We start from the raw sequence: 72,089 nt of genomic DNA, 5'->3' as shown, positions 1-72,089 counted from the left end.
TATAAACCTTAAATCTCTTTGGTCAACAGTAAAATATATGAAAAGCCACGATAAATTTAATAGATGAATAAGTCCACAAAACAAAGATCAAAAAGATAAATTTTCTTGTATGTTTGTACAACGTGCTGCTATTGAGGGCATTAGAATTACAGCAAAGAATAATTGTTTATAAGTTACATTCGGATAACAAAGATCCAAAATCTATTTTCTTGCAGTCTTATTTTTATACATAGTTACCTTTTTCAATCTTTATTTATTCGAATACATTTTCTGAAATTTAGTACAAAATGAAAATCTTTTGGTTGAAGATTTTCTCTTCCAGTTTGGTGATGAAAACTTCTGCAGTAATAATTTTGTTTTGAGAAAATAGAGTTACTAATGTGAAATTTCGTACAGGTGATAAAAAAATTAATTAGTGTAAATATTTTTCAAAACAGTCGATCATATAGAATTGACAAGCCTTGCAAAAAATGACTGTTCACTGATCCAAGAAGATTTTAATGGGTGTTTTTGTGAAACAACCATCTTTAAAACAAAAATTAGGATTTTCTGTATATGTATAGGCTTCAATTTTATGATATCTCGCACGTACGTGGAAAGCATAACCTACGACATTTAGGTGAAAACTTGATGTTTTCTGCGCAGGACATTTAAAACGGATGTAAAAACTATCAAGTAGCCTAACTTGCCTAAAATTTCACACGTATGGAGGGGTCCTATCAAATAAAAATGATCTGCAACGACATAAAGGAAACGAAAGAAAAAGAAACCAACAAAAACGTAAAAGATGCAACAATTTAAGATGCAAAAATTTAACTAACGAAACAAAAGATATAAAAAATCAATACAAAAAGAACACTAAATAGCTATTTTTGCGTTGTTTTACCTCTAAATTTTGATTACATTTCTTTATCTTATAAGTTTTCTACATGAATTGAATTGAGTAAAACAACCCATTTTCTTATTACTGCTAATTATTTTCATTATTTGGTGTTGAATTGAGATTTTTTGACACCATATAAATCATATTGGACAAGTATCGGGGTAAATATGAACAGTATTCGGGGTAATTATGAACAGAGTTGGGGGTGATTATGAACATAATTTTTTAAGTAAAAAATCACCATACACTGCTTACTATGGGTAAATGTAACGTATAAATACTGTTACTTTTTAAAAATTTTATACCAAGTCCGTAATCCGTGTTCATAATTACCCCCTAGATGTAAAAACTATCAGGGGGGTAAATATGAACAGACGGGGTAATTATGAACAGACGTCTCAAGGACATAGGTTGCGACCAAGAAAAAAAAGTTGTTCTACAGAATGATGAAGAGCACGGAAATATTCAATATTGGCAGGTTTTCAGAATTTATGATAAGATATAAACATATGGTGGCTGTGAATGTGCCAAATGAAGAAATTTTGTTCATAATTACCCCACCTAGCCCTACTTAGCTGAACATCCTTGAGGTATCCGATGACCACTTTTCTCAATCAATCACAATGCAGCAAAATAAATTAACTATTTAAACTAAAAATATGAAAGGTCTTGAATTTTTTTTTTTTTCAAAAATTAAATACAACCGCCATTGACGGTCACAGCCTACCCACATTTTATGAAAAGTCCCAGATTAACGAATAAAGAAGAATAAAAGGAAATCGCTTTTATTCGCTAAAAACAAGAATGGTTTATGCGTCACTTCGGCGTAAAACGGTAGCAGCTGATAGTCTGTGTTTTGCAGTAGTGTTTCGAATAGAGAAGCGTCGTTGTCATGCATGATTGTTTTAATGATTTGGATGGAGAAAGAAATATTGACTACTTCGATTTTTTGGCTCTGATTGTAGTAAGGCGTGGCTAAGTGAAAATGATTGATTTTCGGAACATTGGCTTCAATCAAATAATAATAGAGAACTTTTAAAATCATTAAGCGGTTTGAACGATGCTCTTACGAAATACTATTCATATGTGATGTAAAACACATCAGTAAAGGCTCAAAAGTTTGCGGATTTTAAAATTTCAAAATTAGGTATAACTCAACTTTAGTTGAATCACACATGTTTTCCATACAAGTTCCAATCTTTTGTTCTTTAATTCAACTTCCTTTAACTAATTCCATTTCGTTCGACTTTCAAAAGGCTTCAATCTGTATCAAAGTCCAGAAACTGAAATCCGACTATTAAAAATTCAGATATCGAAGTCTAAAGAGTTTGATATCCTTGTTCTTAATTCTGAATTCTTAAAGCTTCTGATTTTGAATTTTAGATCTGATTTATTCAAATTTAATTTAGAACCATAGCTGTTTTAAACATGAATTTCAACTCTGAACTTTAATTTCGAATCCAAATTTTCACGATATACATTTTTCGTTTGAAATCAGAACCTGATTTCTTTTTCAGGTTCATTGAATTGTTCATTATGTTAAATTGCTCATGATGTTAAATTGCGAAATTGCTTGAATAACAGAAAATCATTTAAAATTTTACACCCGTTATGGTCCCTGGAGTTAAAATTTGACACTCCTGACTAAAACCAATATATTTCCCAATCTTATTTCCCAACCGATGTTTACTAAATTTATAGTTTTGGAATCTTTGTAATGGAACTATTTTTGTAAAGTACCGCAACGCGTATGCAATTACTTACTCCATTAGAATCTGTATGAAATTTGCTTTCCAGTGAATATAAATTTAGTGCGGAAAATTCACTGCGGAGTTAATAAACTCAAAATCCAGTGCAAATTTGTATTTAAGTGCAAAAAATTTGAAAACAATTGAAAATTGACAAAAGGTTCGAAAACAGCTACCTTCGAAAATTCGGCGAAAATTCTGTGTTTCGTATATCGGCAATCTTAAAATGCAAAAATGTGCAAAGTTACGTCAACTTTTCAATCCCCTTTTTAAAATTTATCTGGTGTGACCTGAACAATTTGGCGATTCATTCATTGCAAAATACGGTTTTTTCACCACTTTTGTTACATTTTTTTGTGGTCATAATCCTGAAAAGTTTTGAAAAAATATATAGTTTCGTGTGCTTCTAACTTCAGCATTTTTGAACACTAAATGAATTTTTTTAAGCATTCCGTTATCAGCTACCTCGCCCTTTTTTCTAAAGCATGTTTTTTTTTAGTTTTTTTTTTACTTTGGATAACGGATAACTCAAATGTTGTGGGTGTATTGTGTCTGAGATATTTATTTAGTTAGAGTTACATTACGAGGTTTCCAAAACTATAATTTTTGTAAAAATCGGTTGAGAAACAAAAGAGATGTTGCAGTTTTAAGCGAGGAGTGTCAAATTGACACTCAACGTTTGATGAGGGAGTTTTTTTCCTAGGCTTTTAGAGTGCATCCATAAAAAAGTTATGATGCAAAATTAAAGAAATCAAGAATTCATCGAGGGTCCCCTAAGCTGCCAAACTTTCAATAGTGTCTTTAAAAAAAACGAACACAAACACATGCAAGATCTTAACAAAACTTGATGTTTCCTCAAAGAGATTCCTTTTACTTAACTCTAAGCGAACATCTTTCGTGGATATGATGGCTAGCATCTTACACATTCAAATTTTATTAGTATTCCTAAATTTTATCAAATTTTAGTGTTGAGTGTTTTGATCGGAACAAAGTTGAATAATTGTATAAAAAATTCACAATTTATTCCAATTATCTCTGCGTCTTTTTTTTCTTAATTAGGGTCGACAATTGAGCCTCACAGACTGATCTACATCCAGTAAATTTAATCTGGAATCAAATGAAAAGCTTTAACGGTTTTAATTACATCTGAAATTCCATCTAAATTTTAGGATGTTTAACTAAGACCGTTCCATTTAAATTTTTTGAATTAATGACTATATTTTTTTTCTATTCTTTGACTTTATATTTTTATTGAGAGATCCATTGAACCCATTGGGAAGAAATTTATCCAGATTTCAACTTCATGAACGAACACTCTGTAAAAGGAGATGAAAGACTCATTGAAAAATTAAAAAAAAAAATCACAAGCACAATTCCTAGCTAGGAAAATAACTGAAAAGATAAACGAAAAAGTGCCAAGCTTCGTCAAATCGACATTACGACGCTTAGATTTTTTTTTCCTTTTTAAAAAACGAACACACATAAATATATAGGATCTCAGTGAAACTTCATGTTTCTTTGAAGAGATCTAAATTCTACCTTAAGATCTTTCAAGGATATAATGGCTAGCATCTTACTAATGCTAACACCACCAAGCCACAGAAAGAATACTATGTATGCCGTGACCGAGACTCGATCTCATGATCTCTTGATTAGAAGACTTGAACGCTATCCTCTAGGCCACGATCGGCAGCCGATGCAATTATAGATGTCACTACAAAGTTCATATTAATTCATTTCTGTTAGTTATTAAAAACTTTTCGTGAAATGATTTCAAATGATTTTTGTCTATCTTAAATTGAGTGTTCTAAGTCCTAAGGTATTTTAAAAAAATGGAGTGAATTTGATAGTTAAAACTATTTTAAACAATAAATATTAAATAACACGATATCGTAACAACAATCAACCATTCCGAAATCAATATTAACCAACTTTTCTTCCATTTCAGATACGGTCTTCTTGGGGCATCAGGATGTGGTAAAACAACATTACTATCGTGCATAGTCGGGAGAAAATTTTTGAACGATGGAGAAATTAGCGTGCTCGGGGGAACGCCCGGAACCCCCGGCTCTGGAGTCCCTGGACCGAGAATCGGTTATATGCCCCAAGACATTGCCCTGGTGGAGGAGCTATCGATCAAAGAAACGATCTACTACTTTGGCCGAATATATGGAATGTCAACCGAGAAGATCAGGGAACGATTCAAATTACTAAAAGAACTCCTCGAATTGCCGTGCAATGATCGGTACAATGATCTTTGTGCAAAAATAGTTTATTACTAAGAGTCAGGTGGCATAATTTTGATTAACTTTTGTTTCAGACACGTCGGACATTGCAGTGGAGGCCAGCAGAGACGTGTTTCGTTTGCTGCTGCCATGGTCCATGAACCCGAACTGCTGATCTTGGACGAACCGACTGTCGGTCTTGATCCCTTGCTACGAGAGAGAATATGGCAATATTTAGTCGACACTACGAGTACAAGCAAACTGGCTGTGATTATTACCACCCATTACATCGAGGAAGCGAGACAGGCTTCTTGTGTAAGAAAAGGCATAAGGATACGATTCAAAGATTCAATTCATCTAAAAATGTCGAATGACAACACTGTAAGTTTTCTAACCAAAACCTTTTCTTGCAGATTGGGTTGATGCGAAATGGCATCCTGCTAGCGGAAGATTCGCCAAGCAACATTTTAGAAAGGTTTAGCTGTTCAAATCTCGAAGACGCCTTTTTAACGCTCTGCCAAAAACATGGCCCATCAGAAGAGGCCGATCAGACGACTCACAAAACGCACACGTTGCGCAGTATAAAATCGATCGACGATTCCGGTTTCAAAAAAACCATCCCGCCATTGACGTCTCCCAGTGATGAGAAAAAAGATCTGGGTAGGGGTTTGTATGAGGAAAATCTCATTGCCAAAACCGTAAAACAGCTCATGAGCATCACGACAAAGCGAAGAATGAATGCCCTGCTTTCGAAAAATTTTCTACAAATGATCCGGCAACCCGCGTAAGTAGTTTACATACATCCAGCCAACATTCCGAGGGGAGGGAAGCCATGATGGGGTATAATTATCATCGCCAATCTGTTCTACCTTCCTATACCCACTCTTCACTATTCACCTTCATGTTTGGAAATTTCACGCAGCGCTTGTCTAAGTATTTTGCCATGTATCGACAAGACAACTGAACCGAGACCGATCAACGTAACGAATGCTCCCTACGCTGTTAGTGGCCTTTTGCTGGTCTAGGTCACACGAGTGGCAACGCTGAAAATTTCATTTTGTTGCTTTGTTTTTCACCAAACTGACCAAACAATTCCACTCTATTTAAACATCCAAATAAAAAACGCAAAGGTAATAGTTCCTGATCGCAGCTTATAAAAATACCAGATCAACGATCAACTGCATGTAAAATGTTGACAGTGTTAAATTTTCTTTGCTGCTAGGGTCTATATGACCCAAACTGTACTTTCTTGAAGCGATATCTCAAGAACTGTTAAAGACATTTCCACTTGTAAACTTGTCCAACACATTGTTGCTCTAGTTAAGGCTCTTATAGCCAGAGGAGGCTAAGTGCATGTGTTTTTGTTTTTTTTTATAATTTTAAAAATGAACATTTAGACAATTCCTTTTTTTAATGCATAAGTTCCTGATTTCATATTAGACTTTCTCATAACAACATCGCTATATTCTTTGTATGCCACATAACATTCAGAAATTGGTGATTTGTCTCAAGAATCAAAACTTGAAAATGACACAAAACCGACAAAAATTCAATTTCATCCATTTTCATGCATTGAAAAAATGTGCCAATCCATAAATCATTCGAGATTCGTTTTTCGTTCGATACTTCTTTCCCGAATTTACAGCACATTTATTTACCCTTCTGCCCAATGTGTTCTTGCAGTGGAATGGTATTTCTGTTCCTTTATCCCATATTTCAGTTGGTAAGTTTTTACGTAGCTATAGGTGGTAATCCGAAAGATATTCGGCTAGGGATCGTGAACGACGAGGTGTACAACATCGAGGACTGCTTCAACAAATCGCTCATCACGACCTTCTTCCACGACGATTATGATTGCGATCTATATAAAACGTCTTGCCGCTTCCTGGAACACCTTAACAGGAGCATCGCAATACAGGTTCGATGTCCTCGTATTTCCTAGAGCACACCGTATGGAAGTGGAATAGCAAACGAAAAACAAATTCCTTTTCCTATTGCGCTTACAAGCGGTGTGTCCAGTGGAAGCTTGACGTGAGATCGATTTCTTTTCTAAATACTTGAATGACGTTCGTTTCGTTTCAGGAATATTACAACACCTTTGAAGATGCCCACCAGGCAGCCAAGCAAGGAAAGGTTTGGGGATTCATCTATTTTGCCAGAAACTTCACCGAATCGTTACAGGATGTGAGGGACAATGTCCGGGATGCGGATCCCGGCTCGTTCGAGTCATCCGAGATTAAGGTGTATCTGGACAAATCCGATCAGCAGGTGACTTTCTTCCTGGAGAAAAAACTACTGGAAACGTACCGCGAATTCGCAGAGGGCATCATGTCCGATTGTCATCTACCGAAGCAGCTAGCGAATATTCCTATTAGCTTCGAGGAGCCCATCTACGGTACCTTCAATGATGAATTTACCGATTTCATGGCACCAGGAGTAGTGATGACGTAAGTTGCTCCTTTTTGCAATACTGTTGAGTTGATGAAGTTCAGTATCGTAGATAATTCTACAGAAATAGTTGTGCATTCACACGACTTTGATAGTTTGATTATTTTTTGTAATAGCAATACAAATTTTGGAAGCGTTGAAGCAGGTTCCGTCGCTCATATGAATGAGTTTTTCAATCCTGGTCCTCTCATGTCACATTTGGTTCCATTTGTTAGATAAGTTCTTGGTTTATGCAAAACAATCGTATGTGATCTCCCGTCTTCTCTAACTGTATCCCCAATTGAAGGAGAAAGAAGTCTCGAATAAACAAATAACCATTTTACGTTTCCAAATGCTTTTCAAGCCCAATTTGGTTTCATTTGCTTGATTATATTCACAGTAATGCTGAAAATTGTAAAGGAGTCCGCTCTCCACTTTCTATCTTCTCACTGGAAGGAGTGAGGGGTATCAAATATCCATAGAACTATTTATCATACACAAAAACCCTTTCAAGCCAAATTGGGTTCATTTTCTCGAATAGTTTTCAAGTTATGCAATAAAAATGGGGTTAAAGTCCCCCCCTCCCCCTTTCTGTATCTCCTCTGGAAGAAGAGAGGGGTCTGAATTAATCATAGAACCATTTCTCGTATTCCACTATCCTCCCATGCCAAATTTGTTTCCATTAGCTTCATTGGTTCTCCAGTTATGAAAAAAATTGTAAGGTAGGCCCCCTTCTCACTTACTATCTCCCCACCCACTGGAAAAAAGGAGTTGTACGAAATATGTTGACATAGTTTTTTGACTCGATGTTGTAGGTTCAACTTGTCATAGGATCCAGTATATTTTTGAGTAAAGTGCTTATAGATCTAAAAAGAGAACTTTTTTCCACACTCCCATTCTGATACCTTTAAAGAATATTTCGGTGCCGATGTAAGTTCTGTACGGACAATTTTTTGACCGACTGCGAATAGTTAAGCGAATTTAGCCTAAATCGTGGCTCCAGAGAGCTATTTAATTGAATAAAATCAAACCAAGAATGATGTTCGTATAAACAAGATCTGATCAAAATATTGATTAAAGACTAAACTTATTTTAATCTCTCGCAGAATGATTTTCTTCCTCGCCACGTTGATAACTGCTACCATATTCATCACCGATCGATTGGAGGGAGTTTGGGATCGAACACTGGTGGCCGGTAAGTACAGTCTATATCTATTGGTATATTTTACTTGAAAAAAACTCTGTTTATTTATAACTTCTCCTCAAACAGGCATCACAACCCTCGAACTGCTACTGGCCCATATCATAACGCAGACATCCATTATGTTGCTACAATGTGTGGAAATCATTCTATTGGCGACGTTCATCTTTGATGCACAGAATCAGGGTAGCAATATAACGGTCGTTGGATTGCTAATGCTATTAGGCTTCGCAGGGATGCTATACGGTAAGGAATAACGACCCATACAAAGTAAACACTTACCCTAGATACTGAATCTCAATTTTAATTCTGAATCAAATCCTATTCTAAACTCTGATAAAAAATATTCTTGGACATTTATACTGGGTTATTTTATTTTAACCATATACTAATCGAAACTTCTACCGTCGTGAGGTGATCAATGATAGTTTTTTATATACATATCTCCATTAATATTGAAGATATCGATTTACAAATACATCGATACAAATTTTTAAAACTTTTAGCTGGCAAATAACTTCATCTTTTACTTTAAAAGTTACTTCTCAGAAATATTCAGTTTTAGTTCTAAAATTTTTGAAAGTTCTATGTAGAATTGACATACAAACATCACCACATAAAATTGTCAAGTAGGAGCAAATATTAACACATTAGAGCAAGTTTACTGGTGTTGGGAAAAAGTGGTAGAAAATTTGACATTTTGAAAATTTTACCATGTAAAAATGTTTTCAAGATCATGGGGCGTTGTATTTTTTTACAACACTGTTTCTATTTCAGCCGTATCACATATATTGCTATTTTTGCATCACAGCATGCGAAAATACCACACGTATTGTAAAAAAAACTAGAATGCCACAGATCTTGAAAATGTTTTTACATGGAAAAATTTTCAAAATGTGCCGTAAGTGTCAAAATTTGTACCACTTTTTCCCAACACCAGTGAACTTGCTCTTACAAAGTTTTTTTTACTGATAGATACATACATTACGAAGTGCTTAACAAGCAACAGTGTTGTTTTAAGAATTGGTTGAAAATATTTATTCCAATGTGTATCATGCATGACGACACCACAGACCAACATGCTATACTACACCTGATGTTCCGGTTTTTACGACCTCGATTATGTATCGGCAAACAACGATAAATCAGAAACGTTGACCCCCCTGGACCGATGAGTTTTGAGCCAGCCGTTGAACTTGTTGTCTACCGTCGATCAACCGGTCAACCACCCGTTGAAAAAGCGATGATCACCGGTATGCAGGTTCTTCTCCAAAACAGCAATGCAGTAAATTCCAACAAATTGGAATCAACAAATTCCGATGGTTTGCCACGTTTCGAACTAGAATTCACTATGGCGATCATAGCCCGCCAAGTGAATCGTGGCCAGCAGATCGTGGCCTAGCCTAGAGGATACTTGTCTTCTAAGCCAACGTTCATGAGATCGAATCCCGGTCGTGACGTTACCTGGCACACATAGTATGATGGAGGTTGGCGGTTTTAGCATAAACGAAATGTTAGCCGGGTATACCTTGGAATTGTATGCCTCAGCCTCAACGATGCAGCACATGCATGTGGATGGATCTTTTCAAGGGAACTCAGATTGCACTTGGAGATCCTACCTAGATATGTGTGTGCTCGTAGTGCTACCGGTAAACAACTGCAACTTCAACCAATAGTGCAGGGGTGTCAAGTAGCATAACAACGCGGGACAATACCACAATAGGTCAACTAAATGGTCGCAGTGGACTCTCCCCAACAGAAAAAAACAGAGCAATAGTTTGGATCACACAATATGTCAGTGCGCTTTGTTTTCCGCATTTTACAAAAGTGGTCAATGTCCTTTGTCCGACTTGGTCCCACACTTCGGAATGTCCACAGAGCAGTTATCCGATTCGAAGAACCAAATTTATGTTCCCGAATCTCGATCGAAAAGTTGGGACGGTTTCTTCGGACACTTTGATAAAACTCGCGACTTCTAACATTTTTAAATTACAATTTCATTGAGACACGGTTTTTAACCGAAGAAGTTTTTCCTAACAGAGTTCGTGAAAACCACGGTAATCGTGGTTGAATTAGGGTAAATGTACCTAAGACAACGGCTTAAGGAAGCTGTTTTCATTAATTCAATAGAATTGCCTTCCATGTTGATTTGAAACTGATATTTATTCATTGAACTATATTTCGAATACTGTTTTATGAAACTATGTAGGAAATAGATCAATCCATTACGTGCTTTTGAGTAAATTTATGATTTATTTTTCTCATTCAAGTTCCTCCATTGTCGTACCAGGTCCCTAATTCCGTCGTACAAGGTGACCGGAATTGTCTCAATTTATTCCACCCTCTTCAGAAATACATTTAAAATTTTGCGGTTGCGGTTCATGCAATTAGCATCAGCTTACATCGAACGGATCAACCGCGCAGGATAACAGCAGAAGTTCTCTCGAGTAACCAGTCGCAATAAACTAATACTAGGATAGCTTTATTCTAAACAGGTCTACCATTGCTTGGCTAATGCATCTGCAGGCAGCAAAGTATTACACCTTCTATTCAATTCTACCGAAATTGTCTCAAACTATTCCTCCCTCATGAGGGATAAATTTGAAATTTTGCGGTTGCTGTTCATACAAATGCGATTATTTACTTCGCACGGATCAACCGCGCAGGATAACTGCAAAGTTCGAATGAGATCTAAGTCGCAATAAAATGGACTTGCCAAGAAATCCCAATGTAGCATTTTTGTAGCTAGGTACCATTGCTTGTCTAAAGCAATTGCAGGCAGCACAATATTAGACCTTACAAATTGAATCCACCCTGCAAATGTATTTTCTACCAACACACTCTCCAACGGATTGGGCTGCCATGATCCAGGATTTGTCTGTAAAATAAAATTTTATAACATTCAAACAGACATTTTTCACAAATTGCATGGCACAAATTTACACAGTAACTGCATATATTTAAAGAACATCAACATTTTTAATAGTACTATATGTTTTTCTACGCAATGAGACTGAATAGTAAGACATTTGAGGAGAGGCAGAACATGTGTATTCTTATACATGTGGGAACCCTGGCGAAGGATATCGACACAAAGCAACGCCACGTTGATGCGTGTAATGCGCATGGTTCAGCTCATCTATTCAAGTTTTTTTTGCGAGCGATAAAAGTTTTTGCAAAAATGTTTTTTTTTTTTCGGAAATTGACGCTTCGTTATTCTAACATTTTGTTGTTTGGGTTCAAATTTTTGGGCAATGACGTAGAGTAATTCAACTGAAATTAAACTTTTCGACTTTTTTCATTCAAATTGTAATATGTCAAAACTAAACTAAACATCTTTTGTTGAAAATTCACAGAGAATTTATAAAAATGCAGCAAACATGAGTCAAGTATTGAAAATTATATGGTAGAAATCAGAATATAAGCGGGTTTGATTTAGTTGAATTTTGAACGACTGTATGTTCAAAAAATCATATCTACCGATTTTTTATCCAAACTTGTACTGAGATTCAAACCAGAGACTCATGAACTCTTATTTCAAAGTTTAAATGATCCATTCATCCCAATTCTCTTGTCATTTTGACCTTGAACGGGATTTTTTTGCATCGTTTTTCCATGTATGTTAAGATTCAATAAAAATCGAGGTTTTCGGTCCAGGAATTGAAATTTTTTCCTCGAGTTGATCCACATTTAGAGAATTTCTGAAAACTGGGGAAGTTCTAGTTTTCAAGGATCTCTCAATGACCATTCTGTAGAGCAAAGCGTTTAGTCGTATGTGAGATATAGCAGTTTGAATGCAAGAAGTTTAAAAAGTCTTATACATTCAAGGAATTTATTAATATAAATAGACTTTTTGCAATTATCTCCCAGCGCATCAAGTTTCTAGCTTCAAAATAAACAAAACTACTGTATTGTGTTGAATAACTTGGAAATCCATTATGTTCATTCTCTATGAGTCCGACTGTGTTCAGCAAAAAATAGTAAAAATGAACCGGTCTAATTCCAATTCTTGCAAAACGGTTTCCTATTCCTGTCGCAAAATTACGACGAATTATGGGGCCCGAACGATTCTATTTCAATCGAATATTGACAAATTTATATAGTTCAGATTAGTTTGAAATCATTTTTCTAATTTTATTTTAACACTTTTCTGTCGAATTTTATGATTTTGATCGTTATATGCATTGACAGGAAGCGATAAAACAAAGAAACACGTTGGATGGATCACTAAGTTCGTTTTACAATATGGCGGAGTGCGTCAATAATTGAATTCACTTCGCGATTTCAATATCAAATAAATTAAGAAATAGTTTTAAAAGTGACAAATTTGTGATAGAAAATAAATTCACAAGCTTAAGTTTATCATGTGAAGTAGCCATTTAAAGTGGAAAGTGATTTTTCGGCTCTAAAACATGCATTCATGAATTACGACGAATCAGAGGGATACGACGGAGGAGGGTACATCTACCCTAGAAGGAATCTTCCGATTGCTTTGATTCAAATGTTATTGTTTAAAACAGCATTGAATACAATATTTTTATATGAAAAATTTCAAAAATACTTTGATTGGGGATTTGCCATGTTCATCAAACGGATTTTTACGATGTTTACATTGTCAAGCAATTATATTGTCGCCGAACCCCCAAACCGAAGTTTTCGTCAACATCAGCGACGGCGATATCACTGACGACATTGCATGTTGACCAGACATCTATCAAACATCTTCCACGCGTCGGAACCAAACAAATAAAAGGGTTGCCGAAGTGCTTGGTGAATTTTTACCGTCGCTGGTTGGCAAGGTTGCCAATCACCAGCGCGAAAACTTCGAATTTTAACTGCATTGACAATATATCTATTGGTAAATTCTCACTCCAAGCACTGCCATTCGGGCTCTGTCAGTCCACATTTCGTGTATTAGACACATAAAGATAAGGTCCCAAACGATCGACTGCCAAATAGTGTAGAATGCGAAAAAGAATTGCGCGAAGAATTTATTTTGTGGTGTCTTTCGGAGTATGTGCAATTTCGCAATGCACGAAGGGGCAGAGGACTACTTAAGATATATGTAGCGTGGTTTTAATTCCCTCATGATCACGGTTATTTGGCAATCGTAGCTCAGATATTTCGCAAAAGACAGTTTTCCACTTGAATTTATGGCTTCTTTACTATCTGCAAACATTTCTAGTTTTATGTTCATTTCTAGTTTATGTGAGTTGAATAAAGCGGGCCATAGACTACACAACATTTGTACAAATGCGATGAAATTCGATGAAATTTCGTCGCTGTGGACACGATTTGCATCGTGTATGGCACTGCTTGAATGATCGCGCCAACGGTTTGAGTAAAATCGGTCGACATTGAAATATTTTGTACAAACCACCCTCTGTGGCATGGTGTATGGTGCTGTTTGTACAAAATTCAAGCCATTTACTCAGTCCCAGCCGGGGTGGGGGTGGTTTTTTTGTTGTTGATGTTTTTGCCAGCAATCGTTTGTGTTCGCGTGAAATTTGTTTGTATCATATGTGGACGAGCATATGTAGATCAAACAATCGTCGTAGAATCATCAAATTTGCACACGCCATTTGTGTAGCCAGCTTAACGGGGGTTATTGGGAAAACAATTTAAAAACCTAATTTTTTGCCTATTGTCACCCCGCACGACGGTACACTAAATTTAAGTTGATTGATTGAATGGTTTTTGTATATTAGAAGTGCAAACCTCATTTCAAAATATTTCTCTATTTTAGGCCTGCTGATATCCATTTTCTGTGATGCTCATTCCACTGCCAATTTTATGGCAACTGGAAGCTTCTATCCTATGATAATCATGTGTGGTAAGTTGTAGCCATGAAGCCAAGTTTCTTTCCGATCATATTCGTTACATTCATGAGTAGGTAGTTCATTGCAATTTTTCCTCTTATTTCAGGAATTCTGTGGCCATTGGAAGGAATGCCCGGCTATCTGCAGTATTTAGCATACGCTTTTCCCTTTACCGTCCCGTCGATGGCGGTTCGCAACGTTCTCACCAAAGGCTGGAGTATAACCAATTCCCAGGTTTATATGGGCTACGGAGCTGTCGGCATTTGGATCTTCAGTTTGCTGCTGCTGTGCCTCATAGGGTTAAAAATTAAAAAATAAAATCAGACGAGCTGACACCACCAGGCAAATTCTCTGCTCAATGAATAGCATTTTAAAAATAATTTACTTTGGCTTACATACATTCATAACTAGATTAAATTTAAAAAAAATCCGTACAACAGGTGAACAAGCGGAAAAATAGGCTATTGCATAGAATTGCAGGTTATTGTGCAGGCTTATAGGAATATTTCATAGAAGTATTAATAACTGGCGTGCGAAGGAACCCTGCTTTAGAAGCATTCACGATTGATTAATGAGTTCTCTCTTAAAATCATTGTTCAAATTCAGGTTAATTAATCCAAAACAAAAGTCTAATATCACTAGCATCAAAGAGATATTGTACAGGATTATTTTCTTTAAAATATCAAAACAAAAGTCTGTTATTTATCGATTGTAAGTCTATCGACATATTAATGTGTGAGAAGGTTTGGATGGTTAGTTATTTATTTAAAACAGAATAAAGCATATAAGAATTATTTTCAAAAGTGTACCAACAGTTAAACCTCATAAGGATTTGTTGAGAAATTATTTACATTTAATCAGAATTTAAAGTAGACGGGTTTGATCGCTAAGTTGCTCAAAATACATGAATATACTAATGAAGAACAATCATCAGGCCTGGAGATGCTTTGTAAAAAAGTTTGGTAAGCATAAACTAGCAAAGGAAACACAAAAGCGAGAACTCGCTTGATGTGCTATTTCATTTTATGCTTGAGCTTCTCTAAATTAATGGATATCAGAAAAAGGTTTCCTTGTAAATATGTGTGTATGTACATTACTGAAGAATAATTTGATATAAGCTATATTTTTTAATAAAAGCGAAATTAAGTAATGTAAATTTTCTCTTATTTCTATTACCACAAGTCCAGATAGTACGGGATCTAAGCCCTCGGATCCCTGGTCGTTCCTCTGGGGATCAGAAGCGCTCCGTCTTTACCCCCCACCACTGAGAAACTTTTGGTACCCCTTGCCTACTTACCTCAATATGCATCCACCCGTAGTTGTAGGCACTCTGGGACCTGGGTATAAGGATTGCATAGCTCAAGGATAATTTTCTATCTTTGTTCTCCCAAGTGTCCATGTAAGTAGGCTTTACCGCGTCTTCGTCGCGTTGCTTCTAAAGCCTAGTCCACACACCCACAATTCAGCCTTTGTGCCAATGGCGGCATCATTGGTACAAGGCAGCATTGGTACAAGAAGATAACGCGACCGGTGCTGATTCGATTTGCTCCCACCGGCATTAACCTCCCAAGTTAACCGAATAGCGTATGTCTGAATGAAACAAAATAAAAACGAATTCACGTCCCTCCCTATCGCATCACAAGACGAAGAAGGATGGAAATAAATACCGGCCAACACCAGGCAGCCAGCGAACCGAGCACTGTGCGTGTGTAGCAAAAGCAACAACAAAAATATTCCTTCAATTCAATTCGCCGGCAAACAACCACGGCCAAGCTGTGCGTGTGTATGTAGTAAAAGCAACAACAAAAACATTGCTTCAATTCAATCCACCGGCTAAGATGCGAATGTGTAGCAAAAGCAACAATAAAAATATTTCTTCCACCGGCCAAGCTGCCCGGCTTTGGCAGCTGTGTTTATGTGGCGTATGTATGTAATAGCAGGCAGTAAGCAAAGCACAGTTCTCATTCAATGGGTTTCCCGTTCCTTCACTCCCGTTCTCTTTCCCGTTTCCATCGCAAGACAAAGGAATGCATTGAAAGGATGTAACGGGTACACCAGCTACTAGTAAAACCAACAACAGAAATTCCTTTATAACCTTTAAATAAATTAATTAAGAGCCATTTAGAAACTAAATAAAATGAAACAATAACAATCAAATTAATTATTCATAAAGTACCTCCACTTAGAACTTAAAATTAATATAAAGATTTCGAAAAATAAAATCAACGAAGAAAGTTGAGCGAACGAATCCTCCTGCCAGGTACCACCCTAATTAATCATTAACTGAATCATCATTAACATCAAAAACGCGCCTGTAGATGTATTCGATCACCCGACACATTTTTGGAGTAGAAAGTATGGTTTAGAGAGTCATCTTCCAGATGATCACCGACTGCAAGCTTGTTGTGCACCAGGTGAATGACCTCTTTCGGGATGCCTTTGTGCACCTAGGTTTGGAAGAGAAAAGGTTTGGTCTTTGGTCTCGGGTTTGGAAGGGGAAGACAAGGCTGCATTGTAAAATCGCGGAAAAGAGAGTTGTTTGTTTAACTTCTCGATTAGGTCTTCGTATCGGGTAGTTCCGGTACGAAGTTGAACTAGATCAAGAAGACTGATTTCAGATGCGACTTCCTGAACCACTTAATCGTGAAGTTCAGTTGGGTAAAGACCGTTTAATTCGCGTGGTAATTTTTTTCACCTGTGATCCGTGAACCAGTGTTCCGGTTATTAATTAGCCCTTTTTGTGTTTTCCGCTTAGCTCGCAGTTAAGTTAAAGGCATCGTAGGAAAGTGTAGTGTCAAAAAAAGCGCAGGAAAATAGTGCTTACTCAGTCAGGTAAGGCGTGAGAACGCTGGTGCAACGCCGAACGTTACGTAAAACGCAACTTGTTTTTGCAACAGATTTGAGAAGCCCACTACAGCTTTCTCAAGCAGCCGTTTCATCAACCGTCGATCCCGCCGTGACGATCCGGGAATCTGCCGAGACCACCCAGAAAGCTACCAGGAACCGCCGGGACGAAATATCATCTCTGGAGCGTGCACGCGGCAGTGCCAAGGGTATTAGGTCAGCGGAATTCTTCTATTTTTGAAAACGAAAATTCCTAACCGAAATTCGTTAATTAGCATTTGCACCACCCCCACAATATTCTTCGATTCGACGAAATCTTCGACCAGCTGTGGCAGCCGGGAGATCTCGGCAAAAAGTTTCGCTGAACGCATGGGATCACATTGGATCCAACCACGCGTTCAGCCATAATCACCTGCATAGCTGTTCATCATCTTTGCCGACAGCCCGCCACCAGCGCATCTGCCGGGAGAGCACATCGACGGTTCACCGCAGTTAGCAGCAGAACCAGGGAAACATCAAGTGAGTACTCACCTATGGCCAACTTTGTTTATTAGCGATTGATCGCTCAATGTACATGTACAATTTTTATGAACGGCATGCAACTATAGCCGCTTAAGTTGCAATTTGCAAACTTCGTCCTATGACGATAATTTTAAGTGCAATCGATGCAATTTGGACTGGCGAGCCGGAAAAGTAGCCTATTTCCACCCCCGCAAAGAAAATTCAAATCGTTTGTATGGGGAAATTTCAACGATCGAGCGCACCGTAGAGGGACGAAAAACCAAGCGTCTCCACCAGCATTAACAGCAGAAAATCAAAACAGACACACAACATTGTGAAACGAACACACGACAGTAGAGTCCGAAATAAAAAGGATCCAATGAATGTACCTAACTAAATCGTCTCAGGTATTTTGGACCGGGAACACTAGAGGGATGATGACATAATTGTGGCATTGGGAAGGGGGTCACAGGTTATTCGTTGTTGCTTTTTATTCGTTTACTGCGGTGATTGGCTGCGAATCCAATCACGGTCTTTTCTCATTCCTGATCAAGTTAAGAGGGTGGGAATTCGTCCGTTAGTTTTCAGACTTCTCTAGTTCAACTTTTTAGCGAACAACTAATAATCCCCCTTTCCGTGATTTTGCGGGCTGTTCTCGTTTTCGGGGCGGATTCGAATTCGAAGCCGAAGTACGGATCCCTTTTCAGAGACCCTTCTGCTTCTTTCCCAAAATAGGGAACCAAAAAAGGAACTCACGTCCGAGTCTCATTCAGCTGGGCAAACCAAGACTAGGTGGGTGGTCTTCCGTAAGGAAGTGGCGCTTAAGCCACCCGCTAACGAAACGGAAGTGTGTCGGGGCTCTCGTTATATTTGGCGCCCAACAATACAAGGCTTTTTTAGAAATCGTTTGTCGTCAATTTCGACGCTCTTTAATACAAGGCTTTTCTCGATCGATGCATCTACTTTGTTCGATTGATATTTCATTTTCGGTATATTGAAGGGAGTAAAAAAAATAAAACCATCAAAGTTTCGTTCAAACGTTTATTGAACATAGAAATCGCTCAGGAAACCGTGAAGTTGCTTCATTTCACATTTTAACTTTATCGTGGTACATTGTTGTTTCTTCCTTATTTAGTTTTACATTTACATAATCTTAATTTCTAAACATATTTTTTTCCTAAGTTAATACATTTCTTTATTTTTTTTTTTTTCATTCCATCCTTTGGCTCTTTAATACATAATTTAGTTTTTTTTCTTGCCTTTAATTTACCTACAATAAGATTTGGTTCGCACTTATCAGTGACAGTACTTTGTTTCTCCATCATACATTTGCATTATTTTTCTTCGTTTCATAATTTCGGTTATTGGTTTTACATTTATTTTTTTTTTTTCTGGCAATTCATACCATTATATCTAGAAATTCCCTAGACATTTTTTGTAAATTTGTTACCCAAGCAAGCTTTCATACTTTGAGCTATTTTTTTTTTTTTTCATCCAGAGGGAAATTTATTAGTAAAAATCTTAGTCGTCTTACGCAAGAATGATGCGTTTCTTCCCAAGACCGGAAGATTTGAACGAAGAGGAGATTAATTATGAGCTAATTATTAGGAATCAGCCAGATACGGTCATGAGATCGGATTTGTGTGGTAAACAAAGATGTTTAAGGAAACTCTTTCATAAAGACCGAAAACAGAAAGTGGACTACGCTTCTGGGATCAACATCTTAGAGGAAGCCCCGCATATAGAAGGCAGAATAGAAAACCTTAAGAGGTCTTTGGACAAAAAAGTTGAGGCAAAATTCGAATCTCGGGTGTTCCATTACTGGATGAGAGTTCATCGGTCGCTAACCGCGAACGAAGAACAGGAGATCATTAGAGCTAAATTACTCGGGAAAAACGATAAAATGATAGACCAGTACAAATTAGGATCCAACCCATCAGGAAAGGATCAGGAACAGTCCCAGGAAGAGAGCGAAGGGGCAGGGGCAATAGAACAACATCCGAAAGAAGTCGAAAAGAAAGCTTGGGGACCGGTAGATCAACATCAATTCGATCGTTCATGGGAGAAGAAGCAATTTCCTGAACTAGAACCTGCAGAATCTAGTCTTACAAGAACAGGTACGAAAAAGAAGTCATCAGGCAAAACCGAATCAGGAACTATTACGCGGTCAGAGTTAAACGACATACTTCGGGAAAATAATAAAACGTTAGAAGAATCCTTCGAACGTGAAAGACAATTACTGTTGAAAACTATTCACGATAAGGATGCACGCATAACTCAACTCTTGAATTCAAGGGATTATAAGACCCAACGGAATTCTCGCAGTTTTAATCAACTTCAACCCGAATCAGATTCGGATTCCGATAGGGAAATTATTCGGTCGAATAGGATAAGTCGGAATCCAAGAAACAGAGAAGAGTCGTCGGACAGCGCTCATGCTAGAAATAATTTTCCAAACTACCAACCTGTGCTCCCACAAGCCAGGCGTAGCTTTGATTCGTCAGGGTCAGTACTTCTTCGTGAGGACTTGAATAACTTCAACAGGTACCGACGAGATCACGTAGGCAGAGTCGAAAAATGGAAAATCCGTTTCAACGGGGACCCTAAAGCGTTAACAGTCGAAAACTTTCTGTACAAGACGAATAAATTATCAGAACGCGAAGGGGTGTCGAAACAGACGCTATTGAGAGATATCCACATGCTGTTGGAGGGCACCGCAGCAGATTGGTTTTTTACCTACGTCGACGATTTAAACACATGGGAAAACTTTGAGACTAGGATAACACAACGCTTTGGAAACCCCAACAGGGACCAAGGTATTAGGTATAAAATCCAAGAACGGAAGCAGTTAAGAGGAGAGACGTTTGTTGCGTTTCTTTCGGAAATCGAGAAAATGAACCGCATGCTCACCCAGCCACTATCGCGACGAAGAAAGTTTGAAGTTGTATGGGACAACATGCGACACCACTATCACTCGAGATTGGCGACCACCGAAATCCAAGATCTAGAACATCTTACAATTCTGAACCACAGGATAGACGCGACTGATTATAGCCTGCAGCACCACCAGACGGAATCCTCAAATCGCAGACCACTAAACGCCATCGAGTTGGACGAGGAGGATTATTGGTCCGACGGTGCAACACCTTTATATGCAATCCAAGGACACACGACACCGAACTTCAGAACACAACAGCCGTACGCAGGAACCCGTACAAACTACCAATCGCCCGAAGGTCAACGGAGGCTACGACAGCAAAACTACCCGTCTGGGAACCAGACGGCCTGGCAAAATCGGAAACCACCCGGAAGATATCAGCAAACGAACACCACACACCTTCAAGAAACATCAACACCCTTGAACAGCCAGAACACGGTTGCCCAGTCACCAGCGAGCCAAACAATAAGACCGACAGGGGGAAACCCAACCTTCGTCGAAGGTTGCTGGAACTGCAAAGACGTAACCCACAATTGGAGGCAATGTCCGAAACCAAGAATAGTGTTTTGCTTCGGTTGCGGAAGTCTGGGGAGAACAGTAAGAACCTGCGACAGGTGCTCGAAAACTCCACAGGGTCAATCGGTTCATAACAGACAGGGAAACGAATAGAGGGGTGTGAGCGGGGGAATTGTAGCACTCTGCAAAAAATTAACATTCCCATAAAATCAAACGACACAATATTCGATCCTTTTACACAAGTTTATCACATAAAATTACACTTCAAAAAATGCCCACACATCAAAGTCAAGGTATTCGACACAGAAATCGAAGCCCTTCTAGATTCAGGCGCAGGGATAAGCATCCTGAACTCAATCGACCTAATCGAAAAATACGACCTCAAAATACAGCCAGCAAATTATCAGGTGTCCACAGCAGATGGGACTAGGTACAAATGCTTAGGCTACCTGAATATACCTTTTTCATTCAAAGGACTCACAAAAGTCGTCCCCACAATTATCGTCCCAGAAATATCCAGGACACTTATTCTGGGAGCAGACTTCTGGGACTCTTTCCAAATAAAACCCATGATAGACCTAGGACACGGCCCCGAAGAGCTGGAAACCTCAGATGATGAAACGGAACCATTTTGTTTCTCAATCGAACCAACAGAAAACCTCTTAAAAATTGAAGAACCAGAAGAAGATGATACATTAGATATCCCCATTTACGAAGGACCAACAGAATCTACGCCGGATCCAGAAGGAATCGAGACGGAGCACACCCTCTCGGATCAGAACAGAAAACTCCTCACCGACGTCATCAAGGGCTTCGAGCTTACGTCTACAGGGAAACTGGGTAAGACTAACTTAATAGAACATGAAATAGTTCTCAAAGAGGGAGCGGTCCTCAGAAACCCGCCAATGTACAAGTGTTCACCGTACATGCAGGATGCGATCAAGGCAGAGGTAGAACGATTTAAGAAGCTCGACGCAATTGAAGAATGTTTCAGCGAGTGGACCAACCCGCTGGTCCCTGTGCTGAAGAAGAACGGTAAGGTAAGAGTTTGCCTAGACTCTAGGAAACTGAACAAGCTCACGGTCAAAGACTCCTTCCCGATGCGCAACATGAACGATATTTTTTGTAGATTGGGTAAGGCCAAATACTTCTCGGTAATTGATTTGAAGGACGCATACTTCCAGATTCCTCTAAAAGAAAGCAGCAGGAACTATACATCTTTTCGCACACCAGAAGGAGTTTGGAGGTTCAAAGTGCTTCCATTTGGCATACAGAACGCGTCATTCAGTATGCAGAGACTAATGGCCAGAGCGTTAGGTTTCGACCTCGAGCCTAACGTCTTTGTGTATCTAGATGACATCGTCATCGCATCAGATACCTTCGAAGAGCACTTGAAACTTCTCGAAGAAGTCGCAAAGAGACTCAGAACAGCAAGATTGACCATTTCTCTTGAGAAATCCAGGTTCTGCCGAAAACAGGTGGTGTACTTAGGATATCTTCTCAACGAGTCCGGAGTGGCAATAGACACTAGCAGAATCCAACCAATATTGGATTACGCCCAACCGAAAAACCAGGAAGACATTAGGCGACTTTTGGGCCTCGCGGGATTCTACCAAAAATTCATTAAAAATTATAGTAGAATCACAGCCCCGATTACAGACTTACTTTCCAAAGAACACAAAAAAATGAAGTGGACAGAACAAGCGGAAGAAGCGTTCAGAGAACTGAAATCAGTGTTGACGTCAGCACCTATATTAGGGAATCCAGACTTTACCAAAATGTTCACAATCGAGTCTGACGCGTCAGACAGAGCTGTAGGAGCCGCTTTAGTGCAGGAGCAGGAGGGGGTGACCAGGGTAATTTCCTATTTCAGCAAAAAACTCAGTCGCACCCAAAGACGATACTCAGCAGTTGAAAAAGAATGCCTCGGCGTATTGTTGGCAATTCAACACTTCCGACATTACGTTGAATGGATAAAATTCCGAGTTATAACGGACGCAAGAAGTCTGCTATGGCTTTTCAACATGGGAACCGAAACGGGAAATGCCAAGCTACTCCGGTGGGCTTTAAGAATCCAGGCTTACGATTTTGATTTAGAATATCGGAAAGGGAAATCAAATATCACAGCAGACTGTCTATCAAGATCCATCCCCATAGACTGCATCTCGATAGCAACAGTGGACATTAAACAGGAAGAACTCGTTGAACAGATTAACCTAAATCCTAGTAAATTTCCCGATTACCGGATCATAGACGGCCAACTTCACCAGTACGTTCCTACGAAAACGAAATTCCAGGATCCAAGATTCGAGAGGAAAATGGTACCGAAATCCACCGACATTAACGGAATCATTAAAAATATTCACGACAAAGCTCATTTTGGTGTCGAAAAAACACTCGCAGCCGTAAAAGAGAAATTTCATTGGCCCAAAATGAACCAAGCCATAAAATCTTTTTGCCAGGAATGTTTAACGTGTCAATTAAGCAAGTCTCGTAACTCCAACACCACTCCTCCGATGGGGACACAGAAGCCGGCGGAACACCCGTGGCAGTTTGTGACACTGGACTACATCGGTCCATTGCCACCTTCCGGAAAAAATCGTAACACGTGCCTACTTGTAGCCACCGATGTATTTTCCAAATTCATCATGATACAACCTTTCAGGGAAGCTAAGGCTCATTCGTTGGCGGAATTCGTGGAAAATAACATCTTCAATCTTTTCGGAGTACCCGAAATCGTCCTGACCGACAATGGTTCACAATTCGTGTCCAAAGTGTTCAAAACTCTGTTGGACAACTACCACGTCTCGCATTGGCTCACGCCGGCTTATCACCCTCAGGTGAATAACACCGAAAGAGTCAATCGAGTTATCGTAACCGCAATTCGAGCTACCCTAAAGAAAGCACACTCCAATTGGGCTGAAAATTTGCAACTCATAGCGAGTGCAATTCGAGATGCTGTACATGTTTCGACGAAATATAGCCCTTACTTCATAGTGCTACCATGAGAGAACTCCAGTTATCGACCGAAACCACAGCGGAGAAGCAAACAGAACGGATGGATGAGCTCTTCAAGGAAGTGAAGCAAAATCTAGCGAACGCCTACGAAAAACATGCCAAAACATAAAATCTTCGATCAAGCGCAAATTATCCGACGTACACGGTAGGAGAAACGGTGCTGAAGCAAACTTTCGACCTCTCAGATAAGGGAAAAGGTTTCTGCAAGAAATTGGCACCAAAATACGAGCAAGCCATCGTTAAGAAAATTCTCGGTTCAAACACCTACGAGCTCGAGAATCCTTCCGGAAAACGAATAGGAGTTTTCCACAGTACGGTGCTCAAACGTTTTCACCAGCCTAAAAGCACAAACAACAAATCCTAACTCTAAATTCTGTTCATTTTTTTTAAGCTATGCCACTTCTCAAGAGGAAACTAAAACAAAAGAAAACACCGGAAGGGTAAAAAAACTTTCGACGGACTCGCGAAGAACAACCTAGGTTAATCCTACGCTGAGGAAACCGAAAAAGCTAATTCAAGACACTAGACCAATTCTTTTAACAGCTATGCAACGTAAACGGGACCAATAATCGAAAAATACCATCTGGGAACACATTATTACTTCGACGGACTCGCGAGGAAGGGCCCTATGCTCTCCGAGCTGAGGGTACCGAAACAAATCGACATCGTCCTAACAGAGACCACTTCAAGCGCAGAGTGAGTCTAAGCCGATCCAATTGTTAAAAAAAACCAAACGGAATCGATTCGCGCAATTGTACATAGCTTAGCTGTTAGTATCCTAGTTCCTTAAGACTTAGATAAGGTAGTACTTAAGCTAGATTAGTAAAAAAAACATGAAAAATGAACTCACGATTAATTTTTTAGGACGATTTTAGCTTCCGGTAAACGGGCAAGAGGGAGCGCTCTTTTGTCGGAATCCATTTGCGGCGATGTCAGGGAACCACAATCCTCTGGCAGAGCAATCTGACCGTCCCTGTTCGACAGCAGCTCCACTTTCGAAGGACCTCTATATTTAACCCGGATTGGAACACTTCCGGCGAAGACCGACACATACTCCTAAAAAAAAATGTTTTATTGATTTCCCAGAGGACTAGCTTACCTGTTTCGATACAATCCACGCGAGATATGTAGAAATTCGCCGGAATCAGTCAACTCCACTGAACTCCACCGAAGACAAAGCCAGGAATTGCCAGAGACCTACTTCTATCCGCCACCAGCTCCGAACGGAAAAGGAACAGTCCCACCTAGAGAAAAACAAAGGGAGGAAAACAAACATTCACATCGGATAATGGAACGACAATCTGTATGTTCACAGTCCTTGATCCGATACCGCAGAAACCGTTTATCACTCGGAACGTCATAGAGAGCGAAGCCACTTAGCCAAAACTTCCCGGCACCGGATAATCTGGATCAAATCGGCAAGATCCACCACGCACGGTTCACTGTCGAGGATTTATTCGAGTTTGTTTTGATTCTCGTTTGATGGGTGATAGTATGAGTGAGAGAAATGGTTGAAACTGTATAAATGTTTTGATGAACGGTTTAGATGTAGATTTAGGGCAACTGCACAGTCGAAATTCGAACTGGTTTTAAAATTTTGACTTCTTGTAAGCGTTTGAAACAGTGGATATTGTTGAAGCGAACTAGAAGCAAAATTAGTTATTTTAAGTAAGAATGTCGGACTAGCCGCAATCTCGCCAAGTGTAGGGGAAGGTTAGGTCGAAAAAACTTACAGATAATTTAGGTTTTTTTTTTTGGGATCGGTAGAGGATTTGGTATTCGTAATCGGTAATTCCAGGTGTAGAATCCAAATCGCTCTAGGCGATTCGGAGCCCATTTGTGATAACACAGTGGTGATTTTTTTTAAGCTTTAGATAGTAGGTTTTTTTTTTGAATGAATGGGGCCTTCAACAGTTACGTAACGTCAAACAGGGTCAAAACAATCTCCCGAAAAACTTCTTTGGTTTACTAACATTTTTTTTTGTTTTTTTTTCTGATCGCTGAATTCAATTATTTTATTTTTTTCTCCTTATATTTTTTTCTCCGTATTATTATTTTTTTTTCTCTCATTATTCTTATAGCATAGTTTAGATAGGGTCTAAGGAATATCAATTTTAGAGTTTTAATTATGTCCTTTTGAAGTATTTTTTTGCATTTTCGCTGGAGACCGGAGACTAACGTCATTGATGGTCAGTGGCAGGCCCGTAAGGAGCTCCTGTAAACAGCGATGAGTTATTTAGTTAACGTTGATTCCCTATGACCCCGAAAATCAGCAAAATAGTTTGAATGGACGAAATATGAACCTACGAAAAATTTGATTGACTTTGAACTTCAAGTACAAGCCAATCAAATTTTTCGTAAATTTAGTACGGGATGATGTAACGGGTACACCAGCTACTAGTAAAACCAACAACAGAAATTCCTTTATAACCTTTAAATAAATTAATTAAGAGCCATTTAGAAACTAAATAAAATGAAACAATAACAATCAAATTAATTATTCATAAAGTACCTCCACTTAGAACTTAAAATTAATATAAAGATTTCGAAAAATAAAATCAACGAAGAAAGTTGAGCGAACGAATCCTCCTGCCAGGTACCACCCTAATTAATCATTAACTGAATCATCATTAACATCAAAAACGCGCCTGTAGATGTATTCGATCACCCGACACATTTTTGGAGTAGAAAGTATGGTTTAGAGAGTCATCTTCCAGATGATCACCGACTGCAAGCTTGTTGTGCACCAGGTGAATGACCTCTTTCGGGATGCCTTTGTGCACCTAGGTTTGGAAGAGAAAAGGTTTGGTCTTTGGTCTCGGGTTTGGAAGGGGAAGACAAGGCTGCATTGTAAAATCGCGGAAAAGAGAGTTGTTTGTTTAACTTCTCGATTAGGTCTTCGTATCGGGTAGTTCCGGTACGAAGTTGAACTAGATCAAGAAGACTGATTTCAGATGCGACTTCCTGAACCACTTAATCGTGAAGTTCAGTTGGGTAAAGACCGTTTAATTCGCGTGGTAATTTTTTTCACCTGTGATCCGTGAACCAGTGTTCCGGTTATTAATTAGCCCTTTTTGTGTTTTCCGCTTAGCTCGCAGTTAAGTTAAAGGCATCGTAGGAAAGTGTAGTGTCAAAAAAAGCGCAGGAAAATAGTGCTTACTCAGTCAGGTAAGGCGTGAGAACGCTGGTGCAACGCCGAACGTTACGTAAAACGCAACTTGTTTTTGCAACAGATTTGAGAAGCCCACTACAGCTTTCTCAAGCAGCCGTTTCATCAACCGTCGATCCCGCCGTGACGATCCGGGAATCTGCCGAGACCACCCAGAAAGCTACCAGGAACCGCCGGGACGAAATATCATCTCTGGAGCGTGCACGCGGCAGTGCCAAGGGTATTAGGTCAGCGGAATTCTTCTATTTTTGAAAACGAAAATTCCTAACCGAAATTCGTTAATTAGCATTTGCACCACCCCCACAATATTCTTCGATTCGACGAAATCTTCGACCAGCTGTGGCAGCCGGGAGATCTCGGCAAAAAGTTTCGCTGAACGCATGGGATCACATTGGATCCAACCACGCGTTCAGCCATAATCACCTGCATAGCTGTTCATCATCTTTGCCGACAGCCCGTCACCAGCGCATCTGCCGGGAGAGCACATCGACGGTTCACCGCAGTTAGCAGCAGAACCAGGGAAACATCAAAAACCCCCGTTAGTATAAGGGAATAACGTGAGTACTCACCTATGGCCAACTTTGTTTATTAGCGATTGATCGCTCAATGTACATGTACAATTTTTATGAACGGCATGCAACTATAGCCGCTTAAGTTGCAATTTGCAAACTTCGTCCTATGACGATAATTTTAAGTGCAATCGATGCAATTTGGACTGGCGAGCCGGAAAAGTAGCCTATTTCCACCCCCGCAAAGAAAATTCAAATCGTTTGTATGGGGAAATTTCAACGATCGAGCGCACCGTAGAGGGACGAAAAACCAAGCGTCTCCACCAGCATTAACAGCAGAAAATCGAAACAGACACACAACATTGTGAAACGAACACACGACAGTAGAGTCCGAAATAAAAAGGATCCAATGAATGTACCTAACTAAATCGTCTCAGGTATTTTGGACCGGGAACACTAGAGGGATGATGACATAATTGTGGCATTGGGAAGGGGGTCACAGGTTATTCGTTGTTGCTTTTTATTCGTTTACTGCGGTGATTGGCTGCGAATCCAATCACGGTCTTTTCTCATTCCTGATCAAGTTAAGAGGGTGGGAATTCGTGCGTTAGTTTTCAGACTTCTCTAGTTCAACTTTTTAGCGAACAACTAATAATCCCCCTTTCCGTGATTTTGCGGGCTGTTCTCGTTTTCGGGGCGGATTCGAATTCGAAGCCGAAGTACGGATCCCTTTTCAGAGACCCTTCTGCTTCTTTCCCAAAATAGGGAACCAAAAAAGGAACTCACGTCCGAGTCTCATTCAGCTGGGCAAACCAAGACTAGGTGGGTGGTCTTCCGTAAGGAAGTGGCGCTTAAGCCACCCGCTAACGAAACGGAAGTGTGTCGGGGCTCTCGTTATAAGGAGGCCAAACGCCGGGAAGCCACCGTTGTGCGTTTTTTTTGTGATTGATCGGTGACAGAAAGCCTATGACAAATATCCCTCCTCCTGCATGAAGCTCGTATAGTATACTGGTTAAAATGTCGGACTGGCAAGACGGTATTTTAACCAGTCCAACTTTGAGATATACAAATACGATCCCATGTCATTTATAGCTTCCTTCTCTATAAGTTCTCGAGATATTCAAAAAATGGATGACCCTCTCTTCACTTTATATATACCTATATGATAAAGGGGCCTCAAACCATCGAAGAAACATTGCCCGTACATAAATATACTCCCATGCAAATTTGGTTCTATTTTCTCGATTAGTTATCGAAATATTTAAAAAAAATGTATGAGTGACCCTCTTCCCACTTTTTATCGTTCCACTGAATGGAGGGAGGGGTGTTAAACCACCGGAAAAAACATTTCTTGTGCTCGAATGCCTTCTCATGCCAAATTTGGTTTCGTTTGCTATATTAGTTGTGCTATAAAATTTGTATTGGAGTCCCTCTTCCAACCTATCTTCTACCTGGAAGGTGGGGATCAAGATCAAGCATTCCGTGTATTTAAATACACTCCCATGCTAAATTCTGTTCCATTTGCTAGATTTCCATTTGTTAGATAAGTTCGTGATTTATGTAAAACAATCGTATGTGCCGTCTTCCCTAACTGTATCCCCAATTGAAAGAGAAAGAAGTCTCAAAAAAGGAAACAACCATTGTACGTATCCAAATGCTTCCCCATACCAAACTTGTTTCGATTTGCTCGATTGGTTATCGAGTTATGCGAAAAAATATAAAGGACCCCCCACCCCTCTCCTTCCAATCACCCCACTGGAAGAAGGCAGTAGTACCAAACATTCACAGAAACATTCCTTGTGTTCAAATTCCCTTCCAAGCCAAATTTCGTTCCATCTGCTGGGTAAGTTCCCGTGTGATGAAACAAATTGTATGGGAGCACCCTTCACTCTTAAGATTTTCCGACTGTAAGAACGAAGGGTTCTCAAACTACCATAGACACATTTCTCGTGATCAAATACCTTCGCACGCCAAATTTGGTTCCATTTGCTTGATTAGTTTTCCAGTTATACTGAAAATTGTAAAGGAGCTATGTCCCCCATTTCTATTTCCTCACTGGAAAGAGAGAGGGGTCCCAAATATTCATAGAACTATTTATCGTACCCAAATACCCTTCCAAGCCAAATTTGGTTTCATTTGCTCGAATAGTTTTCAAGTTATGCAATATGTTTTGGGACCGGAACACTTTCGGACACTTATTTAGAACGCGGCGGTTAGTTTAAAAACTCAACTTAAAAACTCGAATCGAAACACTTTATTTTCGTTCTTGATGGGCGATTTATTGAGCGGTGTGTATACAGCGACGGATTGGTTTGGACTGTGTGCTGTACAACTGTGCTTTGTTTAGAATCGCGAACAAGAGAAAAGAATATAATAAAAAAAAACCTCTCTTATTCACATACAATCACATTTTGTATAAGTGTTTTCACTGAGTGTTGAAAGCTTCTGTTCGAGCAGTTGAACAGAGCTTATATCCATCCGAAAGCTGTTTTAGATCACTTTCGGATGGATCAGCTTTGACGTCTGCCTAACTGTTATACGTTCTCACTAATATCTAAACAATCGGACGACACCAAAACATGCCGCCCGCCTTGAAATATCTGCTATTTCAACACAATCGTAACGGTACCTATATGCACTACATGTTTAGTGAAAAGTTTTGTGTGAATTCTAACGGTACTTAACAAATTGATTTTGTGTTTTGTTTTGCTCACTATTTCTACGTTTCGTTTTTCAATTACTTCCTAGTGCAGTGTAGTGTGGGTAATGTTTTATTTTGGTGGGGTGAACGCCGAACTGGAATCGCTCGCTGGGGGCGGAAGATTCGGTGTTGCTGCTGCTGGATGCTGAAGTGAAGTACGCCGCTTCACGGGTGGCAATTGTAATTAATTGTCCTGGGTTCACTCCTTGTTCCTCCAAATCGAAATGGCTGACTCCTTAGCACAATGTCCACTGCAACTGCATCCAAGCCAAGCTATGGCCTATTCAATGTTTAAAGGATGCACTTTTATTTGTTCCCGACAACAATCACTTTAGTTCTTTGGAGTTCAAATCGTTTGTCGGAATCAAATGTTTTGGGACCGGAACACAAATTTCGGAACTTGATTTAGAACTCGCGACGTTTGATAAAAACTCAACTTATAAACGAGCAACTTTTATTTTTCGGTTCAATAATTGGGGGGTTTTATTTGTACGAGGTGTATAGCACGGCGGATTGGTTTGATCTGTGTGCTGTACAACTGTGCTTTGTTTAGAATCGCGAACAAGAGAAAAGAATATAATAAAAAAACCTCTCTTATTCACATACAATCACATTTTGTATAAGTGTTTTCACTGAGTGTTGAAAGCTTCTGTTCGAGCAGTTGAACAGAGCTTATATCCATCCGAAAGCTGTTTTAGATCACTTTCGGATGGATCAGCTTTGACGTCTGCCTAACTGTTATACGTTCTCACTAATATCTAAACAATCGGACGACACCAACACATGGACTGACAAAACCGTGGATGTTTCTTCGAGCTTCAGCTTTCTCGAAAACTCTTCTGTCATTAGACAATGTTGCGAGCAAGAGTCCAGCAGGGCTCTAGCAATCAGAGCGTTACCGTAGCGGTCTTTGATCTTGACAAGAGCGGTAGGAAGCAGAGTACTTGATGCAGGCTTAACAGATAGTGCTACGTAGCTTTGGCTTGGGCTTGGCATAGGTGAATTGATTTGTGTGGTTGTGTTTAGCGAATTGTGTGTTGCATTTAGTGGTTGAGTGTGTGTTTCCGTAATTATTGGCATGGTTTGTTGTCTTTGCTGTTGATGGGCTTGCTGTGGATAAATATGGGTGCTTTCTTGAATAGGTTGTGCGTTTGACAGTTGACTGAGTCTCGGATTTGACGGATTTGGAACGGAGGATCGCGTAGCATGTAACATAGTGTGATGCCTTTGTTGACATAATCGACAACTACTACGAGTGCAGTTCGTCGCAAAATGACCAAGCTGCAGGCAATTCCGACAGACTCGACTTCGATTAGCGGCTTCAACACGTTCAGATATTTTCAATCGAAGGAATCTCTGACAGTGAAACGGTGAGTGCCATGTTTCATTGCAGAATGGACACTGGTCTGAGGACTTAAACGTAGTATAGCTCGCTGATTGGGCTCTTGGCTGATGATGATCTGCGACATTGAATCGGGGTTCTTTGGCTGGAGCAACTGACTGCAGGACGGAACAGTAGCTGCGCAGAAACTTCCTCATATCCTCGTATTTGGGTACTTCTTTGCAGTTGTGTTGTGTTTCCCAGTTTCTTAAGGTGACAGAGTCCAGTCGCGAGTAGAGCATGTGTGCTAGAATGGTGCTCCAACCATCAGTGTCTTCACCAACTTTCTGCAGCATCATTAAATTCTTCTCGAACTCACTTATGAGATTGTTGATGCTCTCATACCCCTCTTTTCTGATCGGTTCGAGTGAAAATAGTGCGTCTAGGTACGCCTTCACGATAAGCTTCTTGTTCTCGTACCGTTCTGTTAGAATCTCCCAGGCGACAGTGTAGTTGACGTCTCAGAGTTCGATAGAGAGAACTTCTTCGAGTGCCTCGCCGCTCAATGATGACCTGAGGTATGAGAACTTTTCTATGGGTGCGAGTTGATCGTTGTTGTGGATCAAACTTTGAAAACTGTCGCGGAATGAGATCCATTCGCGAAGTTTTCCACTAAAACTGGGCAATCGGATTTCTGGCAGCTTAACTCTTGACCCCATGGAGGCATGGCCTTGATGATGAAAGGAATTGTCGTCGTTTGGAGCTCGTTCACGTTTTTGTTGAAGTTTCGATAGAGCACCCTTCAACTGGAAGAAACGGTCCTCGAAACTCAGCAGCAGCATGTCGTTTTCTTCCTCACGTTGGGCTTCAGCTTCATCTTTGGCGTCACCGTAGAGCTCCTTGGCCTTCATCTCTTCACTTTCATAAAAGATCAGCTCGATTTTACTGCGCACTTCATGAAACTCATCAAACACAGGTTCTAAGGCCTCAAGCCTAGAACTAATCTGACACTCATCACGTTCTGGTTCGTAATTCTGTATGAATCGGTCGACACTGTCCATGAGAAGCACTATTTGCCTCTCTCTCTTTTGTAGCAACTTCAACTGAACGTTTTTCGCCATTCTGACTGGAAATACTGTCAACTTCTACTTAAATTTCAATAACTCTGACGTTTCAGAGCTAAAAAAGCAGCGATTCAACCCAAATTGGGGAAAACGAGAAACCAATTTCCAATTTCCAAAATATCTGACCAACTTGGACCAAATTTGTCCAAAACTGACGAATTTCTGACACAATACTGACGTAGGCGAATTTATTGTTGAAGTTCAGGAGTTTATTCTTAATTTCTGACAAAATATCGAACGAATTTCAATTTCTGACAAATCAGACACCCTTGGACCCGATTCGTCCAATACAGAATTACTTATAACTGACTCAGGCTTCCCGCTTCTGACGAAATCAAACTTGTACCTTCAGACAAGTTCTTAAACTGACCAAATTACACTGACTTAACTTTCTGACAATATTTCAGAAAGAGATTTCCGACAATATTCAGACAAGATTTCTGACAAAAACTTAAATTTTGACTCAGACTCAATTCTGACAAGTTTCAAACAAGATTCCGAAAATATTCACTTAAGAATTCCGACACAAACTGATTCAGACTTAATTCTAATAAGATCTCCGACTGAAACTTAATTTCTGACCATTCAGACTTAATTCTGATAAGTTTCCGACTCAAACTTAAATTCTTCAACAAACTTGTATTTTCTGACAAACTCCAACACCTTGGACACAATCCGTCCAGTACTGAATAGTTCTGACCAAAAAATCTGACTTACACCTTCTGTGCTTCTGACTTGCACCTTAATGTGCTCTGACATGCACCTTATGTGCTTCTGACTTAGAGTATTTGCACTTAGTTTTGATCAACTCGACGTTCCATCCGATTGCGACGCGAATTATGAGACTTAGCAACCCGATATTGACAGCAGCGAGTGGGCACAACCAGTGTAAAAATGTAAAGTAAAAATGCCAAAAAATTACCAAAACCAATTCTAGTTTAACGGACAGGGCACACACTTCATGCAACTTAAAAGACCAATTCACTTTCAATTCTTTATTTATTCACACTATTTTTGGCCTCATGCACCAAGCCAGTTAATACTTCCTGCTATGTTTATTCCGGAAAACTGATCCTTCAGGCGTTGCGTCCTTTGCTGGTTGTAAATCAGCTGTCCTCTGCTTCGTAAAATGTCTGGTTATTGTAGAATATCTGCTCCACTGCTTCAGGTATCGGCTTCACTAGCACTTATTGTTCAAAAACTTGCAATGGCGTATACTTTTTTCCACTGATGCACTTAATTGCATCCAAGCCCAGCCAACTTTTATTGTTCGCAATAACAATCAAATGTTTTGGGACCGGAACACTTTCGGACACTTATTTAGAACGCGGCGGTTAGTTTAAAAACTCAACTTAAAAACTCGAATCGAAACACTTTATTTTCGTTCTTGATGGGCGATTTATTGAGCGGTATGTATACAGCGACGGATTGGTTTGGACTGTGTGCTGTACAACTGTGCTTTGTTTAGAATCGCGAACAAGAGAAAAGAATATAATAAAAAAAACCTCTCTTATTCACATACAATCACATTTTGTATAAAAGTTTTCACTGAGTGTTGAAAGCTTCTGTTCGAGCAGTTGAACAGAGCTTATATCCATCCGAAAGCTGTTTTAGATCACTTTCGGATGGATCAGCTTTGACGTCTGCCTAACTGTTATACGTTCTCACTAATATCTAAACAATCGGACGACACCAAAACATGCCGCCCGCCTTGAAATATCTGCTATTTCAACACAATCGTAACGGTACCTATATGCACTACATGTTTAGTGAAAAGTTTTGTGTGAATTCTAACGGTACTTAACAAATTGATTTTGTGTTTTGTTTTGCTCACTATTTCTACGTTTCGTTTTTCAATTACTTCCTAGTGCAGTGTAGTGTGGGTAATGTTTTATTTTGGTGGGGTGAACGCCGAACTGGAATCGCTCGCTGGGGGCGGAAGATTCGGTGTTGCTGCTGCTGGATGCTGAAGTGAAGTACGCCGCTTCACGGGTGGCAATTGTAATTAATTGTCCTGGGTTCACTCCTTGTTCCTCCAAATCGAAATGGCTGACTCCTTAGCACAATGTCCACTGCAACTGCATCCAAGCCAAGCTATGGCCTATTCAATGTTTAAAGGATGCACTTTTATTTGTTCCCGACAACAATCACTTTAGTTCTTTGGAGCTCAAATGCGATGGCGATTTCACGAGTTCAAAATGGTTCACTTTTCAGTCTATGTTGTCGACTTAACTTAAGTCCGAAATTTTCCGGGAACCACCTTCCGGACGGTCATCCGGTTCGAAGGACCAAATGTTTTGGGACCGGAACACTTTCGGACACTTATTTAGAACGCGGCGGTTAGTTTAAAAACTCAACTTAAAAACTCGAATCGAAACACTTTATTTTCGTTCTTGATGGGCGATTTATTGAGCGGTGTGTATACAGCGACGGATTGGTTTGGACTGTGTGCTGTACAACTGTGCTTTGTTTAGAATCGCGAACAAGAGAAAAGAATATAATAAAAAAACCTCTCTTATTCACATACAATCACATTTTGTATAAGTGTTTTCACTGAGTGTTGAAAGCTTCTGTTCGAGCAGTTGAACAGAGCTTATATCCATCCGAAAGCTGTTTTAGATCACTTTCGGATGGATCAGCTTTGACGTCTGCCTAACTGTTATACGTTCTCACTAATATCTAAACAATCGGACGACACCAAAACACAATAAAAAAGGTATTAAAGGCCCCCCCCCCTCTTGCTGTATCTCCACTGGAAGGAGGAAGGGGTCTGAAATAATCATAGAACTATTTTTCGTATTCCGCTACCCTCTCATGCCAAATTTGGTTCCATTAGCTTGATTAGTTCTAAAGCTCTGTACAAAATTGTAAAGTTGGCCCCCTCTCCCCTTACTATTTCCCCACTCGAAGGAGGGAGGGTTGCTGAGTGTCATTTATTGATAACGTTAGTGTTCGAAAGTGACCTCTTAGTGAAAAGATCATAAATTTAGTTTTCTGTAGATTCATAGATTTTATAAAAATGTTTGGAGAGAACTTCTATATCATGTTTTATTTGAGCTCTAAAATCATTCAAATTTCCAGTGACATATAGAGCAACGTTGCGTCGTCTGCATACACTTGAAGCTTTCCATTTAGAAGTAATTCTTTCGGACACGAATGCAAAAAGTTCGTAAAATGTCCCAAATAAAATAAATATTTTTAGAAAAATTTCTCGTATCCAAGTTCCCACCCATGCCAAGTTTGGTTTGACTTGCTTGATAAGTTCTAGAGTTATGAAGACTTATTACTTTTGAATGAAAGACCCCCTCCCACCTACCAGGAATAGGGAGGGGTCCCAAACTATTATAGGAACCATCCCCGGCCTCCAATACTCTTATATGCCAAGTTTCATGCAAATCGGTTCAGTAGTTTTCGAGTCTATAGTAGGGTTACCATACGTACTCTTTTAAGAGTACATGTACTCTTTTTCGGTCGAGAAATGGGCGTACTCTTCTTTTTGTGAAATGTTATGAAATGTACTCTTTTTTATGAGAGCCATTTAATCAGATAAATGAACTTGTTTGTTTCAGTTTATGAAGTATGTTTTCCACATATTACACAAGAAATACTACACAGAAAGAAAAATGTAATCTTACATTACACTTTTTCGTATCATCGCCCCAGAAAATATGAAAAAGAGTATAGCATCTTGAGATTTGCGATGAAATTAACTTGCAATTTCATGTAAATCTCAGTGTCTCAACCTTCGTCCGTAATTTGTTGTACCTGTTCGTCTGCTGTTTGCTTCTGATCGAGTTGGAGCCTCCTCCCGGAGGTGAAGGGCACAGAATTATACAGTAAGGTAAGTGAAAATATATTGAAATACCTTTTTGAGAAATAGTTACAATGTTGATTGACATTGTTCCATTTGTTATTTTGCAGAAATTCGATAGTTGCTTTCGATGTCATCGTTTCCGTCGCTAAGGGAATCGGAAAATACCACCCGGCGTGTTTTGACAGTGATTGTTTCAGTATGTAATATAAAATTTGATTGAAATGTAAGCTTGTTAAAATTAGCTGTAGTTTTCGTGTAAGAAAATAAATGTATTTTAATCGAGAAACCCGATCTTTTTCTTATTGGATAAATAGCCATACCAATGAGTGACATTGGAAATGTAAACCTACAGTAAACAAAGCAGCTGAATGCGATGGGAAGTTTACATGAAACAAGCAGTATTGTTGCGTGTAAATACCCGATTCCCTTCTACCCATGCCATTGCATGTAATGTTACATGGATTTTTCTAAGTGTGTACATCTTACAAAAACTTTCAATACCTTACCTATAGATCTGGTATTCATGAAGGCATCTTTGAATTGTATTTTACAGTGAGCACAATAAGCGCCTATGAGTATAATCTCCCGTACAATTATCAAAGAGCACAAAACTAATATACTCAAATGCTTCGTAGCGTACAAATCTAAAATATTGTTTGTTCAAAGAAAATATGCGCTTATTCTATTTTAAATCAAGTATTTTATCGAATTTGGTGTGGTTTATCAGCATATCATTAAAAACTTATTTTTCTTCGAACAATCTAGCAAGACTAGCTGACCCGGTGTGCTTTGCTACACCTTTCAAAATAAAATGATATTTTCAGAATTTATTCAAATTTTTATTGTGTGGTTGGCATTATTTTAAATCAAAATATAACATGATTCATAAGCAACCGCTACATCTTGATTTGTGTCAAAGATCTGGTAATTTAAATCTGTTTCTTTGAGCTCCGCCCTAAAAAAGAGGGTTCCAAATAAATCGTACGCAAACAGTCCAGCTGATAAAATCTGGTTGGTTTTGCTTAAAATGTTCTGAATTTATGCTAAAAAACTGATAAGCCCACTCCGCCCCCCTGTCCTTCCCTTCCCCCTGCTGAATGGAGATCGTGATTTTTAATAATCATACCCATTTTTTTTGTTCTCAAAAATCTTCTTGTATAAAATATTGTTCCATTGGTTGATAATTTTATAAGCTTTACAACAAAATTTATTTGGAACCCCCTCCTTTTCTTTTCCTCTTTACATTGTAAAGCGTAAGGGTCTATAACAATTGTAGAAACATATCTCGTAACCAAGTACCTTTCTATGCCATATTTGTTTCCATTTGCTGGCTTCGTTAGCATAAATTGAGAACTTATGCTAAAAAAATGTATTGGGTGCACCTCTCTCCTCCTATGTACCTACTCACTGAAAGGAGGATGGTGTGTCAGATAATCATAGAATCATACCAAAATGATTTTCCATGTTAAGTTTTGTCCATTTCTCGGATTTTGTAAAAAAAAAAAGTTAAATGTAGGCTTTCCTCTTCCCTTCCTTTATTTCCAATTCTAATCTTTCTTCCCACTGCCAGAAAGGAATGAGCTACGGGAGAATGGTACATTTCCCCCTACCTGGAAAGAAGCAATTGTTATCCCCATTCCAAAAGTAGGAAAAGATCCGAAGGTGATTGGAAACCAAAGACCTATTTCCCTAACGAGCTGTATTGGCAAGACCATGGAACACATGGTGAATCGTAGATTAGTGCAATGGATAGAGGAACGAGGGCTATGGAGTTCACAACAGTATCCATTTCGAAAAGTTAGGGGTGTCGAACAATATTTGTCGGAATTAGAAGCTGCGTTGGAAAGTCCTTTCAAGAAAAAGCAACATTCCGAACTAGCTCTACTAGACCTCAGCAAGGCCTACGATACCGCGCTAAGAGCACCAATATTAAAAACACTAGCTGAAAGGAAAAATAATGGAAACCCCTACAAGTTTTTAGAAGATTTTCTTACAAATAGATCCTTCAAAGTTATGGTGGGTGGGACTTTATCGGAGGCTAAACACCAACGAAATGGCGTACCCCAAGGATCGGTACTAGCAGTAACACTTTTCCTCATAGCGATGGAATCACTATTCGAACGGATCCCCCGAGGAATTCTAGTTTTTGTGTATGCTGATGATATTGTTCTGATGGTTTCAGGGCCGCAAGTCAAAAGCATCAGGAAAAAACTTCAAAATGCCGTTTCTGCAGTTGTCGACTGGGCTGACAGAATAAGATTCACAATATCTTCTGAAAAATCAAGTATTCTACATATATGTTCAAGGAGAAAACACAAAACTATTCCGGAAATTCAAATCCACAACAACCATGTCCCACAAGTAAAAAATGCACGCATACTCGGAGTGATGTTTACAAAAACTCTTAATTTTTCGTCGCAAATTTTTGCTCTCAAATCAGCCATCGAATCTAGAATTAATCTTTTTCGAGCCATAGGTGGTCATCCATACGGTGGTGAAAGAAAATGTATGCTCAACCTTTTCAAAAGTATTGTCGAATCAAAGATGTTTTACGCAATAAATACAACAGCTAGAAAAGGCTTAAACTCACTTAAAGCACTCATGCCATGTTACAATGCAGGCGTGCGCATATCTGCTGGTGCGATGCGTAGCAGCCCCGTGCTCTCGATTCATGCTGAAAGCGGTACTCTGCCTTGGAACTTCCGTCTCACTGAGCGTCTCACATGTAATGCGATAAGACTGCTGGAAAAACCACATGGAAAAATCACACCTGCCACAGAAAGATCCTTCAATATATTTCGGTCCATCACTGGAAAATCAATCCCCCCCGTCTGCCGGTTCAACACCGTCGGTACAAGACCGTGGAACACAGGAGCTCCCAGTATCGACTGGACAATCAAGAAGCAATTTAAAGTGGGTGAAAACAACAACAAGGCAATTCAAATTTTCAAAAACCACATTGAAGGGCGATATGACAACCACCTAGCTATTTATACTGATGGCTCTGTAGCAAACAAACAGGTAGGAATTGGCATTACATGCAATTCGAGAAATCTACACTTTCAGCTTCCGGAAGAATACAGTATCTTCTCAGCAGAAGCGATGGCGATATTGTATGCCCTAGAACACGTATCTAGTAAATCTAGATATAAATCTGTAATATTCTCGGACTCTGCAAGTGTGTTGGCCGCAGTCGAATCCGGAAAATCAACGCATCCGTGGGTACAAAAAATAGAAGAGGATCTGCGCAACTTAAAAGGCACGTTATGTTGGATACCTGGCCATGTTGGGATTATTGGCAACACAAAAGCTGATGAGCTAGCTGCGCAAGGTAGAACTGGACCCAGAATTCAAACAGATATTCCGGCTTTAGACATCATTAACTGGGTGAGAAATGAAATTCGGATGAAATGGGAGGAAGACTGGAACGAAAACAGGCAGTCTTTTCTTAGACAAATTAAAAGTTGTACGAAAGCTTGGAAAGATAGAAAAAATCCCCTGGAAAGACGAGCACTAACCAGATTGCGGATTGGTCACACGATGATTACCCACGCTGAATTTTTCTCAAAGGGAATACAAACTTGCGCCACCTGTAACGAACCACTCACTGTGCAACACCTCATCGGAGAATGCAGAGAACACGCAACAGAGCGGCAAAGAAGCGGAATTGGACACAACGTGGAAGCAGCCTTAAATCCTGCGAACGAAGAAATACTTTTAAAATTCTTAATAAGCTCGAACTTACTTCGAAAAATCTAATGAATGTGATGTAATGTAAAATATTCAAACAGAGGACGAATGACTGCAATGGTTAAAATCCTCTATAAATGAAGAAAATTAGAATTAGAATTAGACATAAAATAAATTCTCGTATGGAAATACCATCCCATGCCAAATTTGGTTTTATATACGATGTAAATTCTTGAGTTATGCATAAATTTGAAAAGATGTACCAACCCCCCCTTCCATTCGCCCCGTTGAATGGAGGGGTGAGAACTTAGTATTCATAAAAGTATTTTTCGTATTCAAAAAATGTTTGATACCAAATTTTATTTTATTTGCTCTATTAATTCTCAAGTTATGCAAAAAAAGGTATGGTAGCCCCCCTTACCCCTTTATATCTTTTCGCTGAAAAAAGGGTGGGGCTTCAATTTATAATAGAAACATTTCTCGTATCCAAATACCCTCACATGCCAAATATGGTTCAAATTTGCTCGATCAGATCTCCAGTTATACTGAAAATTGTAAGGGAAATCTCTTCTCCCCCTTTTCATCCACCTTTTTGAGGGATTTAGGAATACCAAATATTCAAAGAAGCATTTCTCGTACCCAAATATCGTTCCATGCCAAATTTGGTTCCATTTGTTGTTGCTGTTGAAGGGGTCTCAAACAATCATGAGAACATGTCACGTTCCCAAAAATCCGCCCATGCCAAATTTGGTTCCATTTGCTTGATAAGTATTTGAGTTATGTAAAAATTAAAAAGAGGGCCCCTCTCCCCTTTATATCTCCCTACTGGAAAGGGGGAGGGGTCTCAAATAATCATAGAAATATTTTTCGTATCCAAATACCTTCCCATGCCAATTTGGTTCTATTTACTTTATAGTTTTTTGAGTTATGTAAAAAAATATGAAAGAGGCCCCTCCCCCTTTCAATTGCAAAAAAGGAGGGGTCTCAAATTATCATTGAAATATTTTTTGTATCAAAATACCTTCCCATGCCAAATTTGGTTCCAATATCTTGAATAGTTTTCGAGTTATATAAAAATTGTAAGGTAGCCCTCTCCCGCCTTCCTATCACCCCACTGAGAGGAGGGAGGGGTACCTAATATTCATTGAAATATTCTCCGTTCCTAAATACCACCACATGCCAAATTTGATACCATTTGCTTGATTGGTTCTCGAGTTATGTAAAAAATTGTCTTTTGTTTGGGAGGCCCCTCCCCCCCTTCCTGTTAGTGGGAGGGGTCCCAAACCATAATAGGAACCTTCCCCGGCCTCCAATACCCCCACCTGCCAAGTTTCACGTAAATCGGTTCAGTAGTTTCTGAGTCTATAGGGAACAGACAGAAAGACAGACAGACAAACAGAAATTAATTTTTATATATAAAGATTTCCAGAGGGAGTTTTCCGGTACTGTATAACAATGTAATGGAAAACAAGGTCGGTAATTTTCTTATATGTTTTAAGCTTTATTTTGTAGAATTTTTAAACGTTGCAGGCGTGTTTCAGTTGCGCAGCCCCAGATAAAGTTCATATAGATCATATAGATAGAATGTAGGCATAATATATTTTCCATGTTGATGATTCATTTATATTTTGACGTACTCTTCGTAAAGCAAATACTTAAGGTGCTATTTTTTACAAATCTGACTTACGTGACCGCCCCATTTTAAGTTTTCGTCGATACAGAGTCACTGGTATTTCATTTGTGACACTTGTTCAATCTGAGTGTCATTTATTGATAACGTTAGTGTTCGAAAGTGACCTCTTAGTGAAAAGATCATAAATTTAGTTTTCTGTAGATTCATAGATTTTATAAAAATATTTGGAGAGAACTTCTATATCATGTTTTATTTGAGCTCTAAAATCATTTAAATTTCCAGTGACATATAGAGCAACGTTGCGTCGTCTGCATACACTTGAAGCTTTCCATTTAGAAGTAATTCTTTCGGACACGAATGCAAAAAGTTCGTAAAATGTTCCAAATAAAATAAATAATAATAATAATAATAATGTAGGGGTAATTGAAAAATATCGTTTTTATAAATATTGAACAAAAGTGGCCCGAGGATGGAACCTTGAGGAACACCGTACTTGATTATTTTCGGTGAACTAGAGTTGGACCCTAGGTAAACTGATTGAGTTCGGTTAGATCAGGGGTGAGCAACGCGCGGCCCTCGGGACATGTTTGTGCGGCCCGCGAAGCAAGTTTCAAATTATTATTTTTTTTCTGTTTTTGTTAATTAGCAGTAACAACTAACCAAAAAAACCCAAAAAAAACAAAAATTTCAGCTGCATTCGCCCCATAGTTATCCAGATTGTTGACTTTTTTGTAGGATTTAAGCTTTTCATTGAGTTCTTATGAAGGCATGGATGCAATATTATTTATTGGAAAAAAACGTAATCTTGGTTTAGTCTTTCAAGCAAAATTAAAATTGTATGAAAAAGTGAAATATTTTGGTTCTTGATTATTGACGGAAATAAGGAAAGTTTTATAATGAAGACTGGGTGAACGATTATAGATTTCTTACCGACTTGACTCAAAAATTCTTATTTCTCGACTACAATAATATCTGTAATTCTGTGATTCAACCAAAAAAGTTTGTAGCAACTACACAGGAGGGCTGCTTTTTTGGTGCCTATGATTCAATAACTGATTTTATAAGATTTTGATGTCCTGAATTCAAAACATTTAACAGTTATTGTCTATCACTTGCGTGTGGAAGTTTTTAAATTGATCAGTTTTAGGTGTAATCGATCTTTCATAAATGACAAACCAATAAACCTCCATAAAAATCAAAAGCTGACTTTCAATAATTTACTACCCTTCATTCAATCAAGGACTCCGGTATTACCCAGATATTCATGTATCCAAGATATAATGCTTTCAAAAATTGAATTCTACTTACAATTTATAGAACGAATATGAGACAGAATACTATGTAAATAAATAGAATAATTATAAATTATAGAAATTCAAAAAAAAATTGATTCAACTTCTTCTCACATCACTAAATAAGGTCATTGAATATTGGATAGTAAAATATAAATTCATTCAACAGCTTAGTTTTTTTTTCTCGAGGGATTTTAAGCGTCTTTATAGCTTGTTCATCCCGAAGTTTGTCGAAGACTGCGAAAGGATTTGACTTACGGTTTTAAAAATATCAAAGATTTAATTTAGTTTAATTTTTCTATTAAACTTCGTCAACTTTCCTTTTTTTTCAGGATTGAAAAAAAAATACAAAATGAAAACTTCCACAACTTTTTTCTCAGAATTCAAAATTACTCGCAGTCTCTCAGAAAGTTGAACATTGAGTAAATTAGTATTTGTATTTTAAAGTTTTGTCAAAAGAGTACGCAAATTAAATAACTAATTTTTTAACCTAGTTTTTAAAGTTATCTCGAAATCTAGTGCTGACAAAAAAATGATATTTGGACTCAGCAACTCCAAATAAGTAAAAATCAGTTTTGAGATTCCTTGCTCTTCGGGAAATGAGAATTTTGTTGTCTGGTGTAATGCTATTTTCAGAAATTTCATGGGCAAATCAAGCCAAACATTGATTAAATTAAATTGATTGAATTGAGTCATTTTACTTCAAAATAAGCAATCCACATTACCAAGATTTTCATAGTTCAGCCTTAGAAAGCCCATACCATAGGTAACTGAATTAAATTAAGAAAATTTATGAAATTTGTAAAAAATTTCTAGAATCAAAAATGTAAACTGTAACATTGACAAATCTGGTTTGAAATCTGTGAAATTATGAATTTTTCATGAATTTGAAACCAATTATAAAAAACCGTTGATAGGAAAAAGTAGGCTTTACGAAAAATGTATAAATGTAATGTATAAATAAATTGTAGAGAAAACTTTTTCGAAAATGGGCACAGAAAAAAATCGCTATGGTCAAGCTCCATGAAACTTTTCAATGGAAGTGATGACAAAAAATACCATCGCATCGGTTCGAACAAAAAACGGGTTTTTTTTTTTCAGAAAACAGTTCAAAACTTTTCACGAATCTTCGAAAGACTTTCGAAAATTTTCGTTTTTAACAAGTTTGTCGCCACGCTCATTTTGACAGTTTTACTAGCCAGCTCCAAAAATTTATCGGAGCGATGAAGTAAAGAGGAAAAACTCCAAAATTTTAAACGTGTTGCTAAACTGAGCGGGTAAAGCGTTTTTAATAAAAGAAATGGAAGCAAATGATGTTTGCTTTTTGTAAAAATAGAATCTTCGCTAAACATTTCAAATCTTTAAAAACATTCAAATTTTAGTGATTTTGGTTTTAGTGATGAAACTAAAAAATACGTTTAATTCTACCAATTATTATTAACTAAATTTTATTTTTAATGCGGCCCGCCGAAAGAATTTTATATTAAAAGTGGCCCATTGCTACAAAAGGTTGCTCACCCCTGGGTTAGATAGATATGATTCCATTAACGATAGTGAGATCGATTTAAACCCCATTAAATTTTTATTCATTTTTTTCAATAAAATTTGATGATCTACACAGTCAAATGTTTTACTGAGATCTACGAAAAACAAGATGCTTTTTTCTAGAGATGTACCGAATATTCGGTTGGCCGAATACCACCAAAAAACCGTTAAGCCGAATATTCGGCTCACCGAATAGTTGAGCTAGGTATTCGGCCGAATAGGCCGAATACTTATTTTTTTATATGTAAACAAGATCAGATTTGTCAAATTTTTTAACTGATGTTGGATAATTTATAAAATATTCAAAAGAAATGTTGAAAAACTCCAAAATCATCGAAAACATATGTTTTTAGTAAAACATTTTAGATTTATCCGTGTATTTTTCACTGTAGATAGCTTTATGCTTTGATTATCGTTTATTCCAATTTTTTTTAATATGTACAGATTCGCCCATAAAAAAGATAAAGAATTCTAAAAACGTTAAATCTGACCGTAATGGCCACATATTTTTTAAACTTTCCGGATTTTACGCGGGTTTATTGAGATTTTTTTGCAAAATTAAATCAAAAAATCAAATAGATCTTTAATTTTTTTTTAAGTTTTGTGTAACAAAACGATTTTTTAAAGTAAATTTTTCGTTGTATACGATTTGAACATTGCTGTTATGATTCGATGAAAACTTTAAATTTCAAGTAATTTTATTTATTTTTCCTCTTGTATGTTTGAGAATAATGCCTTGTTTCTGTTCAGCTTTTCTTTTTTTTTTTTACAAGTTTTTCATAAAATCAATCTGACCCAGTCGTGTGGATACGTGTTGTAGAAAGTATTGTATGCTTAAAGTCAAAGATCGTTCTTTTTGGCAACTATTTTGATGACATCTAGCAAAAATTAGACATTCATCTAATTCGACGTAAAAAAAAGTAAGTTCAAATAGCTCAGCACCCATTCTGAAATGTTTTGTCCCAGATTTCACTGGAACCCAATCACTTTTGTGATAAACGTCCTAGAAGCGACAAGTCATCTGATGTCCTTTCACCTAATGGTTACATTTTGAAAATCAAAGAGACCTCTTCTTAAAAAACATCTGATTCATCTGGTGGGGCATAATCGACTTAAACACATGAGGAGCATTCAGATGACAGATATAGAAGATTTCTATTACAAATAGAAGTAGAAATGGAAGTATTTCTATTGATAACTCAACAGAATATTCGACCGAATATTCGGCCGAATATTCGTTTGGCCGAATAGTTGAAAAGGTCAGTATTCGGTATTCGGCCGTTCGCCGAATACCACTATTCGGTACATCTCTACTTTTTTCATATCATCAAGATTCTTTGTTATGTCATTCATGAGGTTTGCAACTGCAGACTGCAAACTTTCGTGTTATGAATTCTGTATTTTTTTTTTGTTTATTTGTGACACTTTAGCAACGTTTTGGCATTCGTGTCAAATAAACTCTGTATGATGTGTGAGATGTGTATGTGTGTGTATTTTGTGTGTGGCGATACGCTCACCGTTTCGTGCAGGCCTGCGGCGTCGGAACGTTCTCTTGGACTGCGGGGCTGGTGATGGACTGGCGTAGGCTGACCAACGTTATGGTCGTTACTTGGCGTGAAATAACCATACACTGTAAATTTTTGCCTCGATTTCCAGTAAAAAAATTGCTGGAAACGTTCAGCAATCCAAATTTTTGCTGGAAACCAGCAATCGGTTTTTGAATTGCTGGATTTTTCAGCATTCGGTTGTGTGCTTGTCATTTTTACTGAAAAATCAGCAATCGGTTTTCAAATTGCTGGACTTTCCAGCAATTAATCTAGTTTGCTGGAAAATCAGCAATCGCGTAGGCAATTTGGAGTTTGTTTTTGTTTCGTACGCTGAAGCAAGGTGAGATTCTATTTTACGATTTTTAGTTAAATTAATATAATTATTTTATTTTCCTCTATATTCTAGCAACCAGATAACAAGTCAAGGGTGAGTATTTCTTGGACAGATAGATAATCTCTAAAATATTCTAATCAAAACTATTTTTACAGGGGCGGATGATCAACACTTTGGCACAAAGTTGCCAGTCCAGAGCCAGTGTTATAGAATATTGAAAAAAAAAAAATCTTGTTTCTGGAAATCAATATATCCCTTTTTTGAAAAAAGGGAGGAAATAATTGTTTTATTGCTTATTAGGTATATGCACAGCCAAATCAAAATTTAATTTCGAATTAAAATATAAATTTGATACTAAATACTACCGGTTGTGTTGAAAGAAATAACTGGTTTCCAGCAATCTGGATTGCTGATTTTCCAGCAATTAGAGTTACTGGAAACCAGCATTAACGATTGCTGTTTTTTCCAGCAATTTAAATTGCTGGAAATTTTGCTGGAAAGTCAGCGGGACAAAAACCAGCAAAATTTTGCTGGTTTCCAGCAAACAAAAATTTACTGTGTACGTTGAGCTAGGCCGGCTTGTTAGATTCTATCGGGGCGATTTGGCAAGGTCGGACTTCTCTGGATCTCTGGTCGACACTCGGAATGGTTCTGGCTTGCCCGGTCGGATTGGCGACCGAGTCGAGCAAGTGCTACACCGCGCGGGGCTGACGTCCCTCAAGGACACCTCTAGCACACCCATGTAACTTATCGAAAATCCTTTCTATACGCTCAGTGCTGCTCCCTTCTGAGTGGAGGTATCATAACAGGCGGCTAAAATAGCTTGTACACCCTCTTTACTACCTAATAGTTCGAGTCTTTGATAACGTAAACTTCAAAAAAAGTAAAAAAAAAATCAAAGTAGCCGTTGTTTGAATTCGTTTTAGTAGCATAAATTTCAAGCAGTCATTCAACCAAAATAGGCCGCAAAAACTGTGCAGTTGTTGGATGTTTTGCTTCCAAATCCGGAATAGCAAAGAAAACATTCTTTTATGCATCTGGTAAATCACTTCCATCTGTACCGTTGAGCCGTCAACACGTACGTCGGAGCATCGTATCGTTGCTGTGTACCTGCAGGAACATTTTACATTATTTATTTTTTCCTTACCTGTTTTTCAATCAGCACTTTTCAGTGCTAAAATTATTTTCATTTTCTTTTATTCATATTTTCTCTTTTCTTTCCAGCATGGGGAAGTCTTCGGCCGGCTCAAGGGCCGGAAGAAAACGGATTGCTGAACCTAATCCAGGGCCATCTGCCAAAAAAGTTGAAATTTCCAATTCATTCGATGTCCTTCATAACATCGGTGATGAGGAAATATTCATATTTAATTCTGATAAGAGTACTAAGAAACCTTCTTCTTCTTCTTATACTCTTAAAAACGAAAAGATTCCACCAATAACGGTCACGATTCCTGACTTCAATGCCTTTCGAAAAGAAATCGTCACTTCCGTCAAGGATGTGAAGATTTCTTTTCAGATCGGTCGAAGAGGAACTGCTCGTATATTGGCGGAATCTTTTAATGATTTTCAAAAGGTTTTAAATTATTTGAATAATAAAAAACACCAATTTTTTACGTACGACACTAGAAGTGATCGTCCATTTAAAGTTGTACTTCGTGGTCTCACTGGCGATCAGACACCGGATGAGATCACAGCTGAATTAAATTCTTTGTTAGGTTTTTCTCCAATTCAAGTAATTCAAATGAGGAAAAGAACCAACACGAATAATACCAGTAGTGTTGGTTTTGCTCCTGAACTTTATTTGATCCATTTTAAAAAGGATCAGGTTAATAATTTGAAAATTCTGGAAAAGGCTCGTCTTATGTTTCATTGTCGAGTAAAATTTGAACCTTTTCGTAAATCTACTACCAATTTTTTACAAAATATTACGCAATGTCGTCGTTGTCAAGCTTTTTGTCATGGCACTAAAAATTGTAGAATGAATGCCAGATGCATGTTTTGCGGCTCATTCGATCATGAAAAATCTAAATGCCTTTTTGGTGGTGATAAGCCAAAAACAGAATTTTTTAAGTGTGCGAATTGCGCAGGTAATCATTCCTCGAATTCTCTAGACTGTCCCGTTAGGGCAAAAATAGTTGCTTCTAGGAAAAATCTCAAAGTTTCCAGAAAAGTTTCTTCTCCTCCTTCCTCTTTTTCGTCTTCACACGTCGGGCCGGCAAACAACCTGCCTGTTCGCATTCAGCCTCGGTCTACATTGGAATCACGGCTGGGTAATACCCGAAGTGATTTTAATGTTACCTGGGCTGATTCTGCGCCACAGACTCGTTGTTTATCGTTCTCAGAGGTGGTTGAAAATGGGTTGCCCTCTCCAGGCATAACTAATAAAAATGGGAAAAAACCAAGTCTCAACGTTCATGCGAAGGCTTGGGAAAATCCCCGAAATTCAAATACTTGTTCTTCTCCTTCAATTTCTGATCCTAACAATTTTGTTGATTTGGGTGAGATTACTGAGGAAAAATTAAAATTTTTGCATCAAAATTTAATGGAAATGATGCAACTTATGTTGAAAGCAAATTCAATGTTTGAAGCTTTCCAAACTTCTTTTAATTATGCTAACAAAATTATTATGACTTTACGATTCCCTCATGGATCCAAATAGATGTTTAAATATTATGAATTGGAACGCTAGATCTTTGCTGGCTAACCAAGATGAATTCTTTTTATTTTTGAAAACTCAAAACATACATATTGCTGCCATCACTGAAACTTTTTTAAAGCCAGACAATAGCTTGAAAAGCAATGCTTTCTTTAAAATTTTACGAAATGATCGACTTGATCGACAAGGTGGGGGTGTAGCTATTGTCATCAATAGTCGTCTCAAATTTAGACTTCTTCCTTCTTTCAATACAAAAGTCTTAGAAACAATTGGAATTGAATTAGAAACTTCTATGGGGAAAATTAGAATTGTTGCCGCATACTTGCCTTTTCAATGCAGCGGTGAACAGAAAAATTTTTTGAAGGGAGATTTACAAAAACTCACCAGAAATAAATCTAAATTTTTTATTATTGGTGACTTTAATGCAAAACACCGATCTTGGAATAATATTTCATCAAATTCTAATGGCAATATTTTGTTAAATGATTGCTCTGCAGGTTATTATACTGTTGAATATCCTAATGGGCATACCTGTTTTTCTTCAATTAGAAATCCCTCCACAATTGATTTGGTTCTAACGGATTTAGGCGAGCATTGTAGTCAATTAGTTACTCATGCGGACCTCGATTCAGACCACCTTCCAGTAACATTTTCTTTATCCCAAAGTCCCATTGAAAACCCTTTAAAATCAACCCTTAACTTTCAAAAGGCTAACTGGGAGCGATATAGGAATTTTATTGAACGTAATTTAGATGTAAACGTTCCACTGAATTCAGTAGAAGATATTGATTTGGCTGTAGAAAATTTGACAACTTCAATAGTCAATGCTAAAGCCGCTTCAATACCTAAAGTTAAACATAAATTTAATCAACCTTTAATTGATGATGATCTTCAGTTTTTGATACGACTGAAAAACATTCGTCGACGCCAATATCAACGTACTAGGGATCCTTATTTGAAATTAATTTATTGCGACCTTCAAAAAGAGATCAAACGTCGTTTAAATTTCATTCGTAATGAAAATTTTGCTAAAGCAGTAGAGGATATAAAACCCTACTCAAAGCCATTTTGGAAATTAACTAAAATTCTGAAAAAGCCCCAGAAGCCAATTCCTACTTTGAAAGATGGGGATAAACTTCTTTTAACTAATGCAGAAAAAGCTCAAAAATTAGCCCAACAATTTGAGTCTGCTCATGATTTTAATTTAAACGTTGTAAGTCCAATTGATGCTCAAATTTCCCTTGAATTTGATGATATTCTTTCTAAGCAAAATGTGTTTGAAAGTTCTTGTGAGACAAATATTGATGAACTTAAATTGATTTTCAAAAAATTTAAAAATATGAAAGCTCCAGGGGAAGATGGGATTTTCTATATTCTTATTAAAAAGTTGCCTGAAAGCACTTTAAATTTTTTAGTTAAAATCTTCAACAAATGTTTTCATTTGGCTTATTTTCCCAATAAATGGAAAAATGCCAAAGTAACTCCAATTTTGAAACCTGGAAAAAGTGCTTCAGAGCCTTCAAGTTATCGGCCAATTAGTTTGCTTCCTTCTTTAAGTAAACTATTTGAGAGAGTTATTTTGAATAGAATGATGATTCACATTAATCAGAATTCTATTTTCCCTGATGAACAATTTGGTTTTCGTCATGGACATTCTACTACACATCAACTTTTGAGTGTAACTAATATGATTAACGCTAGCAAATCTGAAGGTTTTTCAACTGGTGTTGCTCTTCTTGATATTGAAAAAGCTTTTGACAGTGTTTGGCACAAAGGTTTAGTAGCTAAATTAGCTAGATTTGATTTTCCTGTATATCTCACCAAAATTATTCAAAATTATTTGACTAGCCGAACCTTACAAGTAAGCTATCAAAATTCATGCTCTGAAAGGACACCCATTAGAGCTGGTGTCCCTCAGGGCAATATACTTGGGCCAATTTTATACAATATTTTTACTTCAGATCTTCCTGATGTACCAGAAGGAAAAGGTAGAAGATTATTTGCTGATGACACTTTGCTTTCAGCCAAAGGTCGAAATTTACGGGTGGTACGCAGTAGATTGCAACAAAATTTAAATTCCTTTTTGAATTACTTGAAAATGTGGAAAATTTCTCCTAACGCTTCCAAAACTCAACTTATTTTATTTCCCCATAAGCCAAGAGCAAATTTTTTAAAACCTAATGAAAATCATTCTATAACTTTTAATGGGGTTTCATTAGAATGGTCTGATCACGTGAAGTACTTGGGACTCACACTTGATCGGAATCTTACTTTTAAAAATCACATTGAAGATATTCAATCAAAATGCAATAAATATAATAAATCTCTTTATTCTCTCATCAACAGGAAATCCAGGTTGTGTCTGCGAAATAAGATGCTTATCTACAAACAAGTATTTCGACCAGCGATAATGTATGCAGTTCCGATTTGGTCTAGCTGCTGCGCGACGAGGAAGGAGGCCATCCAGAGGATTCAGAACAAGGTTCTGAAAATGATTTTGCGGCTTCCACCTTGGCACAGCACCGAAGATCTTCATCGGATTGCGGGCATTGAATCGATCGGAGAGATGGCCAACAAAATTATCTCCAACTTCAGAGGCAAATCGATGCAGTCTTCCATCGCAGAGATTCGTTCTCTCTATAATTAGTTTAATTTTAGGTTAGTGTTTAGTTTTAAGTTTAAAATATTTTTGCCATTACAGGATGTTCTCCTACATTAAATTCTTGATTGCGCTAAGCAAATTTAGTTCTTATAAATAAATTTCTTTTACCTAGTTAACTATATGGCTATGAACAGTTCATTATTGAGCTGAACACCTAATTTAATGTAATAATGTAATATAAATGTAATGATGATTTGATACAAATAAAGACATATTTAAAAAAAAAAAAAAATGCATCTGGTAAAAGCAGGTAAGTGTTCTATATTCAAAATTGATAAGATTCGGTTACATTGAATGATCTCGAACATTTCAGATCATTTGAGTGCTGGAAAAAGTTTAGCGGCAATCCAGACTTGAAGCCTCACCACTTAATCTGCGAGAATCATTTCTCAGAGGATGAGGAGAGTTGGCAGCACTGTAGTATGAAGTTGAAAAGTTTTTAGTGGTCATCTTTTACTAATTTTTATCAGGAAATGTGAAGCGTAAAAGATTTTGAAAGTGTTTACTGGACACGGGAGACGATTTTCTTTACCCTCAAAGTTTTGACTTTTCAGATAAAAGTGTCTAAAGGTAAGTTTTCAAAATTTTCATCCGGCCTCAATCAGGAAACATAGCGAGAAAAATTATATGTACATCCTTTGAAGCAAAATCTGCAGGTAAGAGGTATCGATACACTTAGAAAAAGTTTATAAAAATAAAGTACGCGAGTGAGCCAAATCAAGTTGATAAATTTGAGTGTTATATCTAATTCATGAGCTAATTTAGAATGTGTTATGTCACTTGTGGAGCCAAATTATGCGAACCAATTTAATTTTTGAATGTAGTGAATACAAATGACAAACATCAAAGAATTAAGTTACGAATTTGTTTAAATAATTAAACAGCTTTGCCTATTGAAATATACCAATTTTTTTCAACAGTGTAGATTAACAAATTTCACTTTTGCTGCATGGGTTGCGAAAAAGTATGAAAGAAGAGATTGTGTAGTTGTAAAGACTGGTAAATATTTATATATTTTTTAAAATGATCCAAATAAAAACATTAATCATTCCATTTGACAATTCGAATTTCACATTCATTTAAAACACGAAATTAATTTTTTTTATGAAAGTTCTATTAGAAATACCAAACTATATGTATTTAAATTTTAGTGATTTACCCGTCTTAGAAAAACAGCATCTTTACTCTCGTCAAATCAATCTTGTTTTCGGTAGCATAGGTAAACAAAACAGACTCAGTATGAAAAAGACTTAAACCTTCCACAAATATCGTACTAAAATATATTCCATTTATCCTTGAGCCTAATTTGGAAGGTTGGAATCACCAGGGACTGCTTTGGGTTGAAGGAAGGACTTGCCAGCTGATGGACGGAAGGCAAGAGTATCGTAACACTATGGTATAAGTAGCTGATATCGTCTGGTAAGTAGTTTTCTATTTTTCTATACAAATAATGAAAATGTATAGTAGTAAAGTTGTGAAAAGAGACATAATCAGACGCTTTTGGAGGTTTTGGTGATAATCAGATTTATTACAAGTCGCTGTACTGCCCTTCCAAGCAAGATTGTCCCATGTGAAAAAACGAACGAGCAAAAAAACGAGATTGAAATTTCAGCTATATTTTCAATTTTTCTTTCAAACTAAAAATTCACCGATAGTTTTTTCGTAATTAGCAGTTTAAGTTTATCATTTTACAATGTTTTCTGCCAAAAAAATACTTTTCCTACAACAAACGGAGAATAAGAGCCAAAAATGCTTCGTGTGACACTTTTGGGTAGAATCAGATCACATACCGATGCTAGTTCTACGAAAAACTGTCACGCGGCTAAACTTTTTATATCATTTTAAAAGCTTGTATACCTAATTTCTAATTTTCCCAAAAAATCAAGTTGAACTGTTATTTGAGAAATGCGTTCCTCCATATTTATAAAAAAATGTATAGTTGAGTATCGATCCTGTAAGTAGTTCCTACCGAAAAGTGTTGGTGAAAATTTATCTGAATAAATCACTCAAAGCTCCTCGCTCCTCCTCAACCCTCTATTTTAGTGTTCTTTTTGGTGAATAACATTATATTCAACAGTTGAAACTCATCTTAAGAGATTTTTTCGATAAAATTGGCATTTTTATAGAATTTTCAGTAATGTGACATTCTTGCGTAGAACTATCAACATAGAGACAACCACGACGAAAATTCCGTATAAGTTCAGAACAAAGTATACTTGTTTGTGTTTTTAATCGAAAGTTAACACTAAAAGAGAGCGTTTCCAGCAAAAAAGTGAAAATGACCCAGAAGTCACATGGGACAGTTTTGCTTGGAACGGCAGTGTACACATTTGAACGGGTTGCACAAATTTTGGTATAGATAAATCGACATCACGATTTATGATCTTATTTGTTTTAGGATTTCAATTGTGTAATATCAATATATGGAATTCTTTCTTGAAACATTCAATAATAATAATAAAAGAAATAAGCAGGTTGAAAATGTTAAAAAATACATTAAATGAATTCCCTTTGTTAGTGGAGCCATATAGTCATTGGAACTTACAGTTAATCGAAAATATGTTTATAGAAAATTATATGTACAGACCCCGTTCGATTTTGGCAACACGCCCGTACATTTCGTGTTGCCAAAATCGAATGTTGCCAAAATCGAACGGTTTTTTTCGCATCTTGTTTTTAAGTTATTTTTACAAAATAACTATTATTATCATCAAAAACGTTGTTTTTAGTCAATTTCCGACCACTTGTAATCATTTTTTTTTTTAATTTCTTCATCATGTTTTTGGTGCAATTTGCACTTTTTTTTTTGTTTATAATGGTTGTTTTCTTTTGTCATATTTGCTGTTTTTGTCATTCTTCATCATTTTTTAGTTATTTTTGATCATATTCAGCCTTTTGTTTGAATTGGTTTTTTAACTTTTTGAATTTTTCATCTTTTTGTCATTTTTGAGTACTTTAATTTTTTTTTTAAAATCTTTGGTTTTTATTGTTGCATTTTATCACCATTTCAGAACATAAAAACGTATTTATGGTGAATGTCTAAATCAAATTGGTCCTGTTATAACGAAACTTGAAAGGTAATGTTGTTTCTAAAAACCGTTCGATTTTGGCACATGTGCCAAAATCGGATGTTGCCAAAATCGAATGTTGCCAGAATCGAATGTTGCCAAAAACGAACGGAGTCTGTATATCATTACTATGAGGCCAAACTTAGACAGATATAAGCATAGAACAAACCAATTCCAAATTGTATTGTTTATTATTGAAATTTTTGAAAGTTGTATCATAAATTTAGCATATTTATGTGATCCAAGAAAAATTGGTCAATCATTGTTCAATAAATTAATATGAAATTATCAAACAATCGTTAAATTTTTTTTAATTTTTTTTTATATATTGTTTGAGAGGTTGAGCTTAACTCTCTGCAATGACGAGCCGAAATCTACGCTAAGAAACTGATATCTAACTGATAATATCGCGATCGTCTGAGGCAAAATATTACAATTAAAATTCCACTTCATTTTAAAAAGATGAGTTTCGATAATATACACTTTTGAACATTCTTTGCAACACAATATTTTTCTTAATCGGTCTTTAATTTTCTTCGATACATGGAAAAGCAACATGCAGTTTATTTTAGAATTTCAATTCATAAAAATATTTGAATAAATTGAATTTATGTTGGATTTGGTTTCAATATGCAGCATAGGGACATATGTACCGTACCCTAAGTTGCAATGGGTTAACGGCTGCGGTGTGTATGTTTGTGAAAATGATGGATCAACCCATCATTTTCCTGACAGTGTCGTTACACACAATCTTGTTAAACATGGTGTCATAATATGGCCTAAATTAGAAGAGGAGCTGGACATCTTTATTTAGTTTAAATTCAGCAGTAGGTTCAAAGATGTCTATTTTTTTTTTCATGATCCATGTTGATAAGATGAATGGGAGTTGAAACACTTGCCCTCCCTTCCGCAGAACAATCGCAACATTTGGTAGTGAAAGTATCACAATTTACCATAATAAAAGTTGATACTTTCAATAGGGCATAATTCGTTTGGTTAGGTAGTTAGATGGTTTAGTCTTGTAGAATTAAAAATAGAGAAAACGTGTGAAAAGTATTACGATGTTAGGTAAAGGTCATGGTATTCGCCTCCCAATGCTCTAGTAAGTGTGTATTTGCGGTTTATGAATTTCGTTGGCTTATTCTTAAATCAAGCATTTTACAAGAACTAGAGGCTCATTGGATGGGAATGCTGTTGTTGGAAAATGTTATATTTCATTTGGTAAGACGTTTTTTTGCTTTTTATTTAATTATTCATTTTTAGCAAATCTTTACGTTTTTCGGTTTAGTTTGAAATTCATCTATGGAAGTATATATTAGAATGTACGGTTTTGAAGAATAACAATGAGTAGGTAGTCCTAATTACTGATTTCGGGCATTTTACAATAGGCATGCGGTATATTTTAATAGAACCCCTATGTAGATTTTTTGTAAATTATGATGGATTTTAACATTCAACTATGTGAGGTAGGTAGGGTACGGTAAGATGTGCTCTTATATCCATATTCTGGTAAATTTTCATGATTTTGTGATGTTGTGATAGGAATAAGGTAGCTTACTTCTACTATTAATTTGAGCTAGAATTTTTATTAGTTTGAAATAGGCTTGCTCCAAAAAGCAAAACAAACTCTCACATCCATATTTTGGTAAAATAGTATGATTAGCAATGAAATGGAAAAACTCTAAAAAGAAAAACAAAAATTTCAAAATTTAGAAAATGAAAGGCAAAAAATTAGGGAAAAACAGCAAATAACACTTCAATTACTTCATGCAAGAACTAATTCCTTCCTTTATATTTCTCTTTCCTCTCCTTTTCTCTTTCTTTTATTTTCATATACCCCTGCGCATACGATTCGGAGTCATATGATGACTGGACCCCGAGACAACTATCACGAAACCCATCACACATACCAGTGGAATTGGGGCGGAGACACGAAGCAGACGTTCAACAGACGACGATGAAGGAAGGAAAAACATATAAGATAAGTTAAAATGATTCCTTTAATAACACAAAAATTAAATGTAGTTAGATGCGTGGGGAGTATGTAGAGGCCAGTCTCGAACCCGCCCATGTCCTTCCTCCAACTGGTATCGGGAGGGGTTGGTTTATTATCTTGAACTGCATTTTATCCATATTCCATGGATATAATGAAGTGCTTGATGGTTTAACCAACGTCTCAAGATCGCTTACTATTCTACGCTGCCTTCTCTAAACTTTAAATTTTCTTCTCCAAACTATTCTAATTTTCATTTCCAGCGTCAGCTCCCCGAGCTATTTAAACGCCATAAAAAAAAAAAAAAAAAAAAAAAAAAAAAATATGCAGCATAGGGACATATGTAGTATGTAGTAACGCACTCGATTTAAGTGTAGAAAACACGAAAAAAAATTTCACCCTGGGCATGGTTGAAGGCTCAATTATATTATTTGAATATAATTGGGTATGCCTTGTCGCCTGAGTATCATTATTCAGCAGTGAAATTATCACAACTCCACGATACTCAGGAGCACCATCCGATCACTAAGACTGAGGTGAAGCCGGATATTGAGGTGCTGGCCCCAGGGCTTTTCACTAACGTTCAACCAATCAGTCAGAGGTCCAATCAGTAATGATTGTTTGACCTAATTTACTTTTATTAAATTTGTTTAACGATCGATTATACATTTCAGGCTAACAAGAAGGAAAATACTTAAATTAAATGTAAGAAACTTTCTTAATCAAAGTTATTAAGGAAATAGCGTTATTCGTGGAACCCAACCTTGGAAGAGCATTTAGTGATAGAAGGCTCAAAATGGAGCAAATGAAGTATGACGATGGTGTAATACTGATCCGAAAAATCAAAGGAGACGGGCATTGCCTATTCGCTGCGATCTTAACGCAACATGAAATCAGTGGAAGAGAAGTCAACATAGACACGATTATGGAAATGAGGACCATGGTAGTAGATTCCATTCGAAATAATTTAGCAGAGTTTGAGGCATCACTGATGGATACGGTTCGCGATTTGAGTCACATCAAAGGTTCTAATCTCCAAGAAAAGATAGACAACTTTCTCGAGAGACTCAAATCCAGCAATGAGTGGGGAGGCGAAGAGACCATTGCGGCCGCAGCTATAATATTGAACCGTAGAATCGACGTATTCTACGAAAATGGACCAAGGATACAATTTAATGAAAGAGCAGTTCACAATGGTATTATAAGAATAGCCTATAGAGTAGCAAGTCGTTCATCAAGATCAGCATATCGAAATCACTACGACGCTGTTGTACAAATCTTGGTAAATTCCGTCGCGAATACCCAAGTAAACCGACTTGCAGTCCCTATAGAGCGTTTAGCTCAACTACAAAAACATATGGTAATGGGAGAGAATGAAATAACATCAAGCAATGCAATAACACACAGTGGCACTAGCTCGCTCTCTCCTCAACCAGAAAGTCAATTTAATATGGCAAGTTGGAATGTACGAGGCTGCTCAGAAGAAACAACAAGAAATGCTTTAGATGACTTTTTCTTTTCTAAGGGATTCAACATTGTAGCATTGCAAGAAACAAGACTAGCAGAATGCACAATAGTTACCAAGAACTATTTTTGGTTCAATGTGAACGAGAACAATCATCAGGACAGAATTGGCGGAGGCACAGCGATATTGGTTTCAAAACAGGGTTGCATTACGGATAATTTTCAAAAGATATCACCCAACTCCTGTCTTTATATAGCCAACGTATTTAACAATAGAGTGGTGGTTATATCGACCTATATAAGAGCTGACAGAAATAAAACGAATCTAGAATTTGCCATATTAACCAGCTACATCATGAAACTAAATGAGGCATTACGGAAAAACGTAGTCATTTTAGGCGATCTGAATGCGAGGATAGGCAAAAGAAATATGACAGAAGGAGACCAAAACATATTCGGCAAAAACCTGTTTCATGAGCAGTCCAATCAGAATGGCATAGGACCAGGCGCGGATCTAGAGATTGCTCTTAGGGGGGGTGATTTAGTAAATTTTCAAAAAATATGGCCAAAATTTTTCAGTGATTGGGCAAAATAAAAACTGTGACAGGAAAAATGTTGATGATAAAGATGAAGAGAATTCAGCAGCATGTAAATAATGTTGAAGACAATTTAAAAAAAAAGTTTGTTCAAAGAATTCTGTACATCTGTTTGTGGCTGGATAAGTCTTAGGTAAAACGCAGAAAAATGTTTTTTCACTGGTATGAAATTGAATTTACGTTTATTTATCTAGTTGGGATATGGAATGATCATGGAATGTTTATTTTTATCAGATTAGAAATCCATGAGCAATTAAACTTTGAAAATCGTACTTTATTTATTTTCAGTCAAAAATAAATCTGTTGGTATGATTTCAACTTACTCAAATGAGCATCTCTGGTTTTATGGTTAAAACTACGTCTTATTAATATTGAATCTATTACAATATTCGGGTAAAAAAGCCATTTAAACAAGTTTCAATTATATTTAATTGAAATATTTTCTCTTTTGAGATCCAATTTTAAACCGCATGCTGCTTCATTACTTTTCGGAACCCGTCAATGTATTTATTCAATAATTTTGCATATTTTTCACTTGAAGTTCCATTAAAATATCAATTTAAATACGTGAATCAAAAAACAATCTAAAACAAATAAACATTTAAAACACAAATAAGCACGTATCCAAACAAATAAAATATAGATTGCTAATCATTATATTTAATTTTATTAAAGAGGTTCGCTGAATAAATTCTCTTTATATCTTATTGAATACTTACAGCGTTTTTTTTTTGCTGGGAGTTTTGAAAAACAAGTCAATGGCTTAGTAACAAGATTTAACAATTGAACAGTTTTATTCACTCCATCAGTGAGGTTGACTACAAAGAGCGAATAGACTTTACAAAGATAACCTTGCTCAGTTTTGGAAAAAAAAACTAGTCAACTGAATGTTTCCAAATGCTTTGCACTTGCGTATCGTTTTTCTTTTTCAGCACTTCGACTTTTCAAATGCTCGGAGTATGGAAACGAAAATTGTGGTGGAGGTACCCAGTGTCTAAATAAAATGTTAAGCTTTGTGATATCATCAATAAATGAGTAAGGTTTAGGATGAGCCTTTGGAACAGTACCTTTATCTGTTTCTTAGACTTATGACTACCAAACGACGTTTCTGGTACTGGCGCTTAAAACAACTCTGGATATCGGTTAATTAAAAAAAACCATCTGCTGTCATGCTTACGGAAATTCTTTAAAGAGTGAGGTGCAAGCTTTATCCTTTTCGCACGCCCGAAGCTAACACGAAGTTATACACGCGCATACCGTTTATAGGTACTCAATTCAAGAATATTTTTAAGCAGCTATTGAATTCTTACGCACGCCTAAAAATGGTAATGTCAATGCTAAGATATATTGAAACATGGACAAATTATATTTCATCTAATTTGAGTTAAAAAATTTGTGACCATTTTACAGACGATTTTTTTTCCGCCTGGGGGGGGGGTGATCACCCCCATCACCCCCCCCCCCCGTAGATCCGCGCATGCATAGGACTCCGAAATTTTCTTAATACCCTAAGGTTAAAGAATTATCTTACCTTCAGCAGATCGGATTCGGTGAATATAACATGGTCAAATGGCAGAACAAGCTCACAAATTGACCATGTTCTAATGTCAAAAATGGATTTTATGAGTCTACCTTTGATAAGAGCATCCCAAGTAACCAAAAGTTCCATAAAACAGGCTCTTAGAAGCTTACTCAGCTTTGTTTAACGAATGAATAGCATTCTACTCAGCCTTAAATTTAAGTTCTTATCGATACTTTCAAAGTCCATAGTTGAAGCTGAGTAGAAGGCTACTCAGCCTCCACACGAGACCTCGAAAAATTAAAATTAATGAAAAAAGAACCCTATTTTTCCTTGCTTTGGATTGTTATACCTATTTATTCTAATTTAATGTTGCGCTTTAACTGTGAATGAGTTTTATACTTACTTGAAAAATTTGCATGCTTGAAGATTTGAACCTGAACCAACGAGGTTAGAACTGAACACGCTACCTCTGTACCATGGCCAATACTTCGATTGCTGTTATTTTAAACATCAATATAAAAGAAACTTGGAATTATCGCTTTTTCAAAGCAGGCGATATTAAAAAATGTAAACATTCGTATCTATTCACCAGAGGATTTATAAATTTTTTCCAAAACAAACTAGGAGGAATCGAAATTAAACGTGAGTAATTTTATTTTTTAATTTTTTTTTGATTAATTTTCTAACTATCTGTTTCCAATTTTAGTTTAAAAATGGAGAGCACTTTCATGTGATTGCTCATCAAGGTTATTCCCAATCATGATAATCAAGATTTGCGGAACTGTTTCAAATATAGGAAAGGAATAGAGAAAGTTAGAGTCAAGTTCATCCTTTTGAAGAATATATTGCTAACAACTACGAAAAGCTACCGTCGATACTAGCCGGTAATAAATTTGCTATAGGTGCTGGAGGTTTTCCAGCTTCAGCTGTAATAATAACTTCGCAATGAAAATATAAAGGAAATCGGATTGTAACCGAGGAGATGTGTTTTTTTTTCAGTTTGTTAGATATGAATATTGTGAAAATAAAATAAAAGTGAAATATATGTTAGATTTATGCCATCTATCCATGTTGATTACAACAGTGGATTAATTTGAGAGTTTAATTCGTTGTTCGTATATTCGTAGCTCTGATATTTTGTTATTCACTCTTGGGCAAAATCTTAACGCTAACGTTTGCATTGAAGTTCTATAAAAGTTCCTCATGGAACAAAAAAGTTCGTATCAAGTTCTGCATTGAACCAAAAAGTTCGTAAGAAGTTCTGTATGGAACCAAAAAATTCATTTAAAGTTCGTAACGAAGCACGATAAGCCAAATTGAATACTGGTTTTTTTAAGGTACTTGCAACGCACAAAAATATTCTATGCTACTTGTATAGACTTTTTATGTTCGTTCAGAATCCCAAAACAAGCACTTATTTTCATTTCTCTCGAGTACCTTTTATCCAGCCAAATGTGAACTTTTGATGCACAAAATTAAGTATCTATGCGACTTTTGGTTACTTGGGATATTTCCATAACTACATTAAAAGTGATCACAAGATTTTAGAGGTGCTAATTAAAAGAAAGGTAATAAACAACAACGTAGTGGTAACCCAAGCAAAGGTTAACAATAGCACAAGCAATAAAAGGCTGCGCTACGACGTAGAAAAACTAAGAACGGACCAAGACATAAGAGAGCAATTCCAAAATAAACTTGACCATCATATAAACATGATTGACGAAAACAGAAGAGGGGACATAAACGAAGAGTGGAAAAACGTGGAAAAGAGTTTTAGCACAGCAGCAACGGCAACATTACTAGCCAACAGATCGCCCCCTACCCCCAGGCGAACTGAAGCAAGCAAAAGGTACAAAAAAGCAACCATGGAACTTTTGAGGGACAAAATCAATCCTATCCTTAAAGCTAATGCCAAGAAAGCAAGAAGGGATAAAAGAAAAGCTTATGAACAGCATTTTGCTGACAAAGTTAAAGCGTTCATAGAGGAGTTGGATGATAAAAACTCTCTCTTAAGAATGACTGAAACATATCGCTTTCTCAAAAAATACAGACGCCATAATCAATCAAAAGACCGAAAATACATAAACATTCAAAAGTGGAACGAAAAACTCGCCGACAACGCTAATAATAATGATATTGAATTGATTCCAGAGGATGACGGTAAGTGCATGGGTGACGAACCAACTAAAGAGGAAATCCATGCTATCATATGGTCCATCAAAAATAATGCTGCTCCGGGAATCGACAACATCCACAACGAGTTTTTTAAATACGGTACAGAAAACTCCTTGGATAAACTTTTGGAAATAATAAACTTGGCTTTCAAGGAAAACAAGATTCCAGATAGCTGGATGGAAACGATCCAAATCCCCATCCCAAAAAAACCTAGCCCAAAAACCACTGAAGACTATAGATGCATAACGCTCAACCCCCTGGCAACTTGACGTTTTCCATACAAATCGCGTGTGCCAGTTTTTTCTGGTTCTCTGGTTCTGTCAAAGCGAAAATCAAGCGGCTTAACATGACGGAAGGACACATTTCGAAATATTTTTTATTTCAATTGATTCAAGAAATGGAAAAACGATTCAAATTTAAAAATTTTTGCTCAGTTATATGTAAAATGAATCTGTTTTCGAAAGTTCAGTCGAAGTCGAACACAGACGTAAATCTGTGTGTCCTTTATTAGGTTTTAAACTTCTGGACTGATCAAAATAATTCACTGAAATACGGCTGTTGTTTGGGACAAGTATCCCTTCCACCGAAACTATTGAGGACAACCGCACACAATGAATGTAAAACAAAACATTACCACAACAATCATCAAGTGATTTTCATTAACTGCGATACATATGATAATTCTAGATAGGCAAAATTTTCATATTATATCAGAACATTTCCCGTTTTATGGAAAAACTGTTCTTATACAATATAAAAACAGGTAGATTATTGAATGAAAATAATAATTTCGCTTGAATCTTTTTTTCATTCATTCGAAAGTTATGAATTTGCTTGATTCGCACCACATTTGATGATGTGCCCTTTCTATACGCATGGCACGAAAAGTATGTAAACAAGCGGTACACATGCGACATCTGCGATTTTGAATCAGGCACACGAAACTCACCAGAACTGTCAAGTTGCCAGGGGGTTGATAACGCTATGCTCGGCACCCTACAAAATTTATGCAAAGATACTTCTCGCTCGCCTCAAACAACAAGTTGGACCTATTCCGGAATACCAAATGGGTTTCCAGAATAAAAGAAGTGCAGCAGACCAAATTTTTATTCTGAGGAGAATCTTGGACGAAAGGTGGAGGAAGGGCTGCTCAACAATTCTAGTAGCACTAGATCTCAAACAAGCATTCGACCAAATCGATATTACGAAAGCAGCAACTATACTAGTGCAAATGGGAGCTTCAAAAGCACTAGTGAATCGCATCATCACTGCCTGCCTGCACGAAAAAACGGCTATTCTGTGGTACGGCCAGAAAACGGCATCATTTGACAAGAAAAAAGGCATTAAACAAGGATGTCCACTTAGCCCGCAACTTTTCGTACTCATGCTTCACCATGTCCTGACCACCATTGAAATCTTTCTCCCAGATATCACACTCATACAAAAGACCCAAATATCGATACCTTGTCTACTAGGCTACGCAGACGACTTGCTATTCTTGTGTGAATGGCCGGAAGAAGTAGAACAATTACTGGACGTGTTAGGCCCATTATTGGCATCCATCGGGCTAGAAATCAACATGAACAAAACTAAAGTTCTTGTCAGAGATCCAATTATGTCAAACTATAGCTCGGAAGAAACTGTTTACACTATTGGGAAATACGATCTTCCGCTAGCTTCCCGCATAACATATCTCGGGGCAACGATAACAAGTAATCTATCGAGGCAATTTACTATAGTAGAAAGAATAAGGAAAGCATATAAATCGTTTCATATGATATGCAAATTTTTAAAAGAACATAAGCTGCCATGGGAAACTGTGAAGAAGCTTTACCATTCCGTCATAACACCGATAGTTTTATATCCCTTAGAAGCAGTTACAATTGTGAAAAGAAACAGAAATTCGCTTAGAAATATGGAAGAGAATATGCTCCTGGTTCTCAGGGAACTAAGTGAGAGAAAAAACGATGAATCTGACACGGATGAGCAAAATAATTCCCCTCATATCGCACCTAACTGGCTTGGGGGAAAAACTATTAATAACAAAATTAGAATAGCGCGCATAAAATATTATGGTCACATCTTGAGAAGTGCAGATGATGGAATACTGAAAACTGCTCTCAAATATAAAATTCCAATGTGTAAAAAAATTGGGAGACCGGCGTACACATGCAAGACCTGTATCCGGCAAGACATTGAGAGAAGTGGAGTCGCAATCAGCATATGGCAAGAAAAGGCACTGAATAAGTACTCGATGGATGAGTACGCAAGGAAGCTATTCAACGAAATGATCGAGTCTGAATACGAGAACTCAAGCGACTCAGACGAGGACAGCGATGGGAGCTCACTTGTTCCATCAATCTTTGCGGGATATTCGGACGAAGAAGACGCGTTCGAAGGTTTCGAATTTGATAACTAAAAGGATATCAACCTCAAAATCTCATATCAATGACAAGAAAAAACCATAAGGTAAGACTGAAGATTTTTATTGCAGTAGAATAGATTCAATTTAAATAACTTAACCTTACATTACAATAACTAAATAGCATACACACCAACAGACTTCAGCCCTAAAAAGGCTATTACATGTTGTCCACTTCACACAACACAATACTATTCATTGTAACAACAAGCCTCAGACATACAAAGGCTACTATTTGTTGCTCACTTCACATAGCACAATAATACTCACTGTGAAAACAAACCTCAGCCCTACAAAGGCTACTATTTGTTGCTCACTTCACATGACAAAATACTACTCACTGCGACGACATACCTCAGCCCTACAAAGGCTTCTATTTGTTGCTCACTCCACATGACACAATACTACTCATCGTGACGACAAATCCAGCCATACAAAGGCTACTATTTGTTGCTCACTTCACATGACAAAACACCACTCACTGTGACGACAAACCTCAGCCTACAAAGGCTACTATTTGTTGCTCACTTCACATGACAAAATACCACTCACTGTGACGACAGACCTCAGCCCTACAAAGGCTACTATTTGTTGCTCACTCCACACATCACAACACTATTCATGGTGACAACAAACCTCAGCCCTACAAAGGCTACTATTTGCTGCTCACTCCACATGACACAATGCTACTCACTGTGACGACAAACCTCAGCCCTACAAAGGCTACTATTTGTTGCTCACTGCACACATCTCAACACTTTTCAAGGTGACAACAAACCTCAGCCCCACAAAGGCTACTATTTGTTGCTCACTTCACATGACAAAATACTACTCACTGTGACGACAAACCTCAGCCCTACAAAGGCTACTATTTGTTGCTCACTTCACACATCACAACACTACTCAAGGTGACAACAAACCTCAGCCCTACAAAGGCTACTATTTATTGCTCACTTCACATAGCACAATTCTACTCACTGTGACAACAAACCTCAGCCCTACAAAGGCTACTATTTGTTGCTCACTTCGCATGACAAAATACTACTCACTGTGACGACATACCTCAGCCCTACAAAGGCTACTATTTGTTGCTCACTCCACATGACACAATACTACTCATCGTGACGACAAATCCAGCCCTACAAAGACTGCTATTTTTAGCTCCACTTCATTCGACACAATGTGACACATTTACACATCATACAACCGATATAAAATACCCTCGCTCGTAATACGGCTCATTGGCAAGCCCAGTCCTGGTTCGCCAGGGCTTGACTTGTCAGAGAGCAACCGGAGTTTAAGTGGGACACATTCCTAATTCGCCCGGTGTATTGCGGTCTCCTCCAAATCCTACCCAGTTCATTTACCCAGCTTTCCCCCGCGGTGAGAAATTTTGGCCTCAAAAGGGCCGTGTGATTTCTCATAAAGCTGCCGCATAAAAAAAAAAAAAAAAAAAAAAACACGAAAAAAAATTTCAAAGTTTGCAGATCCTTTTTGAATTTAACGTTTAATTTAATCAGTACTGAATCGGCCTCAGGAGGTGAAACTAGGAGTTTCAATAGGAAACTTAGTTACAGGAGCATAGGAGCATAGGTTTCATGTGGCCATATCACTTACCAAAGTGATTCCCATACCACATCACCCTTACCCCCAAAACATCAGCGTGAGATTTGTGGAGGGATGGCGTACAGCCGGTCTCCGCAAAACAAATCATCACATGTGCTGCACTTCCCTTCCTTCTATCGACTACATGGACTTGGCCGGCGTCGTTATTGGTTCATTTGAAAGTAGGAGATTCTCAAAACTGTACAGTGAGATTGTGTTGCTTGTTCCCAGCATCTTTCACTTGGTTCATTGTGCAATGTTGATTATCTCGAACCAATCACGGAGTGCAACCATTATGCCATTGGCCATGGGGCCGCAGGTGGACCGTAGTTGATAGCAAGCTCAAGCTCAAGAGAATCATTTCTCAGAGGATGATTTTATTAATAAATTCAACCATTCCCAAGGGTAAGTAGTTTTTTTGTACGAAGAAACAACAGGAAAATCATTTTATGATTTTTAGCCTTATTCAAAATGCGAAACGAACACTTTAACACAGTTTTAACGGATGCTAGTGTTATTCCTTGCGAAGTCGAAAGCTACCATGGGTAGATAGTTTCGAAAAATCAAACGTTTTGAATGTATCCTTATTTTTTTGGAAACCACTCACTTGGAACGATACACAGTGTGTACCTGAATGGTTTTCCCCGGATATCAATTGTTTTTACAAAGTTTAGAAATTCATCCTTTTTTTTGTGTGCTGAATTTTGAGAGCCGTAGAAGGCCCACTATGATAAAATATCAATGTTCTGTTTAAAGCAACTCAAAAACAAATTCAGGCTTTCTAATTGTTACTAGAATAATAGGAAAAAGTTTAATCAACGGGTGGGATGGAGTTAAGGGACAACATAACTTTTTTAATTTATTACTCTGTAACTATGCCTGACAGCTACACTCAGTGGGAGGTGGGTGGAGAGATTATGGGACTCAGGGTCGTATGCGAAATTCACCACTAAACACTTTCCCTGTGAGACGAATTTCTCATAACAGAAACTTCCAAACTCAGCGACCATGCATATCAGAGGTGGCGGAACGGGTGGGTACCTCTCATGCTACCACCCAGAGTCAGACGACGTTGATTTTCAAAGAACTACGCAACCAGATACTGCAATGACCACCCCAGGGCAAAGATTTGTAACCTTTTCAGGTCCGAGAATCGCAGAAAAATTCAAAATAGTAAATAATTTACGGAGGTCTACAACTCACTTAACACGGTTAATTTGGGTGTAAATATAAACATAAATGGCTTTATTCTAGTTAGCCCTAACATGACATGCTACAATATGGGTACTTGCGGTATGTTTTAGCGGTGCTATGGTGCTTCGGTCGTTTTTGTTTCCCGCCACGACCATTGACGGAATCCGATGTTCGGGAACCACACCGCCACGACCAGTGACAGTGGTGACTTGATTGAAGATTGCTGACTTCGGGGCAATGCCAATCGTGCTCAGCTCGTTGCTCGGCGGAAACACACCGCCACGTCCAATGACAATGGTGACACGATGCTGAATTCTTCGTTTCGAAGCAATTCCTCTCGTGCTCGTTGCTTAGCGGATGATTATCGGGTGTGACAGCAGAATGTTTATGTAGGTGCTGACCAGCCGAATTGTAGGTTAGGTGCCAACTCGCCTTGTTCGGATGGAGTCTAGGCACGCTTTTAATCTTTCTGTCCGGAACTGTTGGTTGCCTGGGGATAGAGGGATTGTGGTTCCAACGAACCAGCAAAACACCGAAAAGAAAAAGGCCCGCTTGGACCTTCCCAAGGGTATTAGCATATTGTAGCATTGTAACAACTTGTCATTTGGTTTTAGCATGTTTTGTACCCACACGTGGTTTTGATATTTTTAACAATACATAATACTTAATACATAATTTTACCTTTTTCTGTGTTTTACAATGTTTGTTTGTTTCCGTGTATTTTTAACACCAATATTTGTTTGTTACGATAGCTTTTAGTGCGATAAAAAGAACAAATAAATTATTTTAATATGTTGACTGTACAAAGCACATGTTTGTTCTTTTACTGTTTGTTTTCTTTTAACTATTACCGTTTTTTCGGCTTTTTACACAATTTTTAACTTTTTTCACCGTGTTTATTTTGTCGCACTTTATGTTCCCTGTGAAAAGTAGACTTTAAGTAAATTATTTTAACTTTTAAACAAATAACAAAATTTACTCGACAAACACTACTCGCGCACTACTTTTCCCTCAGGCGGTCACGAACAGAAAGGACAGGAAGCGGGTCGCTAACAATGCGCTAAGTGGAATATTTTGTCCAACCAACACACTAACAACATTCTTTACACATTAATTTAAGAGTGTGTTGCTTTTCTGGGTGGCCACACTTCCCCGCTCTGCTCTCCGATAAACACGGCGCCTCTGGAGAATCTCTGAGAGTTTCGTGAATGAGTGGCGAACTCACGGGCAGGAATGACAGCTGCGCCAATGATGGGCGACTGTTGTAGGGTTTACTGAATGGTACAGGGATATTCGGATTTTGTGGCGGAGTCACATACACATGAAGTAACAGATGGTTACATTACCCCATCGTCCCTTTTCAAAATGAATGATTATTCATTCATTTTGTCCCAAGAGAGATGAATGAACCCGTGTTTTGTATCTAAACTTTATTTTGATTAAGCAAAACAAAGAGTCTAACGATTGAACCATTCATAATCACATTTTGCATGTTTTCGAATCAGCGTGTGATTGAAACAGCTCGTAATTTCGGTTCAGTGGATTTCGCTATGAGCAACCAGTATTGACAGTAACTCACGAGAAACGTCAATTGAAAAATAACTCTCAATGAAGAGGAATACAAGAAGAATAGTATCAAAACATACAAGTGGTGAAATTAGAAATTTGAAAGCTTTCAAAGGAATTAAACTGATAGTGGCTGCTCGATTTTCCCAGGTAAGTCCTAATTTTCACAGTATAAGTCTCCAATTAGCGCTAATTTGGCAGATTCTAGTATAATGATTGCGTTTTTCTATCTCTCTTTCGTTTCAGCTAAAACTGCAGTGGAAAAATACCCGGAAACCGTGGAATACTTTGGGAAACATCGTCAGGTAGGTTTCAGTTGTTTTGGTGATTTTTTTTTCTTTGCTCTGACAGAACAGTTTCGCAACACATCCGAAATGGTTGCTGTGCAAAATTCGAAGAAAATAATCAAGTTTCTGTGTCGTTTCAGCTCTTCGCATCAACAAGCAGTACCGGCCGAGATGGAAGGAAATCAACGCAGAACGAGTCAACAGGTGAGTTTACGTATCGTGTTTAATAAGGATGGTAATTTTTGGTGTTTTTTTTTTTCGTTTTTTTTTTCTTAGGTACCTGGTTTCAAGTCGGCAGACGAGAAGACACCGATGGACTTCCCGGATGCATCGGCCAACTCGTAGGAGCTTGTTCCGAGTCGAGCAAGGACCGTGCAAGGAGTGTAACAGGGGCCCAGTTTGGCGTTATACCTCTCGACGGCTGATGATTGGCGAAAATTTCGCTTAAAGACTTGCTGGCCAACTTCATAAATCGGTGCAGCTGTTTTAAACCGTAAATTGTAAGTTTTTTTCATTTTGTTGTAATTTTTCTTTATATTTTTAGCGACAAGATTTTGAATAAATGTATTCGTTTGGACATGTTGAGTGTGTCGATCCGTATCCGAAATTTCAACAACATCCCTATCGACCCGGTGTTCCTCACCGGAATTAACGATTTCGTGCCCGAATATAGTTTTGTAAGGGGAAAATCCCGTGGCACTATGAGGCGTACTATTCAACGCGTGTTCAATTTCGGAAATGCGCGAATCCCACTGCGTCTGATCAGTCCTCACGTAAGTCCTGATGCAGGCGTTTATTGTTCGATTCAGCCTTTCTACCGGATTAGATTGGCTGTGGTAGCGGGAGTTGGTCCAGTGTCGAACATGAAACTTGTCGAGGAAAGCTTTGAAATCTTTCGACAGGAAAGTCGAGGCATTATCGGAAATCAGGCATTCCGGTGTGGAGTACCGTCTAAACCAATTTTCTTCGAGCAATTTGCAGACAAGTGGAGTGGAAATTTTCTTCACCGGAAATAAGAGGCAGAATTTTGAAAAAATGTCCATCATTACGAGGAGGTGAATATTCCCTAGCTTACTCCTGGGGAGTGATTGGATGAAGTCAATACCGATGATTTGGAATGGCTTCGTGGCAATCCTTTGGCTGCCCATCGGGGGGTGTTGAGATTGATTGGAGGGTTTACATTCTTTACAAATCGTACATTTTTTAATATAGGACCGAACATGTTGTGCCATTTTGGGCCAGTAATATAGTTTTTTGATTCTTGCGAGGGTTTTCTCGTATCCTAAATGTAAAGAGTCGTCATGATTTTCGATAATGATTTGCTGTTGCACATCTGGTGGCACGCAAATTTTCCATGAAAATTGATAATCGGTAGTTGGTTCATGGGAGGACATAAGTTTTTTTAGTACGCCGTTTTCGATTCTATAATCTTTATAGTTTTCAGGATCTTCACTGACTTTCGCGACCATGGACAGGTACCAATTTGGCTGACCAGGAGAGACGTGCAGTTCCTCAACTGCTCGAGACAACGCGTCCGGCACGATATTGTCGGAACCACGTCGGTGTTTGATCTCAAAGTCGTATCTTTGTAATTCGATACTCCACCTGCACAATCTGGAAGATGTTCGCCAGCTACTTCGTAGGATATACGTGAGAGCGGATGCATCAGTGTACACAGTAAATTTCGACCCTTCCACGTAGCATCGAAATTTCTCAACGGATTTGAGAACGGCAAGTGCTTCTTTCTCGGTCGCGCAATACCTTTGTTGGGTAGTTCCCAACTTCTGAGAGAAGTAAGCGACGGGTTTTTCAATGGTATCATAAAACTGGGTAAGCACCCCCGCTATGGCCAGGTCGCTTGCGTCGCAATGTATACAAAAAGGCCTGCTGAAGTCAGGGTTTGCTAAAATAGGTGTGCTGATCAACAGCTCCTTTATTTTAACAAACGCTACTTCAGCTAGGTCGTTCCACTTAACCGATGTGGGCTTGCCTTTGAGAAGGTCCGTTAGGGGCTGTACAACTGCACTGAAGTTCTCAATGAATCTTCGGTAGTAGTTGCACATCCCTAAGAACCTTCTCA

General features: G+C 37.8%; 3 protein-coding genes and 1 long non-coding RNA gene across 7 annotated transcripts in view; 2 read left to right on the top strand and 2 right to left on the bottom strand.

Annotated features, from left to right (window-relative positions):
- LOC129739273 (ABC transporter G family member 20) overlaps nucleotides 1-15,446 on the top strand; it is a 132,739-nt gene extending 117,293 nt beyond the window's left edge. For all 4 annotated transcript variants that reach the window (XM_055730698.1, XM_055730696.1, XM_055730695.1 and 1 more), the window contains 9 exons: nucleotides 4,580-4,876; nucleotides 4,952-5,171; nucleotides 5,270-5,640; nucleotides 6,540-6,774; nucleotides 6,939-7,303; nucleotides 8,390-8,478; nucleotides 8,554-8,730; nucleotides 14,231-14,317; nucleotides 14,410-15,446. In XM_055730698.1, the coding sequence (XP_055586673.1) occupies nucleotides 4,580-4,876; nucleotides 4,952-5,171; nucleotides 5,270-5,640; nucleotides 6,540-6,774; nucleotides 6,939-7,303; nucleotides 8,390-8,478; nucleotides 8,554-8,730; nucleotides 14,231-14,317; nucleotides 14,410-14,621 (2,053 nt within the window). In that variant the 3' untranslated portion in view covers nucleotides 14,622-15,446. The remainder of the gene's footprint in view (nucleotides 1-4,579; nucleotides 4,877-4,951; nucleotides 5,172-5,269; nucleotides 5,641-6,539; nucleotides 6,775-6,938; nucleotides 7,304-8,389; nucleotides 8,479-8,553; nucleotides 8,731-14,230; nucleotides 14,318-14,409) is intronic.
- Nucleotides 15,447-32,341: 16,895 nt separating this feature from the next.
- LOC129737855 (uncharacterized) lies at nucleotides 32,342-32,941 on the bottom strand. The gene has a single exon (XM_055729017.1). It carries the CDS (start codon nucleotides 32,939-32,941, stop codon nucleotides 32,342-32,344), a length of 600 nt encoding a protein of 199 aa, XP_055584992.1.
- Nucleotides 32,942-69,780: 36,839 nt separating this feature from the next.
- Nucleotides 69,781-70,497, top strand: LOC129739291 (uncharacterized). Its single transcript, XR_008735806.1, has 3 exons — nucleotides 69,781-69,872; nucleotides 69,969-70,027; nucleotides 70,150-70,497. It is a non-coding gene; the product is annotated as an uncharacterized LOC129739291 (long non-coding RNA).
- A 794-nt stretch (nucleotides 70,498-71,291) lies between these two features.
- Nucleotides 71,292-72,089, bottom strand: part of LOC129737854 (uncharacterized) — a 3,879-nt gene continuing 3,081 nt past the window's right edge. The window contains exons 2-3 of the mRNA XM_055729016.1: nucleotides 71,467-72,089; nucleotides 71,292-71,342 (exon numbers count right to left, since the gene is read on the bottom strand). The exon at nucleotides 71,467-72,089 is cut by the window's right edge and continues 1,287 nt beyond it. Of these exons, the coding sequence (XP_055584991.1) occupies nucleotides 71,292-71,342; nucleotides 71,467-72,089 (674 nt within the window). The remainder of the gene's footprint in view (nucleotides 71,343-71,466) is intronic.

Source organism: Uranotaenia lowii, chromosome 1 (assembly GCF_029784155.1).
Source record: "Uranotaenia lowii strain MFRU-FL chromosome 1, ASM2978415v1, whole genome shotgun sequence".
NCBI classification, from domain to species: domain Eukaryota; kingdom Metazoa; phylum Arthropoda; class Insecta; order Diptera; family Culicidae; genus Uranotaenia; species Uranotaenia lowii.
This window is presented reverse-complemented; position numbering and strand designations above follow the sequence as displayed.

Excerpts from the sequence above, each read along its gene's own strand:
- LOC129737855 (XM_055729017.1), bottom strand. The coding sequence starts at position 32,941 with ATGGCGAAAAACGTTCAGTTGAAGTTGCTACAAAAGAGAGAGAGGCAA.